Source organism: Dendrobates tinctorius, unplaced genomic scaffold (genome assembly GCF_039654945.1).
Source record: "Dendrobates tinctorius isolate UK_male_01 unplaced genomic scaffold, ASM3965494v1 ptg000003l, whole genome shotgun sequence".
NCBI classification, from domain to species: domain Eukaryota; kingdom Metazoa; phylum Chordata; class Amphibia; order Anura; family Dendrobatidae; genus Dendrobates; species Dendrobates tinctorius.
The window spans coordinates 91306873-91367820 of record NW_027361671.1 but is presented as its reverse complement, the minus strand read 5'-3'; the positions used below and the strand labels follow the sequence as shown (position 1 = coordinate 91367820).

Genomic DNA, 60948 nt, shown 5'->3' with positions numbered 1-60948 from the left:
TCCTGACATCATATCTGCCTTTTTAGAAAACACCAGTGATTGTCTTACTGCTGTCTCCAACATCATGTCCTCCCTCTATCTGAAACTGAACCTGTCAAAAATTGAACTCCTTGTGTTTCCTCCCTCTACTAACCTACCTATGCCCGACATTGCCATTTCTGTGCCTGGTTCTACCATTACTCCCCAGCAACACGCCCGCTGTCTTGGGGTCATGCTTGATCTTGTCATCTGCACCTCAAAACATAGAATTCAACCCTATCTTATATTCTACTCTGCAAAAACTCTTACTGTTTCTCCTATCCATTCTCGTCTAGACTATTGTAATTCTCTACTAATTGGTCTCCCTCTTACCAAACTCTCCCCTCTCCAATCTCTCTTGAATGCTGCAGCCAGGATCTTATTCCTCGCCAACCATTACACCGATGCCTCTACCTTGTGCCAGTCATTACACTAGTTACCCATCCAATCCAGAATTCAGTATAAACTTACTACCCACACCCACAAAGTACTCCATAGCTCAGCACTCCCCTACATCTCCTCCCTCATCTCAGTCTACCACCCTACCCACGCCCTCTGTTCTGCTAATGACTTGAGGTTAACATCCTCAATAATCAGAACCTCCCACTCCCGTCTCCAAGACTTTTCACGTGCTGCTCCAATTTTTTGAAATGCACTACCCAGGTTAGTTTGATTAATATCCAATATCCACAGTTTTATGCATGCACTAAAAACTCATTTCTTTAGACCGGCCCACCGCCTCAACACATTAACCTAACTATCCCTGGGTTGCCCAGTCAAAATTTTTACCATAACCAGGTTCCTCGTATCATGTTCTCATACACTTTATGCATTTGATAGCCCTCTGTGTCTGTACTTTTAGGCTATGTACCCATGTTGCGGAAATGTTGCGGATATTTCTGCAACATTTCTGCACTCCCATGCATGTGTTTTTCCCGCGGAAAACAAGCATTTTGCAAGCATTTTTCGCTTGCGGAATGCTTACGCACTAAAAGCGATTAGCATCGCTTGGAATGTGATAGGTAGCTTGTTAAAATAATAAAAAAAGAAAAAATATTTTTATTCTCACTTTCCGATGGCCCCCGATCTGCTCTGCGGCACTCCTGGCATCTTCCGGTCCCAGGAATGCTTTGCGTGAAGGACCTGAGATGACGTCACAGTCGCGAGAGCGCGACGTCATTGCGGTCATTCGCGCAAAGCATTACTGGGACCGGAAGATGAAGGGAGCGTGGTGAGAGGAGGGAAGGACTTCGGGGGCCGCCGGAGGGTGATATCACTATTTTTTATTTTTATTCTATTTTTTACAGGATTATGGTACCCAGGGCCTGGAGGAGAGTCTCCTCTCCACCAGGCCCTGGGTAACATCCGCACATGATACGCTTACTTTGTGCATGGTGGGCATAGCCACATGCGGGAAGTAAGCGGATCAATGCATTCCTATGGGTGCGGAATCGCCGTGATTACGCAAAAAGAATGGGCATGCTGCGGATTTTTCCGCTATGCGATTCTGCAGCGGAAAAGTATTAAGTTACGTACCGGTAACGGTATTTTTCGGAAGCCCATGACAGCACCACGAGAGAGGGGATCCGCCCTATAGGAACAGGAAACCTACAGATACAAAAAGGGCGGCACCTCTCCCACGCATCAGTTGGATTACAGAGCTTGAGAGGCTACCATGGTTAGTACACAACATATGATATATACAACCTATCTACCCTATTTACCAGAATTATTTTATACCATCTCCCACATAAGGTGATTTTATGAACAATCTTCTAAAGGAGTGCACCCCTATACGTGAACAAGGGAGGGAACTAAGGGTGCTGTCATGGGCTTCCGAAAAATACCGTTACCGGTACGTAACTTAATACTTTATTCGGACTCCCATGACAGCACCACGAGAGAATTACAGAGATGTAAACTAACTTAGGGAGGGACTACAGCCTGCAGCACCCTTAGCCCGAAGGTGAGGTCTGAGGAGGCACCCATGTCTAACCGATAGTGGTTAAAAAAGGTGGAAGGAGATGGCCAGGTGGCCGCCTTACATATTTGATCATTAGATACTCCAGCTCTTTCCGCCCAGGATGATGCCATGGCCCGAGTGGAATGTGCCCTCAGATTCTGTGGAGCTGGGCCGCCACCTGCTGTGTAGGCAAGAGAGATAGCCTACCTAATCCACCTTGCTAATGTGCGTTTTGATACTCTGTATCCTTTCCTGGGACCTTGGAAGGATAGGAATAATGCGTTCTCCTTCTTCCAAGGATCCGTGGCTGCTAAATATGTCAGTAAGCATCTCCTAATATCTAACGCCTGGAGTTTCTGCTCTTTAGGGTTGGTTGGATTAGGGAGGAAGGAAGGTAGAACTATCTCCTGTGTCCTGTGGAATTGTGTTGCTACCTTGGGAAGGTATGCTGGATCTGGCCTTAGGATTACCCTATCCTGTAAGAACTCTGTGTAAGGGGGCAATCTGGAAAGTGCCTGTATATCGCTCACCCTACGTGCGGATGTTATTGCTACCAGAAATGCTGTCTTAAGAGATATAATCTTTAGTGAGGCGGAATCTAAAGGTTCAAACGGACTTTCCGTCATGGCTGTAAGGACTAGGTTTAAGTCCCACGGCACGCATCTGTCTTTGTGTATAGGTCTCGATCTGGCCGCTGCTCTGATGAACCTTGCTACCCAATAATCTTTTGCAATATCACCTGCAAACAGGGCCCCTAAGGCTGAAACTTGTACTTTTAGCGTACTTGTGGAGAGACCCAATTCGAAACCTTTCTGGAGAAATTCCAGAATATGTTTCGTGGGAATTCCGTCTCTGATGTCAAAGTGAAAGGTGGACAGGAAGCGTTTCCAGGTCCTAGCATAGATATTAGTGGTAGTTAATTTTCTGCTTTTTAGGAGGGTGTCAATTAAGTTCTTGGAGAACCCTCTATCTTTTATTAGTGACCTTTCAAATACCACGCCGTCAAATGAAGTCCCGCTACTTGTGGGTGGCTGACTGGTCCCTGGTAGAGGAGATCCGGAAGGTTCGGCAGTACCCAGGGATCGCCTACCGACATGGTCCTCAACCACGCGAACCAGGTCCTCCTGGGCCAAAAGGGGGCAATCAGTATGACTTTTGCCCGATCCTCTCTGATCTTCCTGACTACCAGAGGAAGAAGATTCAATGGTGGGAAGGCGTATGCCAGAGAAAAGTCCCATCTTATCAGGAGGGCATCCACCGCCAGGGGATTTTCCCTGGGGTTCAGAGAGCAGAACAATCTTTCTTTTCTGTTTTTTCTGGTGGCAAAGAGGTCTACCTCTGGCTGACCCCATCTGCGGACAATCTGGTGGTAAATATCTTTGTTCAAAGCCCATTCTCCTTGTCTTAGAGCCTTGCGGCTTAAAAAGTCTGCTCTTACGTTGTCCTTTCCGCTGATGTGGAGCGCGGTTAAAGATAGACAATTTCTCTCTGCTATCTGGAGGAGCCGTTCTGTTATCTGCATCAGAGCGCTGGAGCGGGTCCCACCTTGGTGGTTGACATATGCTACCGCTACCTGGTTGTCCGAGTGTATCCTCACATGATGGCCCTGTAGGCAGATAATGAGTTTCTTGACTGCCCGTTCTATCGCCAATAGCTCTCTCTGGTTGGATGAGATATCAGAATCAGAATCCCACTGTCCCTGTAACACTATGTCCCCCATATGGGCTCCCCAACCGAATGAACTTGCGTCTGTGGTTATAATACGGGTTATCTGTGTTATCCAGGGCACCCCTGACGCTAGGTTCTCGCTATCAAGCCACCATCTCAGTGATGTAACAGTTGCGGGGCTTAGCCACATCCGACCTTGTAAGGAGCCTCCAAGGGCCCTGCTATTAACCAAGACGTCGTTTTGAAGGGGTGTGGTATGGAACTGTGCCCACCTTACTGCTGGGATGCACGACGTTAGAGAGCCTAACAGGGACATGGCCTGTCTGAGGGTCATAGATGGATTATCAATTGCCCGAAGAACCTGCTCCTGTATCTTTTGTAATTTATCTAGTGGCAGCAGGCACCGCTGAGTCTCTGAATTTAGTACTAACCCTAAAAATTTCTGTATTTTTAAGGGCTGGAGTCGGGATTTCTCGTAGTTTAAAATCCATCCCAGGTTTTCTAACCTGGATCTAGCTTTTTCTATCTGGGATTTACAATGACCCACCGATTTTCCTACAATCAAGAAATCGTCTAAATATGGAATGATTAAGACGTCAACCTCCCGTAAGTGAGCCATAACTTCGGCCACTATCTTTGTAAAAACCCTGGGTGCTGCTGAGAGACCAAAGGGAAGGGCTCTATACTGAAAATGACGCACTGTGCCCTCTACTGAAACTGCCACCCTCAGGAACTGCTGGAAGTCTGTATGGATAGGTACATGATAGTACGCATCTTTCAAATCTATGACTGCCATAAAACAACCTTTAAACAATATTTTTATTGTTGTATTAATGGACTCCATTTTGAATGTATGATTAATCAAAAACTCGTTAAGGGAACGAAGGTTTATAATCGTTCTGAATGTGTTATCAGGTTTCTGGATTAGAAACAGGGGAGAGTAAAACCCTCTTCCCCTTTCAGCTTCTGGAACCTCTACCAGGACATTTTTCTGGCATAGGCTCAAGACTTCCGCTTCTAAAGCCGCTTGTTCGAGACGAGAAGATCTTAAGGGGGTTAGTTTAAAGGTGTCCCAAGAACTTGCACAGAGTGCGCATTCCCTATGTTTATTTTTACTTGTAGCTTTTTTCCCCTAGAAAAAAACACAGAAGGGGGGTCCCGTCACTGAGTGAACTTTCACGAAGATCACTTACCAGTGCCACAATCAAGTACCGGAGAACGAGGGGGATTTCTTTCGGTCGATGCTCCTGTCTGCCTGGAGGAGCTCTTACGAGTGGACTGGTCACTTCGTCCCGTATTACTGTCACGGGACACTTTCTTTTTCTGTTTGACCTGCCGAAGGTCATCCAGGGGCGGCAGTGATGTTTGCCGCTGCTGTCGCCCTTGCTTCTGCCGCTGCTGCTGCTGCTCTCGATCACTCTCCATTACCACTGCTGCTGCTGTACACTGCTGCATGTAGTAATGTGGCCAAGGCAAGGTACCCTGCCAGGGTCCCGCCTAAATACCCCTCCTCCGGTCAGCAGTATCCATGCCGCGCCCCTCCCCCCCTTTAACGGGGCTCCCTACCCCAGCTGGCGCCGGACCCGGCGCCATCGGTGTTTCCGATGGGCGCCGCCATTTTGGAATCCTCGCGCATGCGCAGTGGCGCGCTGACCCGGAAGCGCATCCTCCGCCCGCCCCCTGACGTCACCGCTACCCCGGGAAACACCGGAAGTCACGCGGGACGCCCCGGGAGCCCCGGAAGCAGCGCCACCCGGTCGCAGCCCCCTGCACAGCGCTGCCGTCGTACCTGCGCCGCCGGAGCCGGGAACCCCCGGGGGGAATATACTTACCGGCGGCGGCCTAATTCCGGAGACGGACATCCTCCGGACGCCGCTCCCTGCTGCACACGCCACCGCCGTGACACCCATCCTGGGCCACCGTGGCGTCCTCCAGGAGATCCGCACCAGGCCGAGGTAGGAGACCCCCTCGCTACCGGTATCGGCTGGCCGGCCTGGGATCCGGTTCTTCTGTAGGATCCCGTCCCCTCAGGAACAGGAAACCAACTGATGCGTGGGAGAGGTGCCGCCCTTTTTGTATCTGTAGGTTTCCTGTTCCTATAGGGCGGATCCCCTCTCTCGTGGTGCTGTCATGGGAGTCCGAATAAAAAACGCAGCATTAGCACAGCATTGCGGAATCCCATAGGATTGCATGGGATACATTTTTTTGGCGTTTTCGCGGAGATTCCACAGCGGAAAAACACCGCAAATACGCCAAAAAAAAACCGCAACATGTGCACACAGCCGTACATATTCTGGCTGATAACCGGTTCATGCAGCATTACATGAACATCCGATTTCCTACATTATGGCTGGTCTGAACAACGAAAGCAAATGTTACCATCCACCTAGAAAAGAGAAGACTTAGGGGAGACCTAATATATATGTACAAGTATATCAGAGGGCAATACAGAGATCTCTCCAATGAACTGTTTGTACCAAGGACTGTGATAAGAACAAGGGGGCATTCTCTTCGTTTGGAGGAAAGACAATTTCTGCACCAGCATAGAAGAGGGTTCTTCATGGTAAGAGCAGTGAGGCTCTGGAATTCTCTTCCTGAGGAAGTGGTGATGGCCAACTCACTGAATGAATTTAAGAAAGGAATGGATGCTTTTCTTGTGAGTAACAGTATAGAAGGTTACGAGTAACATAATATTATAGGTAGATGGTTGACCCAGCTTAGGGGAAGGAATTTTTTTCCCTATGGAGAAACTTGGCTTCTACTCTGTGGGTTTTTTGCCTTCCCCAGGATCAACAATGCAGAACAGCTGCACTAAAAATAGGCTGAACTAGATGGACATAAGGTCTTCCTTCAGCCTTCAAAATTATGTTACTATGTTAGCTTTCGTGTCTCCCCTATTTCCTCATATATTGTAAGCTTGAGAGCAGAGCCCTCATTTCTTTTGGTATCTGTTGATCTATGTGTTTATTGTTATGTTGTAATGTCTATTGTCTGTACATGTCTCCTCTAAAATTTAAAGTGCTGCGGAATATGTTGGCGCTATAGAAATAAAATTATTATTATTACAATAACAGATATTAATAATATATACTACTTACTGAATAAGTAAAGGGAGGTCAAACAATTTGAGGTCAGGTCCAGGAAATGGTGCAGTACAAGGGCAAGTCAGAGACAAAATCCAGTTCATGAGCCGAGGTCAGGTAAACCAGAAAGACAAGACAGGTTACAGGGAGCAGGCACAAGAGAAGTCAGGTCACAGGCAAAGAGTCTAAGTCCAGGAAGGGAATAAAGTCAGGTTGGGTCAGGCACAGAGCACAGAGGGATCAGTCTTACACAGGCAGCAGCAAGTGTACTGTATTGACACTGGATGGAGGAGCTAGCATGCTTAAGTACAGGACTAAACAAGGGAAGTGAACACAGATGATTGCAGCACAGACTCAGCACAACCAAAACAGACTGACAGACCACACAAAAGTAACATAGCAGACAGGAAGAGTGTGGAGATCGTGACAGTACCCCCTCTTCAAGGGGGGCCACCGGACCAAACAGGTTTGCCAGGAAACCTCCGACCAACCGATCAGCCTTTACAGAATGAGCTGGGACCCAGGACAGTTCCTCAGTTCTGTACCCCTTCCAATGTACCAGATATTTAAGGGAATTCTGGACCATTCGGGAATCAATGATCCTTTGTACCTCATATTGTACCTCATATTCCAAACTTCCCTCAATAGACACCGGAGGAGGCGGGGTGAGGAAGACAGAGTAGGTGGCAGGGCGGTATTTAGAATTTTTGCTGTCCTAGGTACTTTTCGTGCTGCCTCCCCCATTGGTGACTATGACTAATGCAGACACTGTCGGCAGTGATTTAGGCTACTTTCACATCAGCCTAATACACAATGCTGCCAGCAAAAATATTCTTGCATAGCTATTATGGCAGCACGATGGCTCAGTGGTTAGCACTGTACGTGGTGGCTCTGTGGTTAGCACTGTATATGGTGGCTTAGTGCTTAGCACTGTGTATAGTGGCTCAGTAGTCAGCGCAACAGCTTTTTAGCACTGGGGTCTGGGGTTCAAATCCCAACACGGATGACATCTGCAAAGAGTTTCTATGTTCTCCCCGTGTTTGTGTGGGTTTCCTACCACACTCAAAAGACCTACTAATAGGATGTTTAGATTGTGAGCCCCAATGGGGACAGTGTTGATGATGTATGTAAAGTGCTGTGGAGTTAATAGTGCAATATCAATGAATAAATATTATTCTTAATATTATGTCACAATACCAGGATCTGAGGATCTTCTGTTTCGAGGTCAAGAGCTCTCTGATGCAATGTTGCTGCCTATCTCACTGCAGTGTGGTGGACAAGAGAGCAATAACTGTTTAACAGCAAGAAGTATGGTGTCTATACTAACTGAACTATAAACTCTCCCCATACCATGTCCAGGAATCATTGTAGGATTATTAGATGGATTTTATTATTCTGTTACTACCCAGTCTCTGACTAAGGCCTTATTCATATGTCTGGGTTTAAACAGATACTTGAAAAAATGGTATCGGTGTCATTGGTGTATGGTCAGTGTGTCAGATTTTGCAATAAGTGTTTTTCAAGGATGGATATGCAGTGCCTTGCAAAAGTATTCGGCCCCCTGGAACTTTTCAACCTTTTCCCACATATCATGCTTCAAACATAAAGATATCAAATGTAAATTTTTGGTGAAGAATCAACAAGTGGGACACAAGTGTGAAGTTGAACGAAATTTTTTGGTTATTTTAAATTTTTGTGGCATAGGCAGCCTCAATAGTAAAAAGTTGGTCACACTTGTCAAACACTATGTTTGACGAGTGTGACCAACCTGTGAATCAGCATGCGGATTTTTCACGTATTTCCCGCGGCAGGGAGTTGCGGAATTGCCGCGGAAAATTCCACGCAAAATCCGCACGTGGGTACATAGCCTTAGGGTATGTTTCTACGTTCAGGAAACGCTGCGTGTTGGACGCTGCATACAGCTGCAGCGTCCAATCTGCAGTGTCCAGATGTTACAGCATAGTGGAGGGGATTTTATGAAATCCCGTCTCCACTATGTGTTCAAACACGCAGATGGCAGACTGGTGTATACGCACATGCGGCGCGTTTTTATAGACCGCAGCATGTCTATTTATCTCACGGAGATGCTCAGTCTACGCAAGATAAATATCACAGTCTATGTAAAGCTTTGGATGGAGCTGTGTCCTATCAGCAGTGTTTCCTGAACGTGGAAACATAGCCTTAGGGTATGTGCACACGTTGCAGATTTGTCTGCATAATTTTCAGCACAGAATCTGCATCTCTTAACAGAAAATGCAGGTAAAAATCCGTGCGTTTTTGATGCAGATTTTCAAGCATTTTTTCATGCGGATTTGTATGCATTTTTGTAAGCTAACTAAAGATCTATTATTTACAAAAAAAAAAAGAATTGTGATGTAATTTCTTGTTCAACCTCTTTATTTACATACTCCATTGAAGAATAATGTTTACACAGTGTGAGGTAGCGCTGTCATTTAAGTAGGGGATCACTCGCTTGGCAGCCACAAAATCAGATCCGGCACAGGTTTTCCATAAACCAGTATAGTCCATGCGGTTTATTAAACATCATAAACCATGACCAGCAATATATAAACGGCATAGTGTCCATGACAGAGCTTCACTCTGTTAGCAATGTCCAATACGCAGGCTTTTCAGCCTCACAGTTATATCTCACCCCGTCAGGGTTCTCTCATGGCTGCTTCTCCATACTGCAGACATTCATTCCCTCCAGGGAACTATCAGGCACTTGCAGCCATTACTCACAGCGTCCACACGTGCTGTCAGGCAGGAAGGAAGCCCCATCTCAGTGGGTCCTTCCACACTGGACCAACCAGGTCCAAGCATTCACCACCTGTGACCTACCCTGGCCACATTATATGGTTCATAGCCACGCCCACCGGGTCACATGACTCATAGCCCGCCCATCTCTCTAGTTACCTGGAGACTTCTCCCTTACACATTGAAACAACACCTCAGCAATATCATTGCTGAACAAAACATAAGTCTCCATCCCAAAGCCACCCACTTTGGGATACATAACGGCCATTCCATATTCTGCCATTCATCCTTTCTCCTGGGACATCCACACAGCGCCTCCTAGTGGACTCAGTGGTTACTACACCACATACCTCGTTCCTCTGTTCAAACTTGTGGAGTTGAACACACAACACTACACCAGGGTCTCGCGACCGGGCACTCACTCCACCTTGCCCCACAGGTCGAGAGAACCGTCTCCATCTGTCATACAGCCTCGTTCCTACGTTAGACCTCCCCCACCTCCAGCGGTCAGAGTATCGGTCATTGGCTTTGACCCCCCAGTCACGGTCTGTCTGCGTCGTCAGACACTGGTTAGTCACCATCCTTTCTCAATCTAAGCGTCTTGTAAGAAATGGTACCCCACCACATCTAAGTTTTCTTTTCAGTGCATTAACCTCACAGTTCTTTGCACCTGTTGTCTCCGTAGCAACCTCCAGTTCACACTGTAATCTACGGTGCAACGTATTGTCACGTTGAGCCTCTTTCTCTGCTTCTTCCATCTGGTGTTTCAACTGTTTCAGACGAACATCATTTCCCTCCGCCAGGCCTTTGTACTGCTCAGAATTACGCCTTTCATCATCCATTTGCCTTAGTACAACCTTCAGCTTTTTCTCCGTACGACGTACTTGTTTGCTAGCAGATTGTCGCACTTTAATTTCTGCATCAAGCTGTTCTTCCAGTAGTGCAACCTTTGCTTCTAAGTCCTTATTCTGGCGAACTAATTGCTGACGGGCACTCTCATTCTTCTGAGCATTGCTACGTTCTGTCTTCAGATCAGCATCCATCTGGTCAACCTGAAGTGTGGCCTTTCTCAGCTTGTCATTGGCTAATTCAACATTGCCGTGTTCTTCCTCCACTTCTTCAAGCTGAACAATGCGAGACTCTAACCGCCTCTTTTCTTCCAAAGCTAGAGCACTTTCACCTCTGTTGTTGGCAATCACATCGGCCAGGTCATCTCTTTCCTGCTGTGCTTGTCTTTTAGCACACTCTGCAGCAGCAAGCTCCGTCTGCAAAGTAATCACCTCTGCTTCCATACTTTTCAGTTTCTTTTTGTCTTCACACTATTCCTCATTCAGGCCTGGCCAATGTAAGTCTTCGTCCCACTTCTTCTCCCGCAGAAGACCACTTACAGTTTCTCTTAGTACTCCTACCTCTTCTCTGAGGGACTTATTCAGACCTTGCCACGATGCCAGGTGACCTTTGAGCTCGAAGACTTCTTTCTCTAGGTCATCTAGTCTGTGCTCCCTTTCTCTCTCAGAGCCACAGTCACCCCTAGAGTCTGAGTCACGCCAATCATCCGAGTCAACCCTCCAGTTACCCTCTGACCGTGTGTCCACTCCAGTCACCTCATCTCCCAGCCCACCATCTGTCTTATCAAGAGACGTCAGGTCCGTCAGTTGGGCAGATGTACTTCTTCTTCCAGTCACTTCTACATCAGCCCTGTCCACTTTAGGAGGCGTCACCGTCTCAACGTCTGTTAATCCAACAGTAGAAACGTCTCCCTCATTCGACCATACATCATCAAACAACACAAAGTCCTGGCCCCTGTCCAAGGCATAGACTAAGTCACGTGGTATCCCGCCCCCTTGGCACGCACCACCTTTGGTCCCCTCGAACATTACTCGGTCTACTGCATAGTTCACCGTGACCCCATGTTTACAGAGAACCCTGGCGTTTTTCTCGGTCAGAGATAAAACGAGAGGAGTTCCTGTCAGAGTCACCTGACTCTCTGAGTCCAGTCTACCAGAGACTCCTTCCCGGTGCAGCATAACGGTACACACCTGTGGCCTGTGATTATCTGGAAAATAATGCCGCACTCCTTAAAACTCATACAGACACACTGCGGTTCCCCAGACATACCCAGTGAGGCAACCAGTGCTGCCATTTCCTGAACCATCCCAATTTGGGTCACCGCCCCCTCCCGGGACTCCACCCCTTTTTGGGTTACCACCCCAATTTGGGTCACCGCCCCCCTCTGGGACGCCACTTCTTTTTGGGTTACCACACCAATTTGGGTCACCGCCCCCTTCTGGGACTCCACCCCCTTTTGGGCTACCACCCCGATTTGGGCCACCGCCCCCTTCGTAACCCTGCCGAGTTACCGGAAGCCGCTTGTCCCCTTCTTGACTCCCACTGAGCCACCGCAGGCTGAGTTGAGAAAAGAAAAAAAACCACACAAAAAACTCACGTGTCATGTCTGTGTGCTATTCAGGACGTTCCGTCTCCGCCTGAGACCGTCCAACACAGAGGGCGCACCGGGTGCTATTCAGGGAGCGGCCCTCCTCCCAGGGTTTCCCAACACACCGGCCTCACCAGGTCCAGGGGCTTAGCAGGTGCTCTTCAGGACATCCATCTCCTCCTGAGACTGCCCAACACTCACACCTCACCAGGTCCAAGGTCATACCACGTGCTCCAGGGATCCGATTCTTCTCCTAGAATCTCCCAACACTGACCCTCCAGGACCTTGCTCACTGAACCCTCCAGGTACACAGTCTCTCTCACTGACCCAGGTCAGTACAACACAAACACCTGTCCGTTACCTGTGTCGGCCCTACAGAACCTCGGATACCTCTTCTCCACAGAGGCACCCTATCAATCACCAGTCTCTTTCTCACTGACCCCAGTCAGTACAACACGGTTTTCACGACCGTCACCTGCTGGCCGCGCAGGTTCTCGGACCCCTCTGCCGCAGAGGTATCCTATAAGTCCCTTTCTCCTGGGGAAACGGCTGCACTGGGCTCACCGATCTGGACAGTGCCTTACTCACTAGGCTGCCCCCACGGTTCCAGAACCACAGCCGGGCAGTGGCTTCCTCAACCGTCAGCCTTCCTGGCTCAGCGTTGCCAGCACTGCAACATACGCCTTTGGAAACCGTTGCCCTTAGCAACCGACTTTGCAGTCCTCTTCTGTTGCTCCCAGCAACAAGGCTACAACAATGCCTGCATTCTCCACCAATTGTGAGGTAGCGCTGTCATTTAAGTAGGGGATCACTCGCTTGGCAGCCACAAAATCAGATCCGGCACAGGTTTTCCATAAACCAGTATAGTCCATGCGGTTTATTAAACATCATAAACCAAGACCAGCAATATACAAACGGCATAATGTCCATGACAGAGCTTCACTCTGTTAGCAATGTCCAATACCCAGGCTTTTCAGCCTCACAGTTATATCTCACCCCGTCAGGGTTCTCTCATGGCTGCTTCTCCATACTGCAGACATTCATTCCCTCCAGGGAACTCTCAGGCACTTGCAGCCATTACTCACTGCGTCCACACGTGCTGTCAGGCAGGAAGCCCCATCTCAGCGGGACCTGCCACACTGGACCAACCGGGTCCAAGCATTCACCACCTGTGACCTACCCTGGCCACATTATATGGTTCAGAGCCACGCCCACCGGGCTACATGACTCTGACTTCATCACAGGTCCTTCAAGCATTTACACACTCTTTCCAATAGTGCTTTAAACACACCCCCTGGGTGGGTTTGTAGGTAACCAGGTCCGCCCATCTCTCTAGTTACCTGGAGACTTCTCCCTTACACATTGAAACAACACCTCAGCAATATCATTGCTGAACAACACATAAGTCTCCATCCCAAAGCCACCTACTTTGGGTTACATAACGGCCATTCATCCTTTCTCCTGGGACATCCACACAGCGCCCCCTAGCGGACTCAGTGGTTACTACACCACAACTGTTAGGAGTGGCGGAAGGCACTAAATAAAAATTATAAATAAAGTGCCTTCGCCACCCGGGGTCCACCGTGCGGCAGATGGTAAGACCGCTGCTAGGAGATGGCAGAATATGAGGCGGTAGAGTGCATGGGGTTAACGTCACCCTGGTGCACTGGGCAAGCTCAGCTTAGCTCACAGAGCTGCCAGGATAAACAGAAATGCAAAAGTGCTGAGTCTGTTTAACTCACAGAGGCTCAGCTACACAGACGCGGTAACTGGTCACAGGAGAGGCGTGAGCTAACGGCTCCAACTCCGTCTAGACCTACCGTATACGTCTGTGACAGAGACGTCGCAACTGCGAACGTACACTGTGCTGCTACAGCAGCGCGGCAGGAACGCAACCGCTAAGAAAACGCTGCTATCAGGCAAGCGCAATATGGACGCTAGGCTGCTGAGGCAAGGATGCAAATGGCACGCTGGCGCTGTAACTGACTAAGACCAACACACTGTCACCATTCGTAATAACCGAGGGAAGGGGTTTCATAATAAGTCAGTCACCAGTCCATGCATCCATCACCATACACACACAGCCTAATATGCTACACTAGCGCATGGCGGAACGGCCATGCGCACTTTTTATAGCGCACGGGACCTTCCGGAAATTTCCAGAAGTCCAGGAAGAGCCAATAGGATCCGGAGCGGGACCTGAGCACCTGACTCCCGAAGTCCAATAGGAACTCGTCCCGTGAGCATGCCCAATAGATGGAATAAAGGACTTAGCCTCTGGAGACAGTTGTTGTGAGACAATCTCCTCAGCAATCTCTTCTGCTGCAGCAGATGGGCAAGAGACTGCAGCATGTGAGAATCTGGGTTTCTGTATAGACGTGTCAGAAACCAGATTCCTAACATTACCCCCCATCCTAGGGCCCCCCCCTCCCTGAACCTTCCGATCCATCACCCTGTGCCTAGTGGTGGCACAGGGCTCAAACTCGCCTATAGACGAGCTTGGTGTCCTGGAAGGTGACATGGTAACCCGGGACACATGGAAGGTACCAGCAGAGGCAAGATCGCCCGGTTTCAGGAGGGAACTCTGGGAAATGGCAGGAGCGGGAGTGGCCGTGGCACGCCGCCGTGTATCGACGGTCGTCGCCCCACTCCGCCTAGAGAGGCTATGCCGAGCACAAGAGGTACATGCCTGAATGAACCTCTTAACATCCCGAGCCCTATGAGGCCACCAATATGCTCCGGCTAAGAGCTTCGAGACATGCATGAAGCTTCGGTGGTGAGACGCATTGGACGCATGCGCCCAAGCGAGTACCTGAGCCCTAAGATGAGGAGGGACAAAGGTCTCGACAACCGGCTCAGACTCAGACCATTGCGGGGAGCTGCCTTCCGGAGAAACCGCACATACGTGGTGACCACCGCAAACAGATTCCTGGTCTGAGTCCGTGTTAAGATATAATGAATGCCACCTTGGCCCGTTCCGTAGGGAATTGTGCAGCCAGCAGCTCCAGATGGATCGAGCACTGGCTGATAAAACCCCTACAGGAGGCGCCATCCCCGGAAAACTTATCGGGCAACGGGAGGCGGGTAACTGTCGGCGCAAGGGTGGACACGGACAAACGCGCTACTGCATCCGTTAACGCCTGTACGGCAGCATCAGTAGCTTGTGCAGCTAAGAGAGACTTCTCAAGAGCGGCCACCCGGTCGCCGAGCTGCTTAACACATTGCAACAATTGCTGCTGATCTGCCATCCCTAGCCAGACCCTGGCGCTAGTGTAATGTTAAGAGTGGCGGAAGGCACTAAATAAAAATTATAAATAAAGTGCCTTCGCCACCCGGGGTCCACCGTGCGGCAGATGGTAAGAGCGCTGCTAGGAGATGGCAGAATATGAGGCGGTAGAGTGCACGGGGTTAACGTCACCCTGGTGCACTGGGCAAGCTCAGTTTAGCTCACAGAGCTGCCAGGATAAACAGAAATGCAAAATTGCTGAGTCTGTTTAACTCACAGAGGCTCAGCTACACAGACGCGGTAACTGGTCACAGGAGAGGCGTGAGCTGACGGCTCCAACTCCCGTCTAGACCTACCGTATACGTCTGTGACAGAGACGTCGCAACTGCGAACGTACACTGTGCTGCTACAGCAGCGCGGCAGGAACGCAACCGCTAAGAAAACGCTGCTATCAGGCAAGTGCAATATGGACGCTAGGCTGCTGAGGCAATAATGCAAATGGCACGCTGGCGCTGTAACTGACTAAGACCGACACACTGTCACCATTTGTAATAACCGAGGGAAGGGGTTTCATAATAAGTCAGTCACCAGTCCATGCATCCATCACCATACACACACAGCCTAATATGCTACACTAGCGCATGGCGGAACGGCCATGCGCACTTTTTATAGCGCACGGGACCTTCCGGAAATTTCCAGGAGTCCAGGAAGAGCCAATAGGATCCGGAGCGGGACCTGAGCACCTGACTCCCGAAGTCCAATAGGAACTCGTCCCGTGAGCATGCCCAATAGATGGAATAAAGGACTTAGCCTCTGGAGACAGTTGTTGTGAGACAATCTCCTCAGCAATCTCTTCTGCTGCAGCAGATGGGCAAGAGACTGCAGCATGTGAGAATCTGGGTTTCTGTATAGACATGTCAGAAACCAGATTCCTAACAACAGATAGATAATAGATATACATCTATAGATATCTAATACCAAGATAATACCAAGCCCAATGTTTAGTAATATTTATAATAAAATGGTACAAAGAGAGTTAAATGAAGACACCCACACACACACATAAAATCTGTGTTAGGCCGGGGTCACACTGGCGAGGAATACGGCCGAGTGAGAGGCGCTATAAGCACGCATTAGACACGGATCAATGATTCTCTATGGGGTCCCTCGCACCTGCCGTATATTTCTCATCCGTATTCTACGCTCCGTGCCAATCGCAGCATGCTGCGATTGTCAGCGTACTACGGCCGTAATACGCCAATGCAAGTCTATGGGTGCGCAAAAAACACGGATTACACACGGACCACACATGTGACTTGCGAGAAATACGCACCCGGTGTCTTTTAGAAAAGCCGGCAATTCAGTGCGCTATACAGTAAACTCACACTGACAGTTTTAATAAAGAAACGAAAGAATAGATGTATACACATAGAATACATATATATATATGCATTCTATGTGTCTATATCTATTCTTTGCTTTCTGTTAGAAACCCTGTCATAGGGCTCCATTATATGTCCATTTTGAAAGCCTGCGAGAAAATCTCAGCATACGGATTACATACGGATGCTTGCATGCGCAAAATACACGACCACACCTTGATTACGGATGACATACGGAGCACTGTTTAGGGGTCATTCATCTGTATTACGCCTGTAAAATACTGACCGTATTTTGCGTTGGTTAGTGTGACCCCGGCCTAAGACCGGGGTCACACTTGCGACAAACTCGTACAAGTCTCGCATCTCAATACCTGGCACTGCCACCGGCACTCGGGACCGGAGCGTTCAGCTACGTAGAAATACATGCAGCCGCACACTCCAGTATCCCCCTTGTATGCACGGCTAGGCTCATCCCCCCTTGTATGCACGGCTGGGCTAATCCCCCCTTGTATGAACGGCTGGGCTCATCCCCCCCTTGTATGCACGGCTGGACTCATCCCCCCCTTGTATGCATGGCTAGGCTCATCCCCCCTTGCATGCATGGCTGGGCTCATCCCCCCCTTGTATGCATGGCTAGGCTCATCCCCCCTTGCATGCATGGCTGGGCTCATCCCCCCCTTGTATGCGTTGCAGTGCTCATCCCCCCTTATATGCACGGCTGGGCTCATCCCCCCTTGTATACACGGCTGGGCTCATCCCCCCTTGTATGCACGGCTGGGCTCATCCCCCCTGTCTGCATGGCTGGGCTCATTCTCATCTCCCCCCGCTGGGCTTATTCTCATCCTCCCCCTCCTCGCTGGGTTTATTCTCACCCCCCCCCCCGCTGGGCTCATTCTCATCCCCCACCGGCTGGTCTCATCCTCATCCCCCCCGCAGGGATCATTCTCATCCCCCCGCTGGGCTCATCCTCCCCCTCCTGCTGTGCTCATCCTCTCCCCCCCCGCTGGGCTCATTCTCATACCCCCCCTTGTATGCACGGCTGGGCTCATCCCCCCCTTGTATGCACGGCTTGGCTCATCCCCCCTTGTATGCACGGCTGGGCTCATCCCCCCTTGTATGCACGGCTGGGCTCAGCCCCCCTTGTATGCACGGCTGGGCTCAGCCCCCTTGTATGCACGGCTGAGCTCATCACCCCCTTGTATGCACGGCTGGGCTCATCCCCCCTTGTATGCACGGCTGTGCTCATCCCCCTTGTATGCATGGCTGGGCTCATCCCCCCCTTGTATGTATGGCTGGGCTCATCCCCCCTTGTATGCACGGCGGGGCTCATCCCCCCTTGTATGCACGGCTGGGCTCATCCCCCCTTTGTATGCACGGCTGAGCTCATCCCCCCTTGTATGCACGGCTGGGCTCATCCCCCTTGAAAGCATGGCTGGGCTCATTCTCCTCTTCCCCCTCCTCGCTGGGTTCACCCTCCCCCCCGCTGGGCTCATCCTCATCCCCCACCGGCTGGTCTCATCCTCATCCCCCCCGCTGGGCTCATTCTCATCCCCCCGCTGGGCTCATCCTCCCCCTCCTGCTGGGCTCATTCTCATCCCCCCCTTGTATGCATGGCTGGGCTCATTCCCCCCTTGTATGCACGGCTTGGCTCATCCCCCCTTGTATGCACGGCTGGGCTCATCCCCCCTTGTATGCACGGCTGGGCTCATCCCCCCTTGTATGCACGGCTTGGCTCATCCCCCTTGTATGCACGGCTGAGCTCATCACCCCCTTGTATGCACGGCTGGGCTCATCCCCCCTTGTATGCACGGCTGGGCTCATCCCCTCCTTGTATGCACGGCTGGGCTCATCCCCCTTGTATGCACGGCTGGGCTCATCCCCCCTTGTATGCACGGCTGAGCTCATCCCCCCTTGTATGCACGGCTGGGCTCATCCCCCTTGTAAGCATGGCTGGGCTCATTCTCCTCTTCCCCCTCCTCGCTGGGTTCATCCTCCCCCCCGCTGGGTTCATCCTCCCCCCCGCTGGGTTCATCCTCCCCCCCCGCTGGGCTCATCCTCATCCTCCCCCCCTCGCTGGGCTCACCCTCATCCTCCCCCCCCCGCTGGGCCCATTCTCATCTCCCCCCACTGGACTCATCCTCCCCCTCCTGCTGGGCTCATTCTCATACCTCACTTGTATGCCTGGCTGGGTTCGCCGCTCACCTGAGTCCTTGCGTGGTCCCTGCCTGTGTATGTCCAGGCGCCAGTATCCTCTTCCTGTGTGAGCGGTCATGAATATGGCGCCACGCCTATGGGAGTGGCATTCATATTCATTACTGTAATGAGTGGTACCACGTGACCGCTCACACAGGAAGAATATACCAGTGTCGGAGACCATCAGAGCTGCAGACACCGCTGGGGGAGGTGATTATGATGTCTTCAAAAGGTAGGAGGGGGGACCGACCCGGACTTTAAAAGAAAAAACCTTGCTCAGGTACTGCCCCCCAGCATCGTTCCGCCCTAGGCACATGCCTAGTGGCAAATACGGCCCTGGCAGGGGGAATAAACTCCTTCAACAACGACTTGTGGGACACAAAGGAATAGGGAAAGACCGAGGGAGTTTTAATCGGAAGGCAACTGGGTTGACTACCTCCAGAATTTCATATGGACCAATGAATCTAGGACCCAACTTAAGAGAGAGCCTCTTCAATCTAATATTCTCAGAGGATAGCCATACCTTATCTCCCACTCTGAAGGCGGCCCCTGATGAGCGCCTCCTATCACACTGGATGGAAGAGCTAGCAAGTAGAGGACTAATCAAGGGAAGTGAACACAGATGATTGCTGTACAGACCCAGCACAACCAAAACAGACTGACAGCCATACACAAAGTAACACAGGAACAGACGGGCCGGTGACACCTGAGGTATGGGGGGCCATGGGGGCCCTCACTGTGCTGCCACCATCAGAGTATGAAGCTGGTAACCTCTCACAATAGATGGGAACTGATGGGGATAGTAGTCATATGGGGACAGGTCCTGCGCTGCCGATCCCTCTCTGTATACGGCAATTACACGGGATCATATGGGACAGTGTCTGATGCCGCACGTCAGGGTCATAACACTATGTGAGGACGTCAGGACGACAAGCAGAAGAGGGAGGATCCATGCAGCTGTCTCGTCTCTGCCCCGCATGCCGGTGTCAGTGCAGGCACTAGAGCGTCTTCTGCAGCGTCTAGCGCTAGTGACCATACACCGCGCTGCAGCTGTCACTCCGTCTATGCAGCCTGTGCGCTGATTGGCCCATTTACACGGGTGATCCCCCTCCACCAATAGGATAGAAGTGCTAATCTCCACCCCTTCCTCTATTGGGTGAAGCTGACGTCAGGGCGGAGCTATGAGAGCCGTGCAGTTGGTACAAGCACAGCAGAAGTGGCGCAGACTTGCGTGAGAGCGCGATGCCTCTGGACGTGTCTGAGTGGTGCGGGGCTGTGTGCCTGGACGAGGTGGAGGAAAAGCCCGCGCACCCGCTCATTGTGAGCTACGGTCCTGTGGTGATAGAGGAGCTGGGCCAAGTGCTGACCCCTACCCAGGTAGTGACCGTGTAGGCCTGGCGTGGGCGCCACTCCCACTGTGATGGCACGCTGTCTGGGACCACGCCTTCCAGTACTAGGGTGGGCGATCTATATAGCAGCAGAGGGTACATATGATCAGTGCTGTCCGCACTCCTGCTGGCAGACTGCCTGCAAGTCACGTGGTGCTGCGTATACTGTACAGGGTGGATACTAGTAGTGTGTGTGTGTGTCCTGCCAGCTACATAGTATATGCTAGCCTGCAGTGTGTATACTCCTAGCTACATAGTACTGCAGGCTAGCATATATGTATACTCCTAGCTACATAGTATATACATAGTATATACTGCAGTGTGTACTCCTAGCTACATAGTGTATATACTGCAGCCTGCAGTGTGCGTACTCCTCGCTACATAGTATATACTGCAGCCTGCAGTGTGTATACTCCTGGCTACATAGTATATACTGCAGCCTGCAGTGTGTATACTCCTGGCTACATAGTATATACTGCAGCCTGCAGTATGTATACTCCTAGCTACATAGTATATGCTAGCCTGCAGTGTGTATACTCCTAGCTACATAGTATATGCTAGCCTGCAGTATGTATACTCCTAGCTACATAGTGTATATACTGCAGCCTGCAGTGTGTATACTCCTACCTACATAGTATATACATAGTATATACTGCAGTGTGTGTACTCCTAGCTACATAGTGTATATACTGCAGCCTGCAGTGTGCGTACTCCTCGCTACATAGTATATACTGCAGCCTGCAGTGTGTATACTCCTAGCTACATAGTATATACTGCAGTGTGTATACTCCTGGCTACATAGTATATGCTAGCCTGCAGTATGTATACTCCTAGCTACATAGTATATGCTAGCCTGCAGTGTGCGTACACCTAGCTACATAGTATATACTGCAGCCTGCAGTGTGCGTACACCTAGCTACATAGTATATACTGCAGCCTGCAGTGTGCGTACACCTAGCTACATAGTATATACTGCAGCCTGCAGTGTGCGTACACCTAGCTACATAGTATATACTGCAGCCTGCAGTGTGCGTACACCTAGCTACATAGTATATACTGCAGCCTGCAGTGTGCGTACACCTAGCTACATAGTATATACTGCAGCCTGCAGTGTGCGTACACCTAGCTACATAGTATATACTGCAGCCTGCAGTGTGCGTACTCCTCGCTACATAGTATATACTGCAGCCTGCAGTGTGCGTACTCCTCGCTACATAGTATATACTGCAGTGTGCGTACACCTAGCTATATAGTATATACTGCAGCCTGCAGTGTGCGTACACCTAGCTATATAGTATATACTGCAGCCTGCAGTGTGCGTACTCCTAGCTACATAGTATATACTGCAGCCTGCAGTGTGCGTACTCCTAGCTACATAGTATATACTGCAGTGTGTGTACTCCTAGCTACATAGTATATGCTAGCCTGCAGTGTGTATACTCCTCGCTACATAGTATATGCTAGCCTGCAGTGTGTATACTCCTCGCTACATAGTATATACTGCAGTGTGTATACTGCAGTGTGTATACTCCTAGCTACATAGTATATGCTAGCCTGCAGTGTGTATACTCCTAGCTACATAGTATATACTGCAGCCTGCAGTGTGTATACTCCTCGCTACATAGTATATACTGCAGTGTGTATACTCCTGGCTACATAGTATATACTGCAGCCTGCAGTGTGTATACTCCTGGCTACATAGTATATACTGCAGCCTGCAGTGTGTATACTCCTGGCTACATAGTATATACTGCAGTGTGTATACTCCTAGCTACATAGTATATACTGCAGTGTGTATACTCCTGGCTACATAGTATATACTGCAGTGTGTATACTCCTGGCTACATACTGTATGTACTATCTGCAGTGTGTAGAATGCCATGTGTATACTGACGGTTACATAGTATATACTACAGTCTGCAGTGTATTTATACTGCCAGCTACATATTATAGACTAAAGTCTTCAGAGTATAGTGCTGGCTACATAGCATATACTGCAATATACAATGTCTGTCCTGCCAGCTACATAGTGTATATACGTCGTTCTGCAGTGGGTGTATACTGCTGGCTACATAGTATATACTGCAGTGTGTGTATATGTGTATATATATATATGTGTGTGTGTGTGTGTGTGTGTATGTATATGTGTATATATATATATATATATATATATATATATACAGACACACTGCTGGCTACATAGTGCGTGTGTATACTGCCGGCTACATAGTGTATATACGCCAGTCTGCAGTGTGTGAATACTGCCGGCTACATAGTCTATACTATAGTTTGCAGTGTGTGAATACTGCCGGATACATAGTCTATACTACAGTCTGCAGTGTGTATATACTGCTGACTACATAGTATATACTACAGTCTGCAGTGTGTGTATACTTCTGGCTACATAGTGTATATGCTACAGTCTGCAGTGCAGGCTTGGACTGGCCCACTGGGGAATCCTCCAGTGGGTCCCTGTGCAAGAGTGGCCACCACCCTTTTATATGAACCGTACTCAGCACAATATACTTGAATCACTATGTACAGGCAAAAGAATATTTAGAATTGAGAGTCCTCAGTGGTTGATACCTTTTAATGGCTAACTGAAAGATGGAAACAAATTGCAAGCTTTCGAGACTACTCAGGTCTCTTCATCAGGCAAAGACTAATACAGAATCTGAAGAATCATATTTATACACAACACAGCAATAATGCAATAGATAAGACAAGTGACATGAAGCAGAAATCTCATCATGGGAGAGTGATGGACAGTTATGGCCATAAATATTAGAACAGTTTGTAGATAAGGAGTCTGAATGTTTGTGTCCTCTGGGGTCTGGTTCTGTTGTGATGCCCTCACAAGGTCTAAAGAGCAAATTCCTTAATTGATGTAAAAGGACATAAATCCAATGCGACACATTCCTGCGCTGAGTGTGACAAAGATTGTCATGAGTTTATACTCCCAGACTCTTCTGTCTCTCAGAGATTTGAAATTGCCTTTTAAAACAAGTAATTTAATGTCCATAATGCCATGACCGGGGATACAAAAGCTTGGCCACAGGTAGATCCATTCTTTTTTCTCTTATTGTGTGGCGATGAGAATTCATCCTTGTTCTCAGTTTTTGCCCGGTCTCCCCTACATACAGACCCCCAGTTGGACATTTAGTGCAAATAATTAGGTACACCACATTAGATGTGATGCAGCTGAAAGTACCTGGGATCTTGTAGTCCTGATGTGAGTTGGGGATCTTTATCTTGTCCATGGTCATTATAAATGGACAGGTTTTACATTTTTGCTGGTTGCAGGGAAAGGTTCCTGTAGCTGTTGGGGAGGACAGGGAGCTTCTAACAATGATGCTTCTTAGACTTGGCTACATAGTATATACGCCAATCTGCAGTGTGTATATATATATATATATATAGTGTTATCTGCCAGCTGCATAGTATATACTCCAATCTTGTGTGTTCTGCTGACTTTATAGTATGATGTGCATATGTATAGAGGGCCTGCTTGATATGGTGAGGTTTTGTGCCTACAGTGTGTATGTATGTGCAGATCACTAGTATACCGAGCCAGATGGACTTTGTTGCCATCGGTTTTGGCCTTGGTTCAGACATTCATGGCTTGATCTTTTGTCAGGTGTGTGTGTAATAATTTTTTTTTTTTTTTAACTTGCCTAGAACTAGCTAAGCTTTCATGTGATATAGGATCTAACGTCTGTTTTCCCAGGATATCCGCCCAGTTTCATAGATGGCGGAATAACAGTTCACCTTATATGAATAATCATCTGTTCTCAAGAACGTGGGGATTTTTACATTTACAGTATACTGCTGATTGTCTAGGTTACCAGCCACTCTGCAGTCTGAGGTGGCTGGTTTCTGAGGTGAGGAGAGAGCCCAGTGTTCACCCTCCTGCCATGAGTAGTGGTGATGGTCCCTTGCTATCCAGACGCCATAACCTACAGGTTATTTAGCATATCTTCTCTCTCAAGGAGAAAAGGTCTCTGCCCTTAAGAAGGATAAGACACCCAGCCGCAAGTGTAGGATATGTGCCGCCAGGCTTCCCTCTGCATACAGGAAGAAGCTTTGCCAGCCCTGCACGGAGGAGGTGTTGCGTACTGAACAGCCCTTGTCCTCCTGGATAGCATCAAGACCCTCATTAAAGGTTCAATCCTCCATGGCTACATTTTCCCAGGGCCCCATGCATCAACCCCTTCCTCCTAAGAAAAAGGAAGAGGGCACCTGTAGAAACCAACTCGGGCAAAATCCATACCTCGGGTTCAGAGAACATTTGGGAGAATGAGGGTTACCCCTCCACCCTCAAGTCTGTTAAGTATTACTTCTCTTCCAAAGATATGGGAGAGTTAATTAGTATGGTGAGAGGCACTATGGGGGTCGAGGAGGAGAAAGTGAGATACACCTTTCAGATTGAAATGTTTGGCTAAAACCCGAAGATCAGAAAGGGTTCCCCATACACAAAAATGTACAAAACCTTATTCTAAACAAATGTGGGCTCCCTGAAAAGAGTCTTGGTGTCCCCTCGGTTAAAAAAAATCACTTTCCCCTGGAAGGTGATAGTTCCCTATGGGAAATCCCTAAAGTAGATATGCAGGTGTCCGGGGTAGCCAAAAAGACGGCCTTTCCCTTTGAGGATTCTTCCCAGCTCAAAGACCCAATGGACCAGAAGATCGAGAGCTTACTAAGAAAATCACCAAACTGCTTAAAACAAACGTGGCTGCCATGTGCGTCGCCAGATCTTTGTTTATGTGGCTCTGCACATTGGAAGATCACCTAACCCAGGGTACTTCTAGTGAGGACATACTTGATTCACTTCCCCTCCTCCAAAAGGGCATGGGGTTTTTGACTGATGCCTCTGCTGACTCCGTCCGGGTGGTGGCAAGATCTGCAGTCCTTTCCAATTTCATCTAGGAGAGCACTGTGGTTAAAGTCATGGGTAGGCGACGTTACCTCCAAACCTAAACTCAGCGCTATTCCCTTTCAGGGTCACTATGTGTTCGGCCCAGCCCTTGACGATATCCTAGACAAAGCCACGGAAAAAAAGAATTCACTTACAGAGCAAAAAAAACTCTAGAATACGATTTTTTTTTTTTTTTTTGTCCCGTCCCCCAACCCCCCCCTCCCCCCCGCGACTAGCCCTCCCAGAGGGAGTTCAAGGGGAAGGGAAAAACAGTGCGATGGAGCTACTCCCAAAGGTGGCAAAGCCAAAAATATTCTGGTTCCCCACCCCCAGGAGACCCCGGACAAACAATGTCCTCAGGTCAGGGGTCGACTCACACTTTCTCATCCAGTGGCAATCCATCTCCACAAACCAATGGGTTCTCTGTACCATTCGAGATGGTCTTAGGTTAGAGTTAGAGTCCTCCCCCTCACTGCCTGAGAATTACCGCTGTGCAATCTCCGAGTCCCTGCTAGCAGACCTACAGGGCCTGCTTCAATCAGAAGTAATCTCGCCAGCGCCACAACAGGAGATAGGCGAAGGCCACTATTCTCGCCTGTTTTTGATAACAAAAACCCTCAGGGAACACAGGATTATCATAAACCTGAAACCCCTGAACCAGGTAATCAGATATAGACGATTCAAAATGGAATCGAACAAGTCAGCAATTCCACTAATTGGACAGAACTGGATGATGGCTACAATAGATCTGAAGGTCGCATATTATCATGTGCCGATTCATCCGGACCACAGAAGGTTCCCCAGATTCAGTGTCCAACAGACATAGGGTCAGCCAGTTCCAGTTCAGTGTCCTGCTGTTTGGGATCTCATCAGCATCAAGGGTATTTACCAAGATCATGGCGGAGGCAGTGATCTTCATCCGACGCCACGGAGTCTGTTATCCCATATCTGGACGACTTTCTCATCGTCGAGCCATCCGTCCCTCAGCTGAACCTGGATGTGGCGAAAACCCTGGAATTCCTGAAATCCATAGGCTGGATCCAGAAATTGAAGTCGGATCTCCATCCTTCCACAAGGAAGAAATTCTTAGTTCTTTTGGACTCTGAGAAGGACGTCCTTCTTACCCAGGGATCGTCGGCTCGACCTTGTCCAGAAGATCTCGAGGTTCAGAGACCGGAGGTCTCCAGCCTTAAGAGATTCGATGTGCGTTCTAGGATCTCTTACTGTGTGTATCCAGACTGTCTTTTGGGCCCAAGCCCATACTCGTGTCCTACACTCCCACTTACTCTGGTATGCGAAAATTCATCAGAATACACTGAACAAGAGAATCCCACTTCCAGGTCATGTGAAATCAGCTCTGTTGTGGTGGCTAGACTATCAAAACCCAAAACTCAAGATAAAAAGCGGACGGCACCGCTGTTACCGTGTGACTTCAAATGATGTGCGGCATACAGAAGCCCAGCAGCTGGGAATCTCGGGTGCCAGACCTGGAAACGGTCAATCCTGGGAATCCATGCAAAGAGAAAAGGTCGCACTCATCGAGATCGAAGTTTCACTGATTTATTGACATATCATGAACATGTCAAGTCGGGGGAAACAAACAAGAAGGCGCTCAATCAGTGAAATCCTAGGTGCAATGCTCCCTGGGAAATACGAATATGCAAATAAAGTCCGTGGAGCCTCATTTTAAGAGTCTCAAACACGGGACTAGCCAGATCTTCCTCCAGGGAAGGACCCAGCCAAGGGGTGGCTCCTTTCGGAAACCACCATTACCACCATATCATGTGGCCCTTTAAGTCAATATCCAGCTCTTTAGGAGTTTACAGATATGACAAGGGAAATACCAAGGCCAGGTATCCATCCACAGACGACTGTTTCGAGGTGTTGCCCCTCATCAGTGCGTCCGCAGCATTCCACAACTCCCTGCCGTGTTTTTGGCTTACAGAATGCTTGCGTTTTCCAAGCTGTTTGACTCATCGCTTGGAAAGGTGATTGACAGGTTGGTCACACTTGTCTAGCATAGTGCTTGACAAGTGTGACCACCTTTTTACAATTGATGCTGCCTATGCAGCATCAATAGTAAAAGAGAGAATGTAAAAAAATCGAGATATACTTACCCTCTGTCAGCGCCCGGCCCTCAGCGACGCTCCCGGCAAGCTCCATTCCCAGGGATTTATTGCGAGAATGACCTCAGATGAGGTAGCGGTCACGTGACCGTGATGTCATCTGGGGTGATTTGCGCAATGCATCCCTGGGACCGGAAGCGTGGCGGACAGGCGGGAAGGCTCCGGGGGCCATCAGAGGGTAAGTATATCCTGGTTTTATATATATAAAATTTTTTTTTTTCTTTTTTTCTTCAGGTATATGGTACCCAGGGCATGGAGGAGAGTCTCCTCTCCTCCAGACCCTGGGTACCATCTGCACATTAAGCGCTCACTTCACACATAGTGGGCATAATAGCCCCATGCGGAAAGTGAGCATTTCAATACATTCCTAGGTGAGTGGAATCGCCACGATTCCACTCAAAGAATGAACATGCTGCGTATTTTTCCGCTATGCAAATACGCAACATTAGCACAGCAATGCGGAATGCCATTGAATTTAATGGTTTGCGTTTTGTAAGCGTCTTCGCAGTGGAAAATCGCAGCAAAAACGCTTACAGTCCGCAACATGTGCACACAATTTTTTTTTTTTTTTTTTTTTAGATCTCTAAATTACGAGGAAAAAAAACATGTAAGAATTACGGTACATGCTCCCTTTCTGCCAGTATTCACATTAATCATGTTGTATTAAATAAAGGAGTTAAATGTCTATAAGGCAACCAGTTCTCAAGGTCTCTGGCACTTTAACCTTTGGTTATTTCTATGCAGTAGCAGAGTCTCCATTGTCTATATGCCAACGAGTCAGTGTTGTAACAAGATGATTTTTTTTTTTTTTTTTTTTTTTTTCTCAACCCTGGCGAAATAGGTCCAGAACCGTCCAACCAGCATTTCCTGGGAGGGAATGGATAGCACCAAGCTGTATACTCTTGTGCTTACAGACCCTGATGCACCGAGCCGGAAAACTCCCAAATTCAGGTTTGGTCAATGTCCTTACAGGAAGCCACAATTTTTTTTTTTTTTTTTCCTCTTTCTTTTACTTTGCACCTGGGGCCATGGTTCATTGCACTGCACAGATGAAGTGATGGACTGTTCAATTCTCCTGTGTTTTAGGGAATGGCATCACTTCCTCCTTATAAATATGAAAGGAAATGACATCAACAGTGGCTGTGTCCTGTCTGACTACATTGGTGCAGGTCCACCTAAAGGAACTGGTGAGTGTACCCGTATTGCCCCGGAAAGGTCTATTGAAAGGTAACTGTAGCCAAGCTCTACTCTGTGTGGAGCAGGACCATGGCGGCCATCACTGTAATGTGACTGAGTGTTTTATTGGGACGGAGCTGGTAATACGAGGTGTTATATGAAGTCTGTTGATGGCTACCTCTTTTTAAGCACAACATTTGCCACTGCTGTCCTAATCTGAATAATGTGGAGGTGAGAAGTAAAGCACATCTTACATATGTCGCTCATGGCTTGTTTAAGAGTATAATGTCACCTGCGGCAGGAAATGTGCTAAACAAAAAAGCCTGACCTGATAAATCCCTGTCCACTGCAGCCCAGGTAACCCTGCTAGTGCTAGTCTGAGTGTGTTGGTGTCACTGCTGCGGTCATTGTCTGCACTATTAACGTGCATTCAGTCACTCCAGGAAAGTGTGTGTAAAACAAATATACACACCACTTTAACACTTACTGCAATAATGGAGTTTATGTATACGTTAGATGCAATGTGCTGATACATTGTATGTTAGTATATTGGCCACATAACATATTTGTGCATTAATTTAATACTAAATAGGTGCAGCCCCTATTTTTCCAGGACGTCCCTCCTGACAGCACCATGGAGGTCGTCATTCTTACAGGGACAGGAAACGCACGAGAGGTAAAAAGGCCCCTCCCGCCCACCTCCCTCAGTGTTTTTCCTGTCCCTGCATGGACAGACACTCAAGAGAAGAGTGGAGCACAGAACTTAACGGATCAGGCGGCCCAGCTTCTCCTTCCCCTGTCGAGGCCCTCGGCCGACATTGCCCGGAGGAGGGTCCCTCTGCCACAGAGACCAGTCGAGTGGATGAGCTTCTGGGTTGAGCCACTTCCCTCCGATGGAGTGCTTCGACGCTGATTGGCGGTTCGCGGCCTCTTCCAGGGTATGTCTCCCCTTATTTCTGTACTAATCAGAATAAGGGAACCCCTGCCACTGCACTCCCTACCCCTAAGAGGTCTTGCCAAGCCATTATGAAGTCCAAAAGATGCCTTGTTTGTAAATTGAAATTACTTTATGGTAAGCTACTTTGTTAGGGCTGCACGACTAAAATTGTTAGAAACAGCTGTCTTTCCTTTCGGAGATGAGATCCATGATACGAGAGGCGGTCCAGACCTTTCTTAACTTCGCCCCGCCACAGACCACCAACTGTTATGAATGGGTCACCGAGGAGAAAAAAGCAAAACAAGCTAAGGCCTGTTTCACACTTCCGTTTTTGTGTCCGCCAAACGGATCCGTTTCCGTTTTTTTGACGGAAACTGATGCAAACGGATCCGTTTTTTTAAAAACGGATCCGTTTTTTTAAAAACGGATCCGTTTTTTTTGACGGATCCGCGGTAACCGTAATGGAAGTCTATGGGACAAAAAAAAGGATCCTGCAAAAAATGGCGGATCCGTTTTTTACGGAAAACAACGGATTTTGACGGATTTGAAAAAACGGAAGTGTGAAACAGGCCTTAGTCACAGAAAACCAGAGGTTGGTAACTATGCAGATTGCAGATCCCTGATCCTACCACACAACTAGCAGCAGCCATGGAGCGTACCTACGATTTTCCTAGACGCTTTGTCACAGCCAGAGGACTAAATAAGCCTGAAGCATGAAAAGGGGAAAACTGCCCCAGAGCAGACCCCAAAAGAATAGATGGCCCCCACACATGTATTGACGGTGAAACAAGATGAAGGCACAAACACAGGCCGGAAAATAGGCTGAGCAAACGATGGGGCCCAATCTAACTAGAAAGGAAAGACACTGTCTGGAACCTGCAAAAACCCTACAAAAATAATGTCCAACACTTCTGATAGCAAAATTAACCCTGAAGTCACTAGACTTCTCCCACTATATCAGCACTCTGAAATATTCTGAGACAGAGCAAAAAGAGACCAAACTAGTAAGGGACAAAAAGCAAATTGGCAAAATACTGATAAATAAGAGTGGAAATTCAGCACAGTCCCCAGCCGGGGCTGGCTGACCACACAAAAAACTGAATAGACCAACAAAATTAAGTTTGAACATTAGCAGAAAAACTCAGCTTTAGATGACTGGAACAGAGCTGAAAACCAAGAGCTGACAAGCTAGAAGGAATCACCAGCAACTGAATAGGGCGTCGGCTGTCTTAAATCCAATCTGAGACTCCTGAGATCCAATCGTCATCCTCTCTCAGGTGGCAGATCTCCACTGATCAAATCAGCCTCACTACCTCCTGTTACCACCAGAGGGAGTCTGGAAGGAGAACTCACAACAACCAACCCAGGTCCATGTGCTAAAAGACCAAGATGGGAGATGGAGTTGAGCTCAGCGGAAGAGCTCCAGTTCATTGGATCGGACCAAGATGAACAAGGTGAGGTAGTTTCAAAGAATCCGGACAGGGGCAAAAGATATCTTTTTGGCTCATCCAGGCAGTCAAAAGCACAATGCAGGTGGAGGAAGCCCCAAAACCGCAGTCAGTTTAGGATGAGATATTTGGGGGTGTCAGATCGCAAAAACTGTGGGTATTCCCAGTAAAGAGTGTTATCTGGGCTCTGATCCTGGAGGAATGGGAGGATGCGGTGAAATGTCTGGTCATATCCTGGGACTCCAGGATTCTGTTGCCCTTTGAACCTGAAAATATTAAAGCGTGGGAAGAAATCCCCAAGATTGATCCTGTGGCTAAAAAGACTTCTGTTATGAGTCACCGAGGAGGAAAAACAAGCTAAGCCACAGAAAACCAGAGAGGTTGGTAACTAAGCGGATTGCAGACCCCTGATCCTATCCAGACAACTAGCAGTAGCCGTGGAGCGTACCTAAGATGATCCTAGACGCCTCGTCACAGCCGGAGAACTAAATGAGCCTCAAGCAAGAAAAGGGGAAATCTAAACTGCCCCAGAGCAGACCCCAAAGCAATAGACTGCCCCCAAACATGTATTGTCGGTGAGACAAGATGAAAACACAAACACAGATAGAAAAATAGGCTGAGCAAACGATGGGGCCCAAACTAACTAGAAAGGACAGCAAAGGAAAGATGCTGTCTGCAATCACGCACAAAACCCTGCCAAAAAATGTCCAACACATTCTGATAACAAAAATCCTGAAGTCGCTAGACTTCAATTCCCTATATCAGCACTCTGGTCTCTTTTTGCTCTGTCTTCAGAATATACCAATCTGATCAGGGCCAAAAAGCAAACTGGCATAAACAGAGACATAAGAATGGAAATTCAGCACAGTCCCAGCAGGGGTTGGCTGACCACAAAAACTGAGTGAACCAGACCAAATCTCATGTGAAAAAATAGCGGAGCACACTTGGCTTGAGAAGACAGGAACAGAACTGGAAACCAGAACCTCAGGGCAGGAAAAAATCACCAGCACAAAATTGGGGAATCGGCTGTCTTAAATCCAGTCAGAGACTCCTGATGTCCACTAAGTCCTCCTCCTCAGGTGGCAGGTCTCTGCCATTTAGATCAGCTTCATTACCTACTGTCACCACTAGAGGGAGCCCGGATGGAGAACTCACGACTCCTCTGTCAACACAGCCAGCTCCACCACCCTCACCAGAAGCCAGAGGTAAACCAGAAAATGAGTTCACAACAGACTTCTATACCATTTGAAGAAACTTCGCACCTTAGAGCCGATTTATAGAAAGGCGGACAACCTTCTGAAGAGGGCCTGGGAAGCTTCAGCGGCAATAATAAAACCCAACATAGCCACCACCTCAGTTGCTAGATACTTGTTCTTTTGGATCAGGCAACTGGAGGAGCATTTTAGCAACAAAACGCATAGGGGAGGAAATCCCACCTTCCCTCCCTTTAATGAAATTGGCCATGGGGTTCATGATGGATGCTTTCACAGAATCGGTCGGGTTCTCTGCTAGCAACAGCTCCTGATTTAAATTGGCCCACATAGCCATTTAGATGAAGACTTTTGGTCAGGGGATAACTCCTCTAACAATAAGCTCTACTATATTCCGTTCTCAGGGCTTAGAGTGTTGGGGCCAACCTTGGACAAAATTCTGGAAAAGGTGTCTGATAAAAAGTAGAGTAGGTGTAGTTACTCCAAAAGGGGAAGGGGTAAAGGCTCCCTTTTTGGCCCAGGCCCAAGGAGACAATGATGCCATTCAGATGGGGGGGGGGGGGCTTAGGCAGATGGAGAATTGATGGACACATTACCCAGGACCAATAGACACTGAGAACCATTGCAGAAGGGTACACAATAGTCTTCAGGGCCTCCTCCCAAAAGGTTCATAGCTAGGGATGAGTGAATAAGTTTGGATAAGTTCTTATCCAAATAGCTATAGCACTTGCCGAATAGCTGCATCGGGAACCCGGATAACTGGAGCGCTCCTGATAATCAGCTGTTCGGCGCTGCAGCTGCTTGTCGTGGCTGTGTGACAGAACACATGCATGGAGTGCATGTTTGTTAGGCTGTCCATGCATGTGTTGACTGTCACACAGCCGTGACCTAAGCAGCTGCTGTGCCGAACAAATGATTATCGGGAACGCTCCATGTATCCGGATTCCTGATGCAGCTATTCGGTAAGCTCTATAGCGATTCGGATAAGTACTTATCTGAATTTATTCGCTCATTCCTATTGATAACTCCTCACCCACTGGCTGCCATTTCTCTTGTGTGGTCAGACATAGGAGAGCTGGTGGATACAGGTTTGATAATACCAGTTCCTCTGTCAGAAGGACAGGGCCACTATTCAAGCCTTTTCACCATCAGGAAACCCTCAGGTGAATCCCACACCATAATAAACCTAAAACTGTTAAATTTCTGGGTATAGTACAAGAGATTCAGGATGGAAACTAGAAGATAAACAATTCCTCTAATAAACAAGGATGCAGTTATGTGCACACTAGATCTAAAGAGGGCATATCATTTGCCTGTACGTACCTTCTCTCAGAAATTCCTAAGGTTCACAGTAAAAATTCAAAATCAGAACTGCCACTTGCAATTCCAGTGCCTTCTGTTTGGTCCGGCCTCAGCTCCCGAGATTTTTACTAAACTGGTGGCAGAGATCGTGGCCTATTTAAGGAAGATGGGTATAATTATCCCTTATCTGGACGACTTCTGCTGGTAGCCAACTCGATGGAAGAACTTCTGGCCCACAAGGAGAGAAGACTATATCAACGTTAGAGTGTCTGGGTTGGATCCTGAATTTGAAGAAGTCAGACTTAGTACCAGGGACCAAAACTGTTTTCTTGGGGATCCTGCTAGATTCCAGGCTGAGGGCATCCTTCCCATGAGAGGAAAAACAAAAAACCTTGAAAGACAGTCCAGCTTTTCCTGGGGAGCCACAGTTCCCTCAGGATGTCAAACTTCATGCATTCCATGCGTCTGGTGGGTCCAATTCCACTCCATGGTTTTGTCCTGGGACAGATGCCAGATAATTCTCAACAAAGGAATGTGCTTATCCCTTGTTGTAAGGAAATCGCTGCTCTGGTGAAATATTCCTGAAAACCTTAGGTTGGACATCATGTGGATAGCTTCTCCTTGCATAGTACTTAGCATGGACACCAGCAAGGAAGGATGTGTGGAGCACATCTGGAAGGGAAGATACTTCAGGGTAGTTGACCTTTGCATATCCGGTCCCAGTCCTCAAACTACAGAGAGCTCTATGCTGTTTATGAAGCCCCAAAACAGAATCGACCATTGTTGGAAAGACCTCACAAACACATTCCACCACCAAGGAGGCACAAAGCACTGTGCACTTCAACATTTATCATCAAAGAAATTCACTTGGCCAGAAAGAAGAGTCCTATTGGTCTCAGCAGTTCATCTGGAGGGATCCCAAAATAAGGTAGCAGACTATTTAAGCAGATGGAAGGTCTGGCCTACAGAGTGGGAGTTAAACAGGGAGGTATTCCAGCAATTTGCAACAAGGAAAAATTCAATGGTCGTCAGGTTTTACACTCAATCCAAGAGGCAATCCAGAAGGGATCAACTCATTGAATCAGAGGGGGAACAGGATGCTGTCACATGCCTTTCCCCAATAGTGCTCATTCCGAGTGTGCTCAAGAAGAGTCAGGAGAATCGGGCGAAGGTACTTCTAATCGCTCCATTCTGGCCAAAAAGAAGTTGGTTTCCTCTGCTAAAGACCATGGCCCTGCAGGAACCAGTTTTACTTTCCCTGAGGAGAGACCTAATATCAAGGTGCAGTCTTCCACCACGATCTGAAAAGACTCACTGTCGGCTTGGATCCTGAAAGGAACATCTTAACCTGGGGTCTGTGTGACCAAGTTATAACCACCATCCAGGTGAGTAGGAAGCCAGTCACCTCGGCAATCTATAAAAAGATTTTGTAAGAGATTCTGTTTGGCAGGGCTGTGGAGTCGGAGTCGGAGCTCATTTTGGTGGAGTCGGTATAAAATGGACCGACTCCTAAAATATATAATAAATTGGGTACAGTAATTCAATGCAGGATGTGCTGAATATTTTTTCATAGGAGTTTGGGAAAGTTATGAAATGTCCTATAAATGGCTGTTATATTCCTGATCTAAGGCTACATTCACACACAGTGTTTTTCCTGTGTTTTTTGAGGATACGTTTTTCAGCTGCAAAAGCTGATCTTTTTAAAAAACTGCATCACCTGAAAGGTTTTTGAGCTCATAGATAATGTTTTCAATAGCAAAAGCAGATTAGAAATCTGCTCTATCCATTTATCCATATCTGTCTATCCATATCGTATCTGTACCAAAAAGAATGAAAACCGGGTAGTACACCAATATATATTCTGTTCTATCTAAATATCTTGATTATTGGATCATAAAAATGATTAAATGTCTGAGGTTCACATTGTACTACAATAAATTTTTCACTTAAATATAAGCAATATGTGTGGGAGTCGGAGTCGGTGTAAGGGAAATTGAGGAGTCGGAGTCGCAGGTTTTGCTTACCGACTCTACAGCCCTGCTGTTTGGAATGTGGCAGTTCCAATATAGACATTGCCCTGCTAGATATCGCCAAAATTTTGGATTTCTATAGGCAAGGTATAATAATGGTCTTAGACCGAGCACGCTTAAAGTCCAGATATAGTCTGAGCGTTTTTTTTCGATCATCCCTTGGCATCTCACCCATGGGTGACTAGGTTTATTAAAGCAATAGAGGCTAAGACCTAATATAAGGACTTAAACCTAGTTCTTAATGCCCTTTGTAAAACTCCTTACGTGCCCGTAGAACACAAACATATCAAGACTTGCCTTTTAACCCCTTACCTACAATGGACGTAATATTCCGTCCATGTGACCCTGGACCTAATTACCATGGACAGAATATTACGTCCCAGCGATCAGCGGCGCCCTCATGCTTCCCTGAGCCCCCCCACAGCAGCGCAATGTGCAGCGCTGCTGTGGGGGTCTCTTTCCCTACAGGCCCCCGGATCCAAGATGGCGACGGGGGCCTGTAGGGAGCTGACTTCCTCACTGCCTGCAAAGCGCAGGCATGAGGAAGTCTGCAGAACTGCCTGTGACAGGTTGCTGATCAGCGATCTGTCACAGGACAGTGATGTCCCACCTGGGACAAGGTAATAAAGTAAAAATAAAAAAAAAAAGTAAATTTAAAAAAAAAATCGCTAAATAAATTAGTAAAAAAAAAATTCCCCAATAAATCGATTTTTATCAAAATAAAAAAAACAAAAGTACACATATTTGGTATCGCCGCGTCCGTATCGACCCGCCCTATAAATCTGTCCCATTAGTTAACCCCTTTAGCGAACCCCTTAAAAAATAAAAATAAAAGACGAAGCAAAAAATGATTTATCATACCACCGAACAAAAAGTGCAATAATGCGCGATCAAAAAGACGCATATAAATATCCATGGTACCGCTGAAAACGTCATCTTGTCCCGCAAAAAACGAGCTGCCATACAGCATCATCCGCAAAAAGATAAAAAAAGTTATAGCTCGCAGAATAAAGCGATACAAAATTAATAATTTTTTATATAAAATTGTTTTCATTGCAAAAAACCGACAAAACATTAAAAAACGACCTAAATGAGGTATTGCTGTAACCGTACCAACCCGAAGAATAAAACCGCTTTATCAATTTTACCGCACGCGGAACGGTGTAAACGCACCCCCCAAAAGAAATTCATGAAACGCTGGTTTTTGTTCATTCTGCGTCCCAAAAATCGGAATGAAAAGCGATTTAAAAAATGTCACATGCCCGAAAATGGTACCAATAAAAACGTCAACTCGTCCCGCAAAAAATAAGACCTCACATGACTCGGTGGGTCAAAATACGGAAAAATTATAGCTCACAATATGTGGTGATGCAAAAACATTTTTACAATAAAAAGCGGCTTTTAGCGTGTGACAGCTGCCAAACATAATAACCGCCATAAATAGTAAATCAAACCCCCCGTTATCACCCCCTTAGTTAGGGAAAAATAATAAAACTAAAAAAATGTATTTATTTCTATTTTCCCGTTAGGGCTAGGGTTAGGGGTGTGTTGGGGTTAGGGTTGAAGTTATAATTGGGGGGTTCCACTGTTTGGGCACATCAGGTGCTCTCCAAAGGCAACATGGCATCTGATCTCAATTCCAGCCAATTCTGCGTTGAAAGTCAAATGGTGCTGCTTCCCTTCCAAGCTCTGCCATGTGCCCAAACAGTGTTTTACCCCCACATGTAGGGTATCGGCCTACTCAGGACAAATTACAAAACAACTTTTGGGGTCCAATTTCTCCTGTTACCCTTAGGAAAATAAAAAATTGGGGGTTCAAAGTGCTCACCACACATCTAGATAAGTTCCTTAGGGGGTCTAGTTTCCAAAATGGGGTCACTTGTGGGGGGTTTCCACTGTTTAGGTACATCAGGGGCTCTCCAAAAGCAACATGACACCCGCAGACCATTCCATCAAAGTCTGCATTCCAAAACGTCACTACTTCCCTTCCGAGCCCCGACGTGTGCCCATACAGTAGTTTTCTCCCACATATAAGCTATCGGTGTACTCAGGAGAAATTGGACCCCAAAAGTTGTTGTCCAATTTGTCCTGTTACCCTTGGGAAAATAAAAAAAAATTGGAGACTAATTGATCATGTTTGTGGAAAAAATACGATTTTTTTATTTTCATGCCTGGGCATTATAAACTTCTGTGAAGCCCTTGGGGGTTCAAAGTGCTCACCACACATCTAGATAAGTTCCTCAGGGGGTCTAGTTTCCAAAATGGTGTCATTTGTGGGGGGTTTCTACTGTTTTGGTACATCAGGGGCTCTCCAAACGCGACATGGTGTCCGATCTCCATTCCAGCCAAAAACGTCAAATGGTGCTGCTTCCCTTCCGAGCTCTGCCATGTGCCCAAATAGTGGTTTACCCCCACATGTGGGGTATCAGCGCACTCAGGATAAATTGCACAATGTCTCTTAGGGTCCTGTTACTCTTGGAAAAATAAGAATTGAGGGTGAAAAGATCATTTTTGTGGCAAAAATGATTTTTTTTTTAATTGTACCGCTGTACGTTATAAACTTCTGTGAAGCCCTTGTGGGTTCAAAGTTCTCACCACATCTTGGGGGGTCTAGTTTCCAAAATGGGGTCACTTGGGGGGGGGGGGGGGGGTTTCCACTGTTTAGGTACATCAGGGGCTCTCCAAACGCGACATGGCGTCCGATCTGAATTCCAGCCAATTTTGCATTGAAAAAGTCAAACTGCGCTCCTTCCCTACTGAGGTCTGCCATGCGCCGAAACAGTGGTTCCTCCCCTCCCACATATCAGGTATCAGCGTACTCAGGACAAATTGCACAATAACTTTTGCAGTCCAATTTCTCCTGTTACCCTTGAACCTGAAGTATTTTTTTTGTGAAAAAAAGTTAAATGTTCATTTTTTTTTTTTTAAATATTCAAAAAATTCCTGTGACGCACCTAAAGGGTTAATAAACTTCTTGAATGTGGTTTTAAGCACCTTAAGGGGTGCAGTTTTTAGAATGGTGTCTCTTTTGGGTATTTTCTATCATATAGACCCCTCAAAGTGGCTTCAAATGTGATGTGGTCCCTAAAAATAAAATGGTGTTGCAAAAATGAGAAATCGCTGGTCAATTTTTAACCCTTATAACTTCCTAACCAAAAAAAATTTTGGTTCCAAAATTGTGCTGATGTAAAGTAAACATGTGGGAAATGTTAGTTATTAAGTTTTTTGTGTACTGTATCGCTGTGATTTAAGGGCATAAAAATTCAAAGTTGGAAAATTGCGAAATTTTCAAAATTTTCGCCAAATTTCATTTTTTTTCACAAATAAACGCAAGTTATCTGAATGAAATTTTACCACTAACATGAAGTACAATATGTCACAAGAAAACAATGTCAGAATCACCGGGATCCATGGAAGCGTTTCAGAGTTATGACCTCATAAAGGGACAGTGGTCAGAATTGTAAAAATTGGCCCGGGAGTTAATGTGCAAACCACCCTTGGTAGTGAAGGGGTTAAAATGGCATTTTTAGTAGCCATCACTGCTGCTAAAAGATTGGGGGGGGATTCAAGCCCTGTCCATCCAAGCTCTGTATCTCCAGATTCTGGACGACCAGACAGCCCTTAAACTAGATCAGGTCTTTCTGCCCAATGTAGTGTCTACCCAGAACATAAACAAGGAAATAATCTCTTTTTGTGAACATTCTACAAACCAAAAGGAGCCTCTCTTCTATGCCTTGGACATAAGGTAGGCGGTTATTGGGCACTTAGAGGCCACTTGAAGTTGGACACAGGATTCTAATGTTTATCCAGTACGGGGTGGTGCAAAAAGCGTCCAAGCCCACTATAGCGAGGTGGATCATTTCGGCAATATAGCATACAGTTCAGAAGGGATTTCTCCTCCAGAGAACCTAAAATCCCTCTTGACTAGAGCAGTGTCCACCTCCTGGGCATAGAGGGCAGGGGCATCAGTCGAGCAGATTTGTACTGTTGCAACCTGGACCAGATTACAAGAAGTGTTCAAACACTAAATTGGATGTGTTGTCAGGTCAACAGAATGCTTTTGGAAGGAAAGCTCTCCAGGCAGTGGTCCCACCCCAAGTACGTACTTTGGTATTCTTCATGGTGCTGTCAGGAGGGACATCCTTGAAAATGGGTATTGGACCAACCGGTAATTGTTTCCAGGAATCCATCCTGACGGCACTGTTAGTTCCCTCCCAATAAAGTTCCTATTGTGTCTTAACATTGTATGGGAATTTAAATAAATTTGAGTTGCGTCAATCCTGCTGTGGTACTTGGAAAAATTACTGAGGGAGGTAGGTGGGAGGGGCCTTTTAACCTCTCGTGTGTTTGCTGTCCCTGTAAGCATGAGAATGGCCACCTCCATGGTGCTGCTCAGAATGGACTCCAGGAAACATAATTACCGGTAGTCCTAATACCCATTTTTGTGAAGTCTTTCTCCTTTCAATGGCTGAAGTGAGATTTGTGGTGAAGCATGTGCCACTTGTCAAACACTCCTCATTCATTAAAAGGTGTGCACCTCTTAATGAATCGGGAGCATCTGACTCCAACACGTGCGCTCATCCAGATGGCCTTTAACTTAAGGCCTCTTTCACACATCTATGTCTCCGGTACGTGTGGTGAGTTTTCACATACCGGAGACACTGATACATGTTGACCCGTTCAAATAGAAAAAAATTGAAGTCCGACTCAACAGGACTGGATTTTTCTTTTCTTTTTCAAAAGAAAATATAGTGCGTACAAAAGAATCTTCATTGTCGACATGACCCAGTCGACGTGTTTTGACTGTACTAAGCAGTTTTATTCATGAGTAAGACTGCTTAGTGCAGTCAACCCGTCGACCATGAAAATTTTGATTTGTACGTACTAAATTTTCTTTTGAAAAATAAAAAAAAAATCCAGTCCTGTTGAGCCTGACTCCATTTATTTTTTTTCTATTATCCTTGATGTGAGGCCGGTGTCTGAGCCCCAGGTGGATGAGCATAGAGCAACTGGGTGAACTGGAATAAAGTTTTTGTTAGACCCATTCAAGTCACTGGGTCTGTGCACGTGTCAGTGTGTTTCCACGGACTGTGTGTCCGTGGGCAAAACGCACCGATTTGTCCAGTTTTTAGTCAGCATGGGCTGCAAAACGTCCCACACACTGAGAACACACTGTCATCCGTGTGACTCGTATCGGCACCAGGGAAGAAGCGCTACAGTAAGCGCTGTTCCCCGGTGGCAGGTGCTGAAGACTCATCATTATCTTCTGCCGGCGATGAGCACGAGAGGGGAGTGAGTTATATTAAAGTCAGAACGATGACAGCAGGTGAGGGTTTTTGGGACAATTACTCCCATCATCCAACACCTGCACCTGCTAAGAACACTGACAGCAGGAGCGGATGATGGGGGGTATTCCTCACCCGCTGCCTGCGATATAACTAAATGAATGAAAAGCTGGAGTGGGTTCCCCCTATTTCCTATAACCAGCCTGGCAAAACTCACAGCTGGGAGCTGCAAACCTCAGCTGTCAGCTTCAGCAAGGTTGGTTATCAAGAATAGAGGGGTCCCCATGCTGTTTAATTATTTCAATAATAAAAACAGCATGGGGTCCCCTTAACTTTTGTTAACCAGCCTTACTAAAGCTCACAGCTGGGGTCTGGTATTCTTAGGCTACTCTTACACTTACCATTTTTTTTTGCGGCCTGTATCGGCGCAATTTTTACAGTCTGCCGCAATAACTGACTGCAAAAAAGCTTGCGGATCAGTTTTTCATTTTTCCAATACTATGGAAATAGTTTTGGGGAAAAAAAAATGGCGTTCTGCAAAACCGCAAGTCACGGTGCACCGCAAAAACAAACGTGTTTTTGCTGCCCCATTGATTGTCACTGGGGGCCGTGTCCGTACGCCGTGAAAAAGATCAAGCAAGGTTTTTTTTGTTTTGTTTATTTCATCATGGCCATACGGCGCACCGTGGAATTTTTTGCGGGCCAATTTTGAAATCTTTTGGGGCCGCAAAATCGGCCCGCAATAAAACAGTAGGTGTAAAAGTAGCCTTAGGCTGGTATGGGGCCATTGATAGACACCCCACAAAAAAAAAGCAGCTGCCCAGAAAGGGCACATCTAATCCAATTCTGGCGCTTTGCCTGGCTCTTCCCACTTGCCCTGTAGCGGTGGCAAGTGGGGTCATAGTTGGGGGTGGGGGTTTGAAGCCACTTTTTGTATTTTCAGGTGACGGCAAGCCCCGAGGTTACTAATGAAGAGGCGTCTTGACGCCCCCATTACAAACCCCATAGTCACATTGGAAGAAAAGACACCCAGAATAAAGTCCTCTTTAATAATCTCAGTTAAACAATACTTACAACCTCGCCTTATTCCACCGAAGCACTCGTTCTCTTGTAATAAAACTAAAATTAACAGTATGCCGAATTTGTCGGGCGTTCTGTCCCACGCCGTAATCCATGTCTGCTGGTTAATTAGTTTTCAACCTGGACGGTGCCAAGATACGACCGTCCAGACTCAGATCTACTGGTGAATGAGATGCTGCGAGTGCAAATTCAGTGAAATCACTGAGGCTGCGTTCCCAGCTGGCCTCTATTGTGGGGACCTCAGGCCTGTGGGAAAATGCCAGTCATGAGGTCACCACAATTCAAGCTCAATGGTCTTCACAGCAGATCACTGTCTTCACAGCGGATCACCGTGAAAAATTCTCAGAGCTTGAACTGCGGTGACCTAACCACTGGCATTTTCCCACGGGCCTGAGGTCACCGCAGTTCTGTATTTTTGTACATTGAGTTGTTTGGTTATTCTCACTTTAACATTTGTCAGTAAGAAATTGAGATGGAAAAATTTGTTCATGTAGTTGCATTATTTTGCATACAGATTCTCAGAAAGAAACCCAACTTTCTTAAATATTCAGGTTTATTAACCTTTTGGACTGACAGCACTGTGGTTGCTAAATAAAATTCTCAAATACAAATAGCCTAATAACTGTGCACAGTGTAAAAATGTTGGAAATATGGCTAAAAACTTAGCATCGAATACACTGTTTGTGGCAATAGTTCTGTTATAACTGACATATTTTTCTTGATGTTTTAAAGGATATTCCTTAATTTCTAGGCCTTCATCGTTACGTCTGGTTGGTCTATGAACAGAAAGAACACCTAAACTGTAATGAGCAAGTTCTGACCAATCGCTCTGGAGAACAGCGGGGGAAGTTCAAGGTCCTTTCATTTCGCCAGAAATATGGCCTGGGAAGCCCAGTTGCAGGAAGTTGCTTCCAGGCCGAGTGGGATGATTATGTCCCAAAGCTGTATGAGCAGCTGGCCTCCTAATGTGTAACTTGTCTCCTTATTGCACTCTAGAAATCACAGCACCTAACTGTTCGATTGTTTGCCATTGTATAGTGGGGACAATTTTTATTTTGTTGCTCAAGAACCCGGCACAGTCTCCAATGCATCCAGTGTTAAATCTCTTATGCCAATTGTAGCAGCGTTAGAATTGTGCAACCTTCTGGAAGCATTTTTATTTCACTCTAAAAGTTTCCTACTTTCAGCAAAACGAATCTGTGTATGTTTTAGTGCAGGTTTATCCTGTTTAATTATTTTGCATGAAATCATAAAGTGCATTGGGTTTACTTCTTCTAGTTCTTATTTGCTGTACATTTCATTTTAAGTCATTTTAATTGATTAATAGCATGTGTCCAAGAAGTTGCAGTATGCTACTAGCTGTATTGTCCATTGCTGCTCGTGAGAAGTACGGTATGTATAGAGGGGTTGTCCAGGCATAGAATATTTGCCCTATAAATAAGGGCTGACGTGCAGGTCTCGGTGCACAGCGCTACACGTTGAAGAGAACTGTGGTTTATCTAAATCTGCAGTGTCACCAACCGTATCTATTAAATGCCCAGTCAACTTTAAAAGGCAGTGTACCATGAGTAAAGTACATTTTAATCAATATATCTTTGTAGTGATATGTTCCACAATTGGATGTGTTATAAATTTTTTTTTTTTTTTTATCTGGTATTTGCAATGTCCAAAAATTGAGAGCTGCTCCACTTGATAACTGGCACGTATGCACCCACACACGCTCCTGGCCAGATTAAGAAGCTTAAGTCATTTATGATAAGTGAGTATACAGATGAAACGGAATGTGCTGTTTGTTTGTTAGGTAACAGTTCCCTGGCTTTTTTTTTTTTTACAAGGGAGCAAGTGTTTTAAAATTGTCACCAGTCATGTGACCTCAGCATAAAGTGAGAGACAAGTTCAGCAGCCACAGATGCTCCTGACTTGATGTATGATCAGCTCAGAAAGCTAAAGAGGGGCCAAACACTCCTGTGATTACACACAGGCAGGGAAACTTATCCCCATTGCACAAGTTCATCAAAAACTCGTTCCAGTGATAGATACTAGGCCAACCTAGCAAAGCTAAGATATGATAGTATTTTCAAGAAAGGCATCCAGATAATTACCGTATATACTCGTGTATAATCCTACCGACCCCCCCCCCCCCCCCCCCCCCAAATTTTGCCTCAAGAAACTGGGAAAACTTATTGACTTGTGTATAAGCCTAGGGTGGAATCCATAGACTATGCCCCCATATGCTCCATAGATTTAAAAAAAAAAAAAAAAAAAAAAAAAATGCCATACTCGCCTATCCTGAGTCCATCGCCGCTGTCTGCCGCTTCTTGTGTCAGTGACTTCAGCCATCAGAGGGGCGACACGCACTAACCACGTCACCGCGCCCCCTGCTGCCTAAACGTCACTGACACAGGATGCAGCAGAGACAGCGGTGAAGCTGCGATGGACTGGGGGACAGGTGAATAACTCTATACTCCCATTCTGCCGTGGTCTCTGCAGCCTCGCTTCTTCACTGTCTCCCTGTCTTCAGCGGTCACGTGGTACTGCTCATTTACACTCATGAATATGTGCATATTCATGAGTGTAATGAGCAGTACCACGTGACTGCTGAAGACAGGAAGGGAGACAGTGGAAAAGCGAGGCTGCAGAGACCGTGGCAGGACAGGTAAGTATAATCTGACACCCCCGCTCCCCTGCCGACCCCCCCCCCCCCCAGGTATATGACCTGTGTATAAGCCGAGAGGGGGACTTTCAGCCCCCCAAAAAATGGGCTGAAAATCTAGGCTTATACATGAGTATATATGGTAACTATGAAAACTTTCTCCAGCAGATAAGCATTTCCCTACAATGTTGATGCAGAAATGTTTGCACTAGAGTTGAGCGACTTTGGCCGGATTGGGTTTCGTGAAACAAAATGTGAGTCGGATAAAACTGGTCCGACTAGGGCAAAAAAAGTCGGCGTTTCATCCAAAACCTGACCCCAATGCAAGTCAATGGGAAATAAAAGTTGGCATTGAGTGGATGAATGTCATCCGCTCAATGCCGACTTATTTCCCATTGACTTGCATTGGGGTTGGTTTTAGACGAAACTCCGACTTTTTTTGCCCTAGTCGGGCCAGTTTCATCAGACTCCAATTTTGTTTCATTCGGGTTTCACAAAACCCGATCCGACCAAAGTTGCTCAACTCAGTTTGCACTACAGGCAGAGGACAGCCCCTTCTACTTAGTTAAGATTAGATTATAAAAAGACCTCTGGTTTGGTCTAAACACACTTGGGCTAAGGCTACATTGCAACTTCAGCAGGGACAGCTGTTGTGTGATCAAGGTTTGCTCTGTAATATTGCATCCCAGTCCAATTTCTCCTGGTACCCTTGGGAAAATAAAAAAAAAAAAAAAATTGGTGACTAAAAGATAATGCTTGTGGAAAAAATACGATTTTTTTTTTTATCTTCACTACTGGGCTTTATAAACTTCTGTGAAGCACTGGGGGGTTCAAAGTGCTCACCACACATCTAGTTAAGTTCCTTGGTCTAGCTTCCAAAATGGTGTCATTTGTGGGGGAGGGTTTCCACTGTTTTAGTACATCAGGGGGTTTTCCAATAGCAACATGGTGTCCGATCTTAATTCCAGCCAAAAAAAGTCAAATGGCGCAGCTTCTCTTCTGAGCTCTGCCATGCGCCCAAATAGTCATTTACACCCACATATGGGGTATCAGCGTACTCAGGACAAATTGCACAACAACTTTTAGGGTCCTGTTACCTGTGGAAAAAATTATTTTTTTTAATTGTACCGCTGTACGTTATAAACTCCTGTGAAGCCCTTGTGGGTTCAAAGTTCTCACTACATATCTAAATAAGTTCCTTGGGGGGTCTAGTTTCCAAAATGGGGTCACTTGTGGGGTGGGGGGGGTTTTTCACTGTTTAGGTACATCAGAGGCTCTCCAAACGTGACATAGCATCCGATCTGAATTCCAGCCAATTTTGAATTGAAAAAGTCAAACGGCGCTCCTTCCCTTCTGAGCTCTGCCATGCGACGAAAGAGTGGTTCCCCCCCCCCACATGTCAGGTGTCAGTGTACTCAGGACAAATTGCACAATAACTTTTGCAGTCCAATTTCTCCTGTTACCCTTGGTAAAATAAAAAAAATTGAACCTGAAATTTTTTTGTGAAAAAGTTAAATGTTTTTTTTTTTTTAAATATTCAAAAAATTCCTGTTATGCACCTGAAGGGTTAATAAACTTCTTGAATGGGGTTTTGAGCACCTTAAGGGGTGCAGTTTTAAGAATGGTGTCACTTTTGGGTATTTTCTATCCTATAGACCCCTCAAAGTGGCTTCAAATGTGATGCGGTCCGTAAAAATAAAATGGTGTTGCAAAAATGAGAAATCGCTGGTCAACTTTTAACCCTTATAACTTCCTAACGGAAAAAAAATTGGTTCCAAAATTGTGCTGATCTAAAGTAAACATGTGGGAAATGTTACTTAAGTTTTTTGAGTGTCATATCTGTGATTTAAGAGCATAAAAATTCAAAGTTGGAAAATTGCAAAATTTTAAAATTTTTTTGCCAAATTTCCTTTTTTTTCACAAATAAACGCAAGTTGTATCAATGAAGTTTTACCACTAACATGAAGTACAATGTCATGAGAAAACAATGTCAGAATCACCAGGATCCATGGAAGCGTTTCAGTATTACCTCATATAGGGACAGTGGTCAGAATTGTAAAAATTGGCCCGGTCATGAACGTGCAAACCACCCTTGGGGGTTAAAGGGAATTGGGCTGGTCAGCAATATTACACACATTATGGACTGGTGTGGCCCTGTTACTATTAATTTCAAATGCTATTTTTCTTTGATATTAAATTGTCACATTACAATGACTCATTTGCATTGACTAGCAACCTTTAGAATAAACCAAGTTTTATTGGCCAAGTCTCCCATACTGTTTTCAAAACTAAAAAAAACTTTAAATGCACAGATTTCTCCCATTTTCTAGCTTGTAAAGCACTGAAACTGGTCATTTATTTAATTTGAAGTATTAAGGTCATATTTACTGAAATCAACATCTTAGCAGGCTAAATTAAATGTTAGCATACCGTACTTTCAATGGATCCGAGAATAGTGAAAACTGAGTTTTTGGATAGTTTCTGCTAGAATTTCTTTGCAGTGTCAGAATAGCCGCCCAGAGCTGCTGATTTGAGGTCAACTGTCTCCCATCCTCCTCTTTCTTTCATTTGAGGATACTGCAAAGGTTCTCAATAGGGTTGAAGTCAGGTGGCCACACCATAAGTTTCTCTCCTTATGTCCATAGCAGTCAATGATTCAGAGCTATGCAGCACGAGATGGTGCATTGTCATGCATGAAGATGATTTTGCTACAGCTGGCAGTTTTTCCTTTTTGTACCATGGAGAAGATGATCAGTCAAGGTCTTTTTCACACCTACTGGAACGCTTTGCTGATGTTGCAGCCTTTTTGGGACATGGTTGCGATCCCACAACCATCCAGGGTTGCACAGTGCTGTTCAGTAAACAAGACCGTTTTAAAAGGTCTTCATGTATGTTTAGGCCTACTGCAACCGCCTGCTTGTGAGCACTGTTTAGAGGAGGCTGACTAGTAGGTTTATGCACAACTGCAAGCCGCTGGAGGATTCTATACCATAAGGTTCGCAGAACTCCAAAGAGACCAACAACTTCAAATACAGATTTGCTGCTTTGTAATGGTAATTTAGCAGCTACTCTCAATCTGGTAATTTTGTCTACGTCATCAGAGGTCATTCGCGCAATGCATCCCTGGAAACAAGTTGCCGTCAGCACCAATAGGACCGGGACGACTCCAGGGGTCGGCAGAGGGCGAGTATCTCTTTTTATTTTATTATTTTTTAACTATCTTTTAGTATTGATGCTGCATAGGCAACATCAATAGTAAAAAGTTGACTGAAAAAAGTGGTTTGGTACAGTGTTAGCCAGTGGAGAAAAATAAAGTGCTCTCAGTGAGAAACAAAATAGGAATCTTGTGGGTATGATACCTTTTATTGGCTAACAAATAGTAAATGATGTTACAAAGCAAGCTTTCGGGACTGCTTATGTCCCTTCATCAGGCTGATATAACAAAATATTTGAAGAAACCTTATTTCTAAAATACAGTGGAGAGCACAGGCTTGGTGTGATACATGGACATTTCAATAAACAAACAATGAGCTTGAAGAGAGAATCCTTAATTAGGTAAGATTAGATAGGTGGTGTGAAAGTTCTGTGAGATCAAAAGGCTATTTGGAGGAAATAGCTCAGATATGGTAATGGAACATAAAACCTTCTGACAAATTGAGTCCTGTGTGAATAGAATCAAAGATTGTAATGAATTTGTTACCACACCCTGCAAAGTTCCTGTGATTTAATATTGCCTTCTAAAATGACAACTTTCATATTGTCTATGTTGTGTCCTTGATCACAGAAATGTTTGGCCACAGGTAAATGGTTTTTTTTTTTTTACTGTAATTGTATGACGATGAGACCTCATCCTTGCTCTCAGTCTCTGTCCTGTTTCTCCAACAGAGACCACCCACAGGACATATATTGCACGGAATTAAATACACCACATTGGAAGAGGAACATGTGAATGTCCCAGGGATCTTATAGTCCTGCTGTGTTGGGGATTTGGATTTTGTCTTTGGTCTCTATATGCAGGTTTTGCATTTTCTCCCATTGCAAGGATATGTTGTTCCTCTTGGTGAATCTGAGGGCATTGAACTTCGGATAATGATGTTTCTTAGATTGGAAGGTTGCCTGTAACATAGCAAGGGGGGGTTCTTTGAATAGAATTTTTAACCGGTCATCCTTGTGTATGATATGGTGAAGTTTCTTAGCCATTTTTCTCAGTATTTCAAGCTGTGGGTTGTAGGTCACTACCAGAGGTACACGATGCAACTTCGACACCACCATAAAAATTCAAAATGGTTCATTCTAAACATCAGTGTATCGGAAACCAATTGACAGTCCCACATACCTCAAATGGGACAGCTTCTATCCTAAACACATTAAAAAGTCCATTATCTACAGCCAGGCCTTCAGATATAACCGTATCTGTTCCAGTCCCAAGGACAGGGATGAACACCTAAACCAGCTTAAAATGTCATTTTTAGTTTCAACGATTTTATTGAAAACATTAATATCTTAACATGAAAGACATTGATATCAAAGCACAAGGGTCCCCTCGCAGGGGGATATAGGTGAGGGGATAAATGGAAAAATATACAATATCCTTATCATAGTCTTAGCTTTATAAAACTATAGAAAAACAGTCAACACAACTAAGTTAGGGTTAATGGGGAAGGAGGAAAGAGGGGGGATGGATAATAAGCGCTGTTATTAAGAAATGAGTCGATGCAAAATAGTGGAACATTTGTTTCATGTCCTATGTTCAACAGTGATAATAACTATATATATTACATGGATAGGGAGATCATCACTGTTTCGCCTGGATCTAAGGTTCTCCCATATACCTCTGAAAACATCAAGAGTCAGATCTAATGGCTTCTATTTTTTCATACAGCATCATTAGGTCAACTCGTTTTTTCACCTGTAATATTGAGAACGTATTAGTGTTCCATTTACTGGCTATGTGGTTTCTAGTTGCCATAGTAATTAAATCAATAAGTCGGCACGCTTTGTTATTGGCATGGATTGGTCTGTCCCCTAGAAGTAACACTGTCTGTGTTAGTAGTTTCTAATTCAGGACAGTGTTGATTAACCCCTTCCTGACATCAGACGTACTATCCCGTCCATGGGCCCCGAGCCCCTATGCCCATGGACGGGATAGTACGTCTCAGCGATAAGCGGCGCCCACGTGGTGAGTGCCGCTGATCGTGGCCGGGTGTCAGCTAATTATCACAGCTGATACCCGGCACAATGTGTCAGGGGCGGTCACGGACCGCCCCCGACACGTTAACCCCTTGCACACCAGTGCACCCCTTGCACACCTTTACCAGGAGTTAAAGGGAAGCATCGGCAGGGAGGGGGCTCCCTCCGTGCTTTCCTGAGCCCTCCACGGCAGCGCAATGTGCAGCGCTGCTGCGGGGGGCTCCTTCCCTGCAGGCCCCCGAATCCAAGATGGCGACGGGGGCCTGCAGGGAGCCGGCTTCCTCAGTGCCTGCAAAGTGCAGGCATGAGGAAGTCTACAGCAGTGCCTGTGACAGATCGCTGATCTGTGATGTGACAGATCAGCGATCTGTCACAGGACAGTGATGTCCCACCTGGGACTATGTAATAAAGTAAAAAAACAAAAAAAAGTTAATTTAAAAAAAAAAATCGCCAATTAGAAAAAAAAATCCCCCCAATAAATCCATTTTTTTGGAAATAAAAAAATAAAAGTACACATTAGGTATCGCGTCTGTAACGACCTGCCCTATAAAACTGTCCCATTAGTTAACCCCTTTAGCCAACCCCTTAAAAAATAAAAAACGAAGCAAAAAATAATTTATTATCATACCGCCAAACAAAAAGTGCAACAACATGCGATCAAAAACACGCATATAAATATCCATGGTACCGCTGAAAACGTCATCTCCCACAAAAAACGAGCCGCCACACAGCATCATCAGCGAAAAAATAAAAAAGTTATAGCTCGCAGAATAAAGCGATGCAAAAATAATTTTTTATATAAGTTTTCATTGCATAAAAGCGCCAAAACATAACAAACGACCTAAATGAGGTATCGCTGTAACCGTACTGACCCGAAGAATAAAACAGCTTTATCAATTTTACCGCACACGGAACGGTGTAAACGCACCCCCCCAAAAGAAATTCATGAAACTCTGGTTTTTGTTCATTCTGCGTCCCAAAAATCGGAATAAAAAGCGATACAAAAGTCACGTGCCCGAAAATGGCACCAATAAAAACGTCAACTCGTCCCGCAAAAAATAAGACCTCACATGACACGGTGGGTCAAAATACGGAAAGATTATAGCTCTCAATATGTGGTGATGCAAAAACTTTTCACAATAAAAAGCGTCTTTTAGCGTGTGACAGCTGCCAAACATAAAAACCGCCATAAATAGTAAATCAAACCCCTCTTTATCACCCCCTTAGGGAAAAATGATAAAATAAAAAAATGTATTTCCATTTTCCCATTAGGGTTAGGGCTGAGATTAGGGTTAGGGGTGTGTTGGGGTTAGGGTTGGAGTTAGATTTGGGGGTTTCCACTGTTTGGGCACATCAGGTGCTCTCCAAATGCAACATGGAGTCTGATCTCAATTCCAGACAATTCTGAGTTGAAAAAGTCAAATGGTGCTCCTTCCCTTCCAAGCTCTGCCATGCGCATAGTGTTTTACCCCCACATGTAGGGTATCAGCCTACTCAGGACAAATTACAAAACAACTTTTTGTGTCCAATTTCTCCTGTTACCGTTAGAAAAATAAAAAATTGGGGGCAAAAATACAATTTTTGTGGAAAAAAATGATTTTTTTATTTTCACGCACAGGCGTTATAAACTTTTGTGAAGCACTTGGGGGTTCAAAGTGCTCATCACACATCTAGATAAGTTCTGTGGGGGTCTAGTGTCCAAAATGGGGTCACTTGTGGGGAGTTTCAATAGTTTAGGTACATCAGGGGCTCTCCAAACGCACATGACACCCGCAGACCATTCCATCAAAGTCTGCATTCCAAAACGTCACTACTTCCCTTCCGAGCCCCGACCTGTGCCCATACAATAGTTTTCTCCCATATATAGGGTATCAGCATACTCAGGACAAATTGGACAACTTTTGGGGTCCAATTTCTCCTGTTACCCTTGGGAAAATAAAGAAATTGGGGACTGTTATGAATGAGTCACCAGAGGAGGAAAAAACAAAAATACAAGCTAAGTCCAGAAAACCGGAGAGGTTGGTAGCTAGCGGATTGCAGACCCCTGATCCTATTCACAACTAACAGTAGTCGTGGGGTGTTCCTACGGTGGTCCTTGACACCTCGTTCACAGCCGGAGAACTAAATAAACCTAAAGAAAGGGGAAATCGAAACTGCCCCAGAGCAGACCCCAAAGCAATAGACAGCCCCCAACATGTATTGACTGTGAAAACAGATGAAAACACAAACAGACAGAAAGACAGGCTGAGCAAACGATGGGGCCCTCACTAACTAGATAGGACAGAAAAAAAAGCAACTCTGCAATCACGCAAAAACCCTGCCAAAAATAATGTCCAACACGTCTGATAGAAAAGGCCCTGAAGTCACTAGACTTCAAAATCACTATATCAGCACTCAGGTATATTCTGAAAACAGCGCAAAGAGATCAACTGATCAGAGACAAAAATGGAGTTCAGCCAGTCCCAACCAGGGCTGGCTGAACACAAACACTAAGTAAACCAGACAAAATCTCATGGAACAATAGCAGAGCAAAAACTTAGCTTTAGAAGACAGGACTAAACTGGAGGCCAGAGCTCAGAGCATAGAGGATCACCAGCAAACCAGCAGGGCGTCGGCGGCCTTATATCCACTCAGAGATTCCGGATGTCCAATCACACTCCACCTGTTCAGATGACAGGTTTTTCCCATCCAAATCAATTTCACTACCTCCTTTCACCAGCAGAGGGAGTTCATCGGACATCAAAGGTGAAGGAGAAAATGAGCTCATAACAGGGGACTAATTGATCATGTTTGTGGAAAAAATACGATTTTTTTGTTTTCATGCCCGGGCATTATAAACTTCTGTGAAGCCCTTGGGGGTTCAAAGTGCTCACCACACATCTAGATAAGTTCCTTAGGGGGTCTAGTTTCCAAAATGGGGTCATTTGTGGGGGGTTTCCACTGGTTAGGTACATTAGGGGCTCTCCAAAGGCAACATGACACCCGCAGACCATTCCATCAAAGTCTGCATTCCAAAACGTCACTACTTCCCTTCCGAGCCCCGACGTGTGCCCATACAATAGTTTTCTCCCACATATGGGGTATCAGCGTACTCAGGACAAATTGGACAACAACTTTTGGGGTCCAATTTCTCCTGTTACCCTTGGGAAAATAAAAAAATTGGGGACTAATTGATCATGTTTGTGGAAAAAATACGATTATTTTATTTTCATGCCCGGGCATTATAAATTCTGTGAAGCCCTTGGGGGTTCAAAGTGCTCACCACACATCTAGATAAGTTCCTTAGGGGGTCTAGTTTCCAAAATGGGGTCATATGTGGGGGATTTCCACTGTTTTGGTACATCAGGGGCTTTCCAATCGCGACATGGTGTCCGATCTCAATTCCAGCCAAAAACGTCAAATGGCGCAGCTTCCCTTCCGAGCTCTGCCATGCGCCCAAATAGTGGTTTACCCCCACATGTGGGGTATCAGCTTACTCAGGACAAATTGCACAATAACTTTTAGGGTCCTGTTACCCTTGGAAAAATAAGAATTGAGGGTGAAAAGATCATTTTTGTGGAAAAAATATGATTTTTTAATTGTACGGCTGTATGTTATAAACTTCTGTGAAGCCCTTGGGGGTTCAAAGTTCTCACCACACATCTAGATAAGTTCCTTGGGGGGTCTAGTTTCCAAAATGGGGTCATTTGTGGGGTGTTTCCACTGTTTTGGTACATCAGGGGTTTTCCAATCGCGACATGGTGTCCTATCTCAATTCCAGCCAAAAACGTCAAATGGCGCTGCTTCCCTTCCGAGCTCTGCCATGCGCCCAAATAGTGGTTTACTGTATTGTAAGGGTTTCCAATGGATTGTAATGAATAAAATGCTCACAAGAATTGAATTTACTAAATTGATTTACTTAATCAGTGATAAGATCAAATAATAAACAGTATAAAACTATAAATACATATGCATTAATCGGAAACAAGCATTATTCATACGTTGCATTATTCATATGTCACATTATTCAGATAGACGTCAACCAGTCATCCTCCAGGAGCCAAAAGAGAGTACATGTGTCATGGGTCTTTTAAATGTCCAGCCCCACCATGTGGGGAATGATGTCACAAGTCTATTGTCCATTGGCTATAAACACATCCCCTCAATACCTGTTTTGACCAGTACATAATACAGGAAGCTGGAGGAGGGGGCCTCGTGTGCCACATGGCAGAAATACAGCAAGCTGGAAGAGATGCTTTGGAGCACATGATAACATCCATGGGGAAAGTTAACACACCCAATCTAATTAGGGTAGTTGCCTTGAATATCAATGGTCCTTTGTTGATGGATAAACAAATGACCAGTAATTTACCTTCCTTTATCTTAAGTTTCAGTGACCTTTTGCTTACCTCATCTCAGGGTATATTATATTAAACTGATTGAAACCATATAAAAATAACTCAGTATACATTCCACCCCTTGGTTTCAATCACTTTAATTAATTAACCTGCCACTAAACTATACCATTTATCATTTATTGCATTGCTCCTATATATATATATATTTATTTGCTACCTATAGAAAACCGCTTTGGTAAAAAACAACATCCTGGGCTTAAAACAGAAAAAAATCAAAAACAAAATTGGACGAGCAGGTGCTGAAATATCAAATGTCTGTAGAAATCTTCTTTCTTTGGATTTTCTTGACCGCAATTTTTAAATGGGTCTCTGTTGCAGGGAAGCACGGGGAGTATTATGCCCTCATCACTTTGGGGTGACTTCACTACTTTCCCTGGTTAGCAAAAGAACAGACTAAAGAGCAATCTGTCCCTGCCCTTCATGACATTAACCCCTCGGTGCAGGTGTCCAATGACTGAGCATAAGAGTCCTTTCATCTTCTATTGCTGCAGCTATTCAGGGCCTCACTTTATATGCCATTTGCATCAGCTGGCAGTCATGAGGATTCATCCTGGTGACGGTTCAGCATCATCTGGGCTCAGTCTCAGCGCTCAAGTGGACATCTTCAGTCTACACTAGGGTGACCGCAAAAAAATCAATGTCAGAATTTTGTCCGTCTGGACCCCACAAAACGATTCCCCTTTCCAGATATTGAGATAGCCAAAATTTGAGCTCGATCAAACGACGTTAACCCGTGCCGCTCGGTGCTCAAAGTTTGAAAAAATCCAAATTGAGGTATTTTAAGATTTAGGTATTTTGCATAGTCTGTTAGACTATAAAGAATGTGACAACAACATTGCAGAAATAGCCCTGACCAAATTTTCGAACCATTTGTGGTATTTGAATGCAGAGTTGGTGGGATTATCATTTTTTGATCCCACCATTACAGACAATTAAAAGTTGTTAATGGCTAATAAATTGCTCAGTAGCACAGATGAACCATCAGAGCACGCTAGGGTTGTAAATCCAAAAGTTAGGAAAGAAAAATTAAAAGACGTAGGAAGTAACCAACTTTAACGACCTTCTGACAAAAGATGAAGAACAAAAGCAATATGTCCTGCAAGTTGTAAGCAAATGCCGAGCATTATATTCTGACGTTTCAAAAACTACTTTAACAAAAGCTCTAGAATAGATTAGATAACTATGTAAAATTATCAACTCATGTAGGTTAGCGTGCTCTGATGGTTCATCTGTGCTACTGAGCAATTTATTAGCCATTAACAACTTTTCATTGTCTGTAATGGTGGGATCAAAAAACGATAATCCCACCAACTCTGCATTCAAATACCACAAATGGTTCGAAAATTTGGTCAGGGCTATTTCTGCAATGTTGTCACATTCTTTATAGTCTAACAGATTATGCAAAATACCTAAATCTTAAAATACCTCAATTTGGATTTTTTCAAACTTTGAGCGACGAGCGGCACGGGTTAACGTCGTTTGATCGAGCTCAAATTTTGGCTCTCTCAATATCTGGAAAGGGGAATCGTTTTGTGGGGTCCAGACGAACAAGATTCTGACATTTTTTCCCCCCCATATGAGATCTGGTCACCCTAGTCTACACACAAGACACAGCCTGCACTGAGGGAAAGTGAAATTCACAATCATACTTGAAAGTTCCAAAGTCTTGGCAGAGCTAACTCAGTCCAAAATAACTCAGTCCATGATATATTCACAGTCCAAGATAGAATAACTTGTTCAATATAACTCAGTCCTGGTGGCTTGTTTCCCACCCCTTGATCAAATGAATCAAACAAAATTACCGTAGGATTGTTGGTCCAAATTAATTTTGCCCAGAATGACCTTTGAAATTTTGTACTGTAGCAAATATTTCTACTCTAGATAATAAATACTACATAAAATATATCATATGTGTATGGACTTATACACTGAAATATATCATAATATCAGATACCATCAAATTCATGTCAATCACAGTTGCATAATAATGATGATCATAATTACCAGTACAATCATGCTCATGGAGATCACAAAATAATGTTACTAGTAGTCAGAATCAGTACAATTACATGTTAAGGAAAACAGAACCCAAACCAATTTACTATTAACCCAATTCTAGCAAATTATTATTTTTACAAAATAATATACACATTACATCAACACACTCTGGCTTCACCTAATGCATTCATTCAGTAAGCAGGAGAGATTCTCATTTACATATAGACAAACACACACTTTGTGTACCCACACATTTGCATTGCTTGACTCAGGTGTAGGTGAGCAAAGCTATATCGAGAACAAAAGACTGACATTAACAAACTAGCATTCATTGAAATCATTTAACATATATGTTCTTCAAAACCCAATTTTGCACGGGAGCTCCCAAAAAAATAAAAAATGTTAAAACTCAAAAATAAGTCATAAAATATCATCTTATATTAGGTAGATGGACTCCTTTTTCACTACTGCAGAAATTAACTATTTTACTGTGCACTGTATTTACATGTTAAAATAATGGCCAAGGTTTCTTCTTTTACTCCTGCAAACAAAAGGTTAATTACACCCCCCACCCCCCAATCCAACATGTAGTGGACTGAAAAGAGAAAAAAAAAACAATTATTTTAAAAACCAAGAATGCTAAACACAGTACAATTAAAATTCAGAAAATGAATTCATAAAAAATAAAAATATACCAAATAAAAAGTAAAATAAAAATACCACATGGATTTTTTCTTTGGCTGTGAACCAATTTTATCAAGGGATATCCATGACAAGTACACAAAGCACATACAGTGACAATACAACACTTTGTACAAATAAGTCATCTATTTATCTTGTCAACCCCCCAGTATATTATCAGTCATCTAACTTTAGGTCAGTCTTAAATTCATTGTCTGTATGGTCACTCCCTCTTTTCCTTGTATGTTTCTCTCATGGCTCCCACATACAGAGTCATCTTATATCTGCTGTGGTCTTTTGCCTTTTAAAACATCAAGGTCTATTACAAACCCTCAGGTGTGGAATGCACATTTATGCATCACCAAGACCAAACCCAATTCATCATATATCAGCCAGCGCATACTTCATAGTATGCTCACAGGAGTATTTCTCTTCATATATCAGCAAATACAGCAAACAATGCCAATTTTTGTCAAAAATGACACATCTCTCACCCCAAAAATATATCTATACAGCAATAAGTTAAAATATAACTTTTAATATATATATATATATATATAAAACTTTAAAGCTCTGAAACAATAATGTCACCAAATAGTGATTATAAAAGGATGCCAATTTAATGGGTAATCCCTGGAGGAAATTTGGAACCACCCAAACGCATCAATCAGGATATAAAATGTTGCTAATATATCATGTCAGGCAACGGTTTGTATAAAAGATACAGCATTTAACAATTAGCACACGATGCCATAGCCAATTGCATATATATATTTTGTCTGACTAAACCAAAAAGGTTTATAGCCACAAGATACAAGAAGATGAGATATACAAACAGGAACAATCTCACCGGTTTATGCAGATGGCCAGGAGTCTCCAGGGATACTCTGTATACACACAGGGAGGTAGCGATGGGAGGACAATACCCTGTCAATTCCCTCAAGAACTAACCATCATCTGATCCCCAGACTCCTGCCCATACAAGGGCAGTCCACAGCTCACCCTATATTGCACATGCCCTGCACTTTCCCTTAGAAGAGCGTCCCAACGCGTTTCATCCAAGTAAATCTTCAGGGGACTAAGTTGTTACAAAATGCCATAGTGCTAAAGCTCAAGACATAGATCCTCCTACTCTCAATGCTGTCTGCAGAGAGTGGAGGACAGCGCATATTTAAATGGTAAGATGACATCAAACCATCCACACCTGATGCCATAATCAAACAATCAAAATGTCACACAAATACTCGCATATCTGGCATATCAAATGTCCGTCATTAAGCGGTTCAGCATCCATGGAACGCATGCCAAAATCGGCGCTTACTCCGCCCACACCAGCGTCACAAGTATAGAGCAAATCAAAAGAAAGGAAAATGCCCCACTTCCGGTTGGACCACCAAGATGGAAGAGTGCCCCACGTCCTGTGACGTTTTTCTGGAGGCGGACCGCCTCAAATGCAAATGCCACACTTCCGGTCAGCGGACATATTAAAATAATGCCCCATTTCTGGTGACGGCATCTCAAAGAGAGAAAACAAACAGTATTTGCGTGACGTCCAAGATTTCAAAGATAATAAAGCCTACTTAGTTTTGACCCCACGTACGAGTGCCCCTGATAGAGATACTGAACTCTCTTCTAGAGAAAGAGAAATAGAGGGCGGGGTAGAGGCTTACGGGGATCGTCTGATAGATCTGAAAATACATCTAGTGGACATTTTTTGGATCAAGTTTATGCACTCAGAAACAGACCACCACAAATCAAGAAGTGATTAATCCTATACCGAATGATCTATCGCTTACCCAGGACATTCAAATCATTAACCTCTCAGAAAGGAGTATTGATTATGCTGAAAAATCTGTCTTGAGTAAGGGTCTTTCATTTGTCCCCAACACGGATTTTGATTTATTTAGGTCAGTTAAGGATCTTAACAACTTCTTACGTAAAGTTAGGTGGAAAAAGTTTTTTCAGAAACAAGATTCTCGTATGAGTTTAGAATTAGGTATTCCTGAAGGCATGTTACCTGATGTTAGGTTACTCAACTCTCTTTCTGAGATTAATCCCAATACTTTGGGTCAGGGACCTTTCATGGAACTGAGAAATAGAAGCACAAAAATGCCTCCACCTACTGGTGATTTATCTGCAATTGATGTGTTCTCTAATTTAGTGATTCAGGATTTGATTGAACTTTCGCATGATAATTTTTATTGTCACTTTAACTGTTCTAAGGAGGAAATGGATGCAATTGCGCGTTTGGAACGGGATGACAGCATTGTGATCAAACCCTCTGATAAGGGTGGCAATGTTGTCATCCTGGGGGTGGATCATTACCAACAAATGTGTGACACTATCCTTTCTGACAGTGATACTTATGAAGTTCTGGCACACAATCCCATGAATGTTTATCGAGAAGAATTGCGACAAATTCTATCAGAGGCCCGAAGTAAAAAGATCATTAATAAGACTAAATTTGAATTTTTATTCCCGAATCATCCAGTCACTGCCACCTTCTATTGCTTACCCAAAATTCATAAGGGGTTTAGTCCTCTTAAGGTTAGGCCAATTGTATCAGGAGTTGGCAGTCTCTGTCAGAATGTGGGGATTTATCTGGATCAGATTTTATCCCCTTTTGTTTCTTCCTTACAGTCTTTTGTTAAGGACACACCGGACCTCCTCCGTCGATTAGAGGGGCTTACTGTAGATCCTAAAGCTTCTCTGGCAAGTATAGATTTTGAGGCGCTGTACTCATCTATTCCGCATGTACATGGTTTGGAAGCGGTTAGATATATTTTGAACACAAGAGGGTGTCAATTTCAAGAACATAATTTTTTCATTTTTGAGCTCCTTCGGTTTTGTTTAACCAGAAACTTCTTTGTCTTTAACCATAAGGTCTACCACTAGCTGAGGGGGACCGCTATGGGGAGCCCCTGTGCACCGGCTTATGCGAATCTCCTCCTCGGCTGGTGGAAGGAGACTTTGGTTTTTGGTGGACACATTGGAACAAGTAGGGATTTTGTGAGTAATGTGACTGGGAAGAATTATTCTATTAAACATTTTTTGAACTGTAGCACCAAGGGCGTCATTTATAAGGTCACCTGTAAATGTGGACTGGAATATGTCGGTAAAACAATCAGGGAATTTAGGAGGAGGATTGGTGAACATGTGGGAGATGTAACACATAAAAGGGATACGCCAATTTCTAGACATGTTCATGGTGCACATGATGGCCAGATTGTGCACCTCAGCTTTACTGCCATTGACAGGGTCTTTAAACCACAGAGAGGAGGCAAATGGAACCAGTTGCTGTTGCAACGTGAGGCCAAGTGGATGTTTTATTTGGACACGGTAGCACCTAAGGGCCTTAATGAACAAATCAATTATAACTGTTTTATTTGAATTCCTTTTTTCCCCTTTTCCACCCACATTTAGGAACGTTATTAAGCCTAAATCACTATTTGGTCACCTATTATACGGATTTGCATATGTATATACATATGTATACATTTATATATGTATCTCCTGTTGTCATTTAACTTTAATGACTTGTCATGTGTACACTTTACTCCCTACTGTTTACCCTTCTATATTTGATGCTAGGTGGACCACTGTCTCCTAATTATGCGCCCTTGTGACGCTGTTTAGAAAGGGGTTAATTTATTTTTTGGCTCCTGTAGTGATGTGCGTCTCTGATGGGAGTATTCGCCCTTCCTTTGTTGTGGCTGCGCCGGTCAGCGCTTTGTTCACTGACAGGAATAAGAGGCCATGCCGCATACAAAACGTCACCGGAAGTGGGGCATTATTGTAATATGTCCGCTGACCGGAAGTGTGGCATTTGCTTTTGAGGCGGTCCGCCTCCAGAAAAACGTCACCGGAAGTGGGGCATTATTTTAATATGTCCGCTGACCGGAAGTGTGGCATTTGCATTTGAGGCGGTCCGCCTCCAGAAAAACGTCACCGGAAGTGGGGCACTCTTCCATCTTGGTGGGCCAACCGGAAGTGGGGCATTTTCCTTTCTTTTGATTTGCTCTATACTTGTGACGCTGGTGTGGGCGGAGTAAGCGCCAATTTCGGCGTGCGATCCAAGGATGCTGAACCGCTTAATGATGGACGTTTGATGTACCAGATATGGGAGTATTTGTGTGACACTTTGATTGTTTGATTATGGCATCAGGTGTGGATGGTTTGATGTCATCTTACCATATAAATATGCCCTCCGTCCTCCACTCTCTGCAGACAGCATTGAGAGTAGGAGGATCTATGTCTTGAGCTTTAGCACTATGGCACTTTGTAACAAGTTAGTCCCCTGAAGATTTACTTGGATGAAACGCGTTGGGACGCTCTTCCAAGGGAAAGTGCAGGGCATGTGCAATATAGGGTGAGCTGTGGACTGCCCTTGTAAGGGCGGGAGTC

The 60948-nt window shown here is 45.3% G+C and overlaps 1 protein-coding gene across 1 annotated transcript; it reads left to right on the top strand.

Annotated features, from left to right (window-relative positions):
- The first annotated feature begins 19893 nt into the window (after window positions 1-19893).
- Window positions 19894-43215, top strand: LOC141071174 (phosphatidylethanolamine-binding protein 1-like). The gene is made up of 4 exons (XM_073559607.1): window positions 19894-20104; window positions 27998-28107; window positions 28243-28343; window positions 42377-43215. The coding sequence occupies exons 1-4, from the start codon at window positions 19970-19972 to the stop codon at window positions 42589-42591; spliced, it is 561 nt and encodes a 186-aa protein (XP_073415708.1). The 5' UTR covers window positions 19894-19969; the 3' UTR covers window positions 42592-43215.
- The last annotated feature ends 17733 nt before the right edge of the window (window positions 43216-60948 follow it).

Coding starts and splice junctions, on each gene's coding strand:
- LOC141071174 (XM_073559607.1), top strand. CDS start 19,970: ATGCCTCTGGACGTGTCTGAGTGGTGCGGGGCTGTGTGCCTGGACGAG. Junction 28,108..28,242: donor CGGAAAACTCCCAAATTCAG/GTTTGGTCAATG, acceptor CCTGTGTTTTAG/GGAATGGCATCACTTCCTCC. Junction 28,344..42,376: donor AGGTCCACCTAAAGGAACTG/GTGAGTGTACCC, acceptor CTTAATTTCTAG/GCCTTCATCGTTACGTCTGG.